Genomic DNA, 72089 nt, shown 5'->3' with positions numbered 1-72089 from the left:
TTTCAGGAATTTAGTGCTATAAAACAAGGCCCAAAGTCTGTACCAGGGTATCTCAAAAAGACACTTCTTGCAAATGTGACAAATATCTCCTGTTTTTGAAGGTAATGAGATGTTTTTGAGGCAGGTTTCCCAGCTGTTCTAGGAAGCTAACTAGGAAGACCTAGTTAGGGAACAAATCAGATTACTAGGAAAGTATATAGGTATTTGGACATTTATTCACACCAGAGCTTGGAGTCAATAAAGACTTACTTGAGACTCATTCACATTGTTCACCATTTCTCTGTTCTCATCCCTCTGTCTGTTCTCTTCACTTGTCTATCTAACATCATTATTAGCTGTGGTCTTATAGCACATACCTAAAAGAGTTTTCCAAGACCACTTCTTGTGTTTCCTACTCCTTGCGTTTTACCAATCTGTTAATAAATTCTTCAGCTGATAAAGGTTGAACAGAATGAAATTTACTATATAGGGTCAGATACTCTTTGATGTAAATTAATATATTTCCCAGCCCAACTGAAAACAGTTTCTACTAAAAATGTTAATATCATAATATCATTTTCCCAGAAACAAGTCACTGTGAGTGCAAATCTTTTTCTATATCTTATTTATGAGTAGGGAATTAGTGTAGAGCTAGGTTTGTTAAGTTAGCTAAATGGAGGGAAAGAACAGGAAGCTTCCACTGAATGTTCTGATAACTGGGAGAAAGTCACAAGGGGTGGTCCAAGTCCTATTTCCAGTTTCAGGGAGATTTATACTTACTCCTTCAAATGATCTATCTAGGATTTCTTAGCTCCTTTTCTATCTAGCATTTCTAAAGATCCTTTAGCAAGAAAATTTTAAAAAAATCACATTTTGTTTTTATAATGAGAATCTTCCTTTAAAAAGAAACATCTGTAAGTAGTTTTGCAGGGGAACTGGGACTTGGAGACTATGGTCCTATTCCTGCTTCTCACTGCATGACTTTACACAAGTCACAGCTTGTCTCTGTTACCTCAGCTACCCCTTTTTGTCTTCCTATGCGAAATCATGCTGTTGTCATTGTGGCAGGGACTGTGACATACAATTCATTTCTATGGTGCTTCAGACAATGAGAACCTAACCACAGTTGGGTTCTCTAGACACAGTGTGACAACACAAATAAAAGAGACCCTAAGTATAGGGGAGGATCAGATGAGGAAACTGACCCTAAATTCTTGGATAACTTATTATAATTTCCCACTAGAGATACAATAGAAAAGTGACTTGGAAAAGTGTCAGAATGTATTTATCCCAACTCCAAGCAGCACTTTCTAAGCATGCCTCTCTGCCAGATGTACAAAGAAATTCCTGGCTGCATCTGCAATGAGTTCACTGGGAAGAAAAAGAAGAACAGGAAACTCTGAATTTGCATGAAAGAATCAGGTTCCTTTAGATCACTGTTCCACTTAGGCCAAGGACACAAGGAGGAGTATCTGAAAACCAACTCTTAGCGATGGATAATATTTCATTGGACTTGACAAAATCACCTGCAAAATCACAGTGCAAGCTGGAACAGAGCTATTGACAAATGTTAGTGGGGCCCCATGTGCAGGACTTCAGCTGTCCAAGTGACTTCAAGAAGAGAAGGAAGATGTATAAAAATATACATGCAACATGTTGGCAGCAAGGCAAAAGGGATCTTGGAGCCATGCTGACATTGCCAACAGCAGCAAGGAAGAAATTTCTTCTGATTACTGTTTTTCTAAGAAATATTACATAATGCTATACCTGTAGATCGTGTGAAACATTGCAAGATACAGAAGGTCTCTTAGAGTACATCTAGTCCTTTTTATGGTACAAAGTCAAATAAAGACAAATATAAACTGTGTTTTGTTATCAAGTAAGATACTAAAGTCAGTTTCAGCTGAAGTGAGACTATCATGTCAAGCAGAGCCCACAGCTATATCACCACCAATATGATATAAATTGTCTTTTGACACATTTAGCTAATTTATGTAAATGTCACATACCTGAAGTGAGCCCTCTATTGAGTCTTTCTCCAGCACATTAAAAAAAAAGAAACAACTAAAACCTTTAGGAGCTGTGCAATGAAACAGGTTTGGAAACCATCATTTCCCATTGTCACTTTTTCCATTGCTAGAGATGCTTAAAATCCTGTGTGGTTTTGGCTTTTCTTTCTTTGTGCAAGTGAATCACCTCAGTAATTTTCAAGTGCTGTGAAGTATCAGGAGAGGAATAAGAATATCACACAGACACATGTTCTACAAAATGTTAACCAGCTTTTCTGATGCTAACCCAAGATTCACATGCAGAAATGTACATGTGCTCCAGCATTTCTATTTCTGCACAAAGCTATTGCAGTTGTGCACCCACAAGTATTTTAGCTTCACAAACAACAGGAGGCTTACTTTTATAATTATAGACTCACATGTCCTAATGTGAATGCTTTTTCCACCAAAACCAGATCTATTTCTCTATAACTTGACTGCATAAACTAAAATAACATTTTTCTGAGCTAAAGTAAGGGTAATTCTCTGAAATTCATGGGTTCTTTTCCAACGTTTCCTGCATTACGCATTGGTATATTTTACAAAGTATTGTTAAAAAGCATAGAACAATGAATCAATGTTTCACATATCAGTGTCCCACTGCAACTATAGAGTGGTATTTGCTTAAGCTACTCCTTAAGCTACTCAGACTACATCTTCCCTAGCTGAAAGAATTAGCTAAGTCAAATAAAATACAAATGTCTTTTCCTAGAGATAAAGATTACAGTTTCATTGGTCATATACATGGAAAATCAGCACAGCAACCTTGATACTTACTGAGCTTAAAGCCTTGCCTGTGAAGCGGTGAACACAGACAACTTCATTTCACACCTTTAGTTAATTGCAGTGTACTTAAACTATTTTTAAAACACTTCCGTATGTGTAACTGTTGGTAAACATATTTTTATTTAGAGGTCCCCCTTAAATTGCAAAGTAACAGCAATTTGTTTTCATTTAATTGACAGCAAGATATCAGTGGCTTCAAATACACAATGGAAGATCTCCAAAAATGAGACTTTTGAAAATAAACTTTAGCAATCTGGAAAGAACAAGCTGGAAGTATCCGTATACAAGCCTGAACCGTTCTAAATGTATGCAGTCCTATCTTACCATTCAGCTAGAATTAGGATTCCAAAAAAGGGGATGTACATCCCATCTGTGGCACAGAAAAACAACTCCCAGACACCTGGACTTTCTTCTTTTCCCATGGTATAAGGGAAGAAGCTCCCGTGTCTGCATCGAGCCTTGCATGCAGCCTAGCAGAGGCACTGCTGCCTGCATTTCCTCAGAAGATACAATGTTTAGAAGTCAGTTTCTTCCTAAGGGCATGCACACTGTGTCCTCCCCACAAGGATTTATCTCCATATATGTATATGTTTGCATTCTTCAGTATAATTCTCTCACTCTCTGAAGATGGTGCCTAAGTAAGCAAAGCTAAGCTTGAGAGATCCTTTTGTAAAAAACAAAAATATATAGATTTCAGGGAGCAGATAATTTAAATGGTTTTCCAGATGGGAGAATTGAGTTTGGTTTACCAACACCAAAGAGCACAGCTTCCCACATCTTGCATACCTGTTTCCCTCACAAATTAGATAAAACACCTTTTCATCTTCAACATAACTTGGTTATAAGATTGCCTGTTCTACACTAGCCACTGAATCCTGATGGGATAAACTGCAAACCAGTTAGAACAGCTGGTTAGGCTCACAGGGACTAGTTACAAGAAGTGAAAATTACACAGCCTTATGCACAGCAGGTAAATGCACAAGAATTTGAGGTATTGGAGGAAACCTGAAACAGGACAGAAATATCCATAGGTAGCAATCACAGTCAGGATATTCTAATTTTGCATTTCTGGCAGTTTAAATAAATTTGGCAGCTCTTTGCTGAAATCAGAAGAAACTAATTAAAATGCAATGGGGGCAATGAGAGGAAGTTAGTATATTGGAGTCTCTGGTTTGGAAATGCAATCTTTGAGTGCATCACCTAAAATATCTCTCATGAATTTGAGTAACCATGCAAAAACAGCTGAAAAACAAAGCTTAACTTAGTCACCAAACCACAGCTTTTCAGCAGCCAGGAAAAGGTTTCTCTGAATTGATATTTTGTGTACATTTCAGTGAAAGCTAGACACCCACTTGCCAGTATGTGTGCAGGAGGCGAAGGCAGCATTAGAGGTAACATCAAATCAGCAGTACTGTGAATCTTCCTAAACCTCACTAGTAGTTCTGTCACAGTCTTACGATATGGAATAGGACTAATCCAGCCTCTAGCTGAACTATCCTGGGGGTCCAGCAGGTAAAAGAATGAAGAAGTACTGTCAGGCATGCAGAGGCAGAGGTGAATGCAGAGATGAGAGCTGTTCGTCTGTGAGGGGCACTGTGATGGGTCATAAATTCAGCTGAGACATAGACATTTCACCCAGGCAGCCCCCAAACCATTCTGTTTCTTTCTTTCTTTGACACCTGGAAGACAGGTGGCTCCATTTGCTTTTAGAACATACTTTTCCAGTGAGGTTCAATGCTAGGGTGGCAGTGACTTGACTTTACTCAGGTACAATATCCCAACAGGATTCCTTACTAAAATATTAACAGCACAAAGAGAGGTTAGAAGGCAGAGCCAGCAACAGGATCGCAGGTGAGCACACAGACATGCAGCTTTAAAAAAATTTAGGAAAAAAAATCCCAGGTTTATCTCCCTGGAGCAACATTCCATACACAAAAGCATTGCTCTAAACTCCTTCTGTCTACACTTACTGTCTCACACACTGCTAATGCTATCTAGTACTTCGCATCTGAAATAAACTCTGCTCATTTTCGACTTTAAGAAAGAAGCTCAGTAAGGGAACTTCACTTGTACACCTTGTTGTTATAGAAACACACCTCACAGTGCCCTTTCCACTCAACTCCAGATCCCACTGCTGTTTCAAACAATAGAATAAAAATAATAATAGAAAATCACAGGAGTTTACAGATAAACAGCTACCTTGCTAAGCAATGCAGTTGTAAAATATCCCTAAATTGTTTCCATACCAGCAATAAAAGTTTTGCTATTGATCCAATTTTGTTATGGATTGCTTATTTACAGGCTGGTTTAATAGAAACAGAATGCAACACACAGTGGTGACAGGACCTTATTTGCTCATGATAGCTTGCACTGCTGCAATCTTGAGCAGTGTATCATGGTATTATTTATGTTCTCTTAGGCAGCAATTAGTCTGCCTAGAAATGTGGAACATGCACACTAGTATGTTAACAATGCTTTCTCTCAGGTGATAAAGTTGATCTATAAGCTAATAAGGATGCTATACCAAAATATGTGATGGCCAGATCTGGAAAGCCATTTAGTAAGTTCAAATACCAGCAGGAAAATATAAGAGCCTGCAGCAAAGCAAGATGGGCAAATGAGTTTTACTATTTGGACTATAATAAAGAGAGAACGAGGGCTGTAGTGTTATCAACAGATATTCAACACCAATACTAAGTAAACAGTCTGGATCACAGGAAACAAAAATTAGGAGATTAAATTGAAGACAGCAAAAGTCTAGCAAAATGTTCCAGCTCAGCATGGGACATCATATAATTCAAGATCTTCAAGGCAAAGTCCCATCCTCCTTTCAAGAAGGCAATTTTGTTCTGCTGCCCTGTATTTGGAACTTATACACTGTGTAATAGCAATTTTGTCATGGTGAACAATTACATGCATCAAATCACATCTCACCTACCCACTCCCTTATTCTCCTAATGCAGGATTAATATACCAGGTACAGAGAAAATGTCTACCCCCAAAAATGGGCTCACAGAGCAAGCTCTCCCTCTGGCAACATTCACTACTGGGATGCCATACAACACACCTTCTGCTGATTCAGATCCTCTTTACCCACTATCACTAATGTCAGACTGAAGAGCAAGTAAGGAGGAAGCTCTACTGTTGAAGACACAAGGCTGCAGGGAAATATACTGAAAAAGATACCAAAGACCCTTCAGATGTCCGCCATCCCACATCTACAGCCTGATTCTCCCTATGGGGTTGCCCTCTGCCTTCGCACAGTAATTACAGAGGGAGACCAGGACATCTCAGCTCTGACTGGAAGTGCCTCAGTCAAGTTTCGTAGTTTAGGAGAATACTGCATGTTCTTTGAGCTATAAAGTTTTGTGTCTGTCTGTTTTTTTCCCTACCTATGCACAGCCCTCACACAACCAAGGGCTGAACCCTTTTATGGTCTGTCACAGTATGAAGAAAGATGCCACTTCTAGAGTCAGCTCTCAGTTAGCTGGGACACAATCGACAATGCAGGTTATGTGATACCTGGGCATAGGCTGTGGAGATTGGCACTATCCTGTTACATTCTTTCTGGACTCAAGTAAAGAAATGAGGCCATGCACATAAACCAGGAAGCTTAGCCCCAGTTATTATTCTCTGCGTGAATGTAATCCTCTAGCACGTGATTATACAATCTCCACAGTAATACCAAAACAGAAGGAAATCTCATTTCAAAATTTTAGAAGAAAGACAACTTTTTCAGAACTCTTTTAGATGTAATTTTTTTTTATTTTTTTTATTTTTTAAGATTAAATCTCAGCTGTGCATTTCAACTTTTTTTTTGAGGTTCTAATGTTTTATGGACAGGTCATATCAGGCAAGAAAACTTTACCCTGGGAAAATATCCGCCAGTTCTCTGAGTCATTGCAGTTTTCCTGATACACTACAGTGGTATGTACTCATTTCCAATCTGCAGTATTTTTCCAAACTGGCATTTTATCTAAGAACATATTCTTGCCATCATCTATGCAAGTGCTCATAGGCCTTGGAATAATAATGCAGATACAAAAGCACTAACCCATGACTTCACATTACAGTAATAGTTCTGCTTTTAGTAAAGGAGAAGTTCCTGAACCCTGACCCTGAAAAAAGGGAAGATCATCTAAGGAAAATACAGTTATTTGCGGGAAACCTACATTTACATGCCAATACCAGATAAATGTGTTTTCTTGCACTATCCTATATTGCTCTTTCCCATTAGAATCAAGGAAACACATAACTAGAATATTTATTATATTAAAGGATCAATAGTCAGTTGGTATCTTTATCCATACTTAAAGAAAAATCTGTGTTTGATAGCACTCAATTTTGGTTGGTGTCCATATCTTCCAGTAACTAATACTATGAGAAGTCTGCATTTTTTGTAGACATAAGGAGAGTTTTAAATGCCAGTCCTAAAAGATCTGTAATTTTGCTGTATGGACAAGTAACCAAGTAATCAAGTACCTCTGCTTCTTTTCATTTTAACTGTCTTTCCTTATTGCCAATGTTCTCATTTAAGATGGTCCTAGAAAAAGTTTCCTTTAAAATACAAAAGAAAAATTTGCTCTGCCTTGGGTTCTGGAGGTTATCATGTATGTGAGTTTCTGCACTGACTGGAGTCTAAATTTTGTAGGGATTAAATACAACAGACTCAGAGTTCATTGCATAAAGGCATTTTATCACTGATCAAGCAAATACAGAATTAATTTCTTATATTTTATGTCGGAAAAAAAAAGAGAAAGAATGGAAGAAAAAAAGATGCGCTCAGTTTTGTGGTAAGCACAACATACTGAGGCTTTTCCAAAGTCAGGGCATGCTAACACAAACCATTTGGTGTAGCAAATAAAACTCATTGCAAGAATCCATGGAAATTAAAATTTCAGACTTCATATTTTTAGTAAGAAAGGTCTTCATTAAAAAAAAAACAAATTAAACAAACAAAACCACAAACCACAATAAACCACTGAAACAAAAACCAAAACCAATCCAGCTTCAGGAGGTAGACCAAAATATTATAGTCACAGCCCACAGAATGTCCTCTTTACTGATAAACATCTGCAGAACTACCCTGAGCTACACAACAGAGCACACAGCCACAGTGTGTCTGCCCAATCTTCTAATACATCTTGGGGCTGATTAATCTCACCAGATACAGTAAGGTTGTGGTGTTGCATCCATATTGATCACATTCTTCCACATGCTGCCAGGGTCTTCATCATAGCAGTTTCCAATGGCCAAAACAAGTTTCCCCCACCCATCAAACTAGGGGAGCACTTCCACTTCTGATTTTCCATATTAACATACAAAGTCAACAAGATTTGATTTTACACAGATGGTTTGTTCACTGGCTGTACACACCCTGCACCTGTTTGAATTCCAGAGCAGTTCTGCTATCATCTTGAGAAGAAGCAAGTACAGCATAAAGGAGAAACAGGTTAGTATGATCATTTGCTGATCTTATCACTTGTTAGGAAAAGAAGAAACTTATTTAAAGGGGAGAAAAAAAAACTTTGTGGACCAGGAAGTAAAAAAAAAAAAAAACGATGCTCTACTCATTGACACTGCATTATGTCTTTAGAGTTAGCTACCACAGCTAGTTGACTCTATGATCAGCTATTAGTTATTTAGAACTTAACAAAACCCTAAAAAAAAAAGAAAAAAAGAATCAGACATCGTGCTTCATCTAATGATAGGAGCCCCGATGGAAAAGAGCTATGATAACAAGCATCTCTTTATTACAAAGACCAAACCCTCTGTCTAATGCTTGTGCTCCTTAGTCAAATGGACTCTCATGAGTCAAACAGGCTCAGGAGCAGAAACTGAATGTCATCAAACCTTTCCTTTCTAATTGTCATAGAAAGATCATTTTTCAAATTCTTTTAAAATAAAGCTTTTAGTTATCAGGAAAGTTCTCCGCAGTAATTTGGGCTGATGATAAACAAGCCTCCACTAGCTACATTTAAAAACGGAAAAAAAAGTGTAAATTAGATATGCTTACATGGGATGAAGGAACATAGCAGTAAAACCATGACCACTACACTATTTCTTTCATACAAATGGGTTCCCAACAGCTTCTTTATATGCGGAAGCTTGTTGACCTTCTTTGTAGAAACCAGTAGGCGATTCAGTTTTTAATTATTTATGAAAGCCTTATCAACAGTTTTGCTTCATTCCAGAAGAAGCTATGCTTGAACTGAATACATCCAACTTGAGAAGAAACACCACAAACCTATTTTTTCTTTAACACCTCATTACACTCACATCCTGAATAGCAATAATCAGCTCTCTGATTTCTCATTCCACCTGGAAAGAATTAATATATCTGCTGCTCTGTGGAGTTATTACTGGCAAAAGAAACACCAATGACAAAACAGTCTTTAAGAGACCTTAAATACACAAGAGCCTCCTGTAGCAGAAGGAAAAAAAGTAATGGACCGTATGAAGAAATTCAGTTTAAATTTGGGCTTGTTTGAAATCTCACCAGGGTGAAGTAATCATTGTCATAAAAATAGATTTTACTGAGATGTTTGACTTTCTATGGTCTTGCTGAATATCTAAAAAGTAGGGAAGCTGACACTACATGTGGCAAATGAAACTGTTAATGCAGTAAAGATTTGTTTTCATAGGTAAAGAAAAATAAAAGCTAAATATTTTTCACCTGAGCAAACCACTATTAAACAAGATAGATAGGCAAGTTTTGTGATGAGGTAAATCAACAAAAGATAGCCCCAAGTAGAATACAAGTTGTGGGTCCTGTTTTCTTCATGTGCACAGGAATTTGGAGAAGGTGAAAGAACAGTCAGATGAGGCCCAGTCAATGTACTATTGCTCCCTTCAAGACCCACAGCATACAAATTTATACTGTGTTTTATTTTAGTCTTACTTGTCACAGTCCATAAAATGACAAAGTTTAGTCAACCTTGGCCTCTTGGCTTTAAAGCCTTTCTCAAATAAAGTCTAGTTGAGATCTCGCAGCCCAGTTTCAACCACTGCATTCCACTAGGCAACACATACCCAGCCCCAGGAGACAAAGCCACGGTGACCAAATATTGACAGAATTGCCCAGTCTTAGCATTATGTATAACAAACTTCAGTATCATTTAGGAACCATGATAATACAGTTAGTTAAAGCCCATCCACAGCTGTTGGCAAAATTTTAATGGGAAAAAAAACAATTGCCGCTAGCTTCTACCTCATGGTTATACAAAGTCAAGTGTCTTGTAACATGACTGCTTAAAACATTGTAAGAGTCATATTCCCAGTTTATCCTAAGACAGATAAGCAAATGCCCAAGCTAAGATAAAAAAGTGCAACTAAACAGAGGAAACTTTTTCTGTAGGATTCAGAGGATGATATTCAGAGTATAAATAGGTAGAGACACCTAGTTACCACTACCGCTGTCAGTTTTAACACAGACTGAATACAAAAGATTACTGAGAGTCTCAAAAAAGCCACAGGGAGTAAAAGCAGTTATGCTCATCTCTTTGTCAGAATGCCTCTTTTCACATTTACTGATAATCTGCTGCAGAAACTACCTTGCCCTTCCACTAGTGCTCTGGCATCTAAGTTGACACAGCAAAAGCTCACATATTTCTGACACTTCTTTTGTACCTGCACTTTGAATACTGTAGGTGAAATTTTGTGTGCCTGAAACCAAGATGCAGATAGCTTGTGTGAGGTACAGGTATGCAAAATCCAAATCACAGTGTAGTCCTCAAATAGTATTAAGTAGTCTCCAAAGCAGAGCTCCTTTATATAAGACATTTAAAACTGAATGAGACGTATCACTGGAGAGCATATTGTTGAACAAACTTAGGCCCTGACTGGACTGGGGGGGAAGGAAGGAAGGAATTAAAATGAATAAATGAATGTCCCAGTTAGCAAGAATTCACAGTGTTTTGCAGTTACAAATAAATTTGGCATCTCATGAATAAAAAGAAGAAATGCACAGGGGGATAGAAGGGCAGCACAGATTCAGACAGTGCCCCAGTAGGGAGAAGTCAGTGGTTGTCACACAACTTGCATGAAGGGCACACAATACTCCAGTGAATTACAGTGTAATGTGTTTTGTTTCTGCTCAGCACATTTCCACATGCCCTTCATGAAAACAAAAAAGCACAGCTCAGTCCACCACTGGAAGCCAATAAAAACAGGCAAAAGTTAAATCCTGTCATCTGTGTAGAGATGCATTACAACATGACATGCATCCACAAGCAATAAATTTTTAATGCAGAAAGGAATCATAATTCAAGGCCTGCCGCAGCATATTCAGGTTACAGCTTGAAACTATCAGAAAGCCAATGGTTCAAAATTTTTCAATGCAGATAAAAAACAATTTTGAAGTGGGGTCGCAGGTGTAAGCAAGGTTGAGATGATGTGCTGCTCAGCTGTAAGTAGCACCTTTCACCTTAGTTTCAGAGACTTAATTGGTGTGGAAGATGAAGAGCAAATGGAAGAAGAGGGATCCGTGAATGAAAATAGAAAGAATGAATAAAGGTTAGTTGTGACATTCTTCTCAGGTTAAGGCCTTATTCAAAGACAAAGTAATGTGGTGTTGAACAAAATGTCATGGATTGAAAAACAGGCAAAATACTGGCTGTGGTTTGCTGTGAAAGCATCATGTACAAATCTGCAGGCTCTTTTGGTCAACAAAGAGCTCATCTCAAGTGAAATAACTTTCAAACAAAAGTCACAAAACATACAGGACACTTCCATAATTGCCCTTCTTATCTATATGAAAACACTACCATCAGGAAGGGCATAAAGCACAAAATAAAAAATTCTTCAACTTTTTGCAAAACCATTAAAATTTTTTCTGATTGGAAATTGCTACAAGAAAAACTAAAAAGTGTAATGACAACTCATCTAAAAAGAAAAATGGGTATAAGCCCCTCCAAACTCCAATAAAAAACACTGCCCTAACAGCAAGGCCACTGAGGCATCTCCAATTGGACTGAAATTGGAGACCCGTAAAAAGTATCTTCTCTAGAATGATTACTAGTTTTAGAAGTTTTTTATTGTTAGTTCACAAAATATTTCATAATATTGATTATATATTATTATATATTAATATATATTCATAATCAAATGATTCTGTAAAGAATTCTCAAAGTGAATGCAATGATCTGATTACTTTTACTCTGCATGACTTGAAAATTTCCAAGGCTTACAAATCTCTGGAGCAGCAGAAAAAATAAAATAAACATGTAGTACTAAAGTGAAGCTGTGACCCCTAAAGTTTGTTTTTTCTGAAGAAGATATTCTAAGAACATATCTGCAGATTTCTGTTGTGAATCCCTATATAGGATCCTGCTGACAACACCAATTTGCTGTGAATGGGTTTAGACTGCTGAAGACTGTTTAGAACCAGTCAAAAGTATCGGCAAAAGTGGTTGCACTGAAAAAAGATGCTATAAAGTGTGACTTAACAACATTTGATGACGAGGTTCACTCTATTACTGTACTGCGCAAAGGTTATAGCAATGATTCAAAACTACCAAGACAGAACCAAAGTTACCAAGACAAAATCTTAGTGCACTGTAATACAAGGTTATGCACAATATCAGTCACTTACCAAAGAACTGCAGTTGGTAAGAGGTGTCTCTACCCTGAGGAGCAATCTTGAGCAGCGTCCCAGCTCAAAGGGACGTCACCACCATGCAACCAGCTGCCTAGCAAAAAAAGCTCAAAGGCTGCGCGTTTATGCTGTCGTATGGAATAAAGTGGTTGGCTGGTAGTCAAATTACATGCAATGGGAAAGGTAGGCATGAGATTCCTTGTACCCACAACTTTCTTTGTTCCTTGATAAATGAGTCTTGGAAAAGCCAACTGCTGTTCATGTGTTAATTTCATGATCACTGTTCCAAGCTCATATGCGCCAGTGCTCACTGTGTCACTGTGCTCCTTTGTCAGTTTTCAAAGAACAGATTGGAAATAGAGAAGTTCTTAGCCTGGTTACAGCTTAGGCTTTTACTTCCTTTGAAGCCTGAACCAAACTACCACTAGTTTGGTTAAGGAGTCAAGTACATCCATCACAGGCTTATTCTTCCAATACATTCCAGACTGGGTACAAACCTCTCTCTACTGAAGTCATTATAAGTTTCACTCGTAAGTTCAGTCATGCAAGAACTTTAATAAAATTATATAGGAAGGAACATTTCCTATTTGTTCTATTTGATTTTTCAATTACTAAACCTACTATCTGAAATAAGTTATTCCTAACATTTAATAAAAATGAAGTTTCCATAAGGCATATTTCATTGCCATTCTGCTGACAATGGAAAAAAAGCCCAGTTAATTCTCACAGAGACTGCAATGCTACAGAGCATAAAGTAATATAAACCTGTGAGTGTGTGGGCAGGTAAGAGAAGTTACACTAAGGAGGTTCAATTTTGAATGCCCATAAATGTACTTTGATGGGTAAAAAGAAGCGGTTGATTTTTCACAAACACTTTTTCTAGTAGACTACAAAAACGCCTTTTTTTTTCTTACCAAAACTCACATAAAGTACAGCTGTATTTGATCATGATGAAATATATTTTCATGCTGAAAACAACTTTCATAGCTACATTCAGAAAGAATAATGCTCCCGTACACTGCTATAAGTGGATGCTTTTTTGTTAGCTCCAGAGCTACTGATGAACATGTAATTATTGAAAGTGTACATTTTAATACATATATTAATAACTCACTACTACAGACCTTTCAACCTATAGCTAGCAAAGTGTTCTGTCCACACTAAGTAAGACCGCCTTACCTTTCCTTTGCCCCAATCTACTGTCTGACTACCTATAGAGAGCACTGAGAAAGAATCAGACCTGCTCTGCTGGCACAAGAATCCTGTCCTTTCTTTTCTGATCTTCTGTTCACCATTCTCCTTTCTGCCTAATGCTTCTCTGTCCTTAGTTTTGTTTTCTAAGGGTTCATAGATCTCAAGGAAAAATATAAGAACGTAACTGGTGATATACAAACGTCAAACAACCCTCTGCCCTCCTTCCTGGCCCCAGACAGCTCACAATACAACAGAGCTACTAAGGACCCACTTCAAGGAAGGCCAGCCATCACAAAGAAGTGAGTCTGCTGCCTCCTGCCTAGAAGAGAAAATTGAGAACAATCAGTAAATGACCTGACAAAGCCACAAACCTGAGGTGGGACAGGAAACTGTGAAGGTGATCTTACATTTTGTGCCCAGCCAAGGGAGCTCCAGCCCTCTTAATGGCCCTGTTAAAACTGTACCCGCAGGGTGATAGGAATAAGCAGCATATATAGTTTTCAGCAGATGGTACTGAGAAACCAAAACAGCAATGCAAGGCAGCTGGGAAGGTCATTTCCTTCAAAGTTACTCCTTTTGAGGGATATTCTTGAGTGGTGAGGAGTGTTTTCCCCAACACATTTCTGGCAGCCTTCAAAGGAAGATGATCTAAGTAGGGCAGGGCTGAAGAACTCGTGTATCCCAGTAACTCTAAATGCTAGAAGAGGCCAGTAAGCAAAGGACAGCTGGATGTAACTTACGACAGGTTGAGCCTTCCTTCCTCCCTCTTGCTCAGGAGAACTTGACTAAACCACTGTTATCCTTTCATCCACTAGTCTACTACTGTCCCAGTAAAGGCACATCCCTTTTTTCCTTTGAAATTATTCATGCTTATGCCATCCTTTGCCCATGCTTTTTTACACAATTTTCTTCAACCATAGGCCAGAGGAGTAAACTTTATTAAATTAGTGCTATCTCACAAAAATATTGACAAAACTTCCCTGGAAAAGGCCCATTTGATCAATAACAATACAAAAGTAATTACTTTATCCCTAGTAATGCACACTGTGAATGGACTGAAGCTTCCAAGCTAAAATATGAATGTGTTTTTCTGCTGGAGGTAGGTAACAATTGCATTATAAAACATGTCAAAACATGTCATACAAATTTTATTAACTTGTTTTAAACCTTAATTTGTTTAAGTCTATTGAAAAACATCATTTCTACTTGAATGTTTCTATTTCTTTCAATTGGTATAGGAGAAAATAGCAAGAAAAGCTCTGCCATATTTAACTCAACATGTACTAGCTCCTCTTCAAGGTGGGAATTACCCAGCTTAGAAATCTTTACAGTCCATGAGGTTCCTTTTCTACTTCGGCACAGGTGGTAAGTTTGCCCTTTTTCTTTTCTCCTCAGCTAGGTATCCTATCAAACACGTGAGGTTTCCAAGTCAAGGTCATACAGAGGGGACAGCAGACTTCCTGGTGTGTCCTGAAGTCACTGTATCTCTGAAACTGCCTTGGGGTGCCCTATGAAGAAAAAAGCATTGTCATTGTTAACACTTTAAATCACTCTCACTGTAAGAACACTTTCTTCTTTCAAAAGGTTCCTTAGAGAAATTGAGACAATTTACAATTAAACACACCTTGCAGCCATCTAGATATAGAGCTGCTGGAGTATAAAAGGCCTTCCAAAGAAATACGCTCTAGTACTTGCACTGTGTCAGTGATGTACATCACCTGTGCATCAGTCAAAAGTGTAAAAACAAATTGTGAAGGGCGGTATTCTGCAAACTGACATCCTCTGCTCCTCCTCCAGAGAATTTCCTGCACAAAAGTGGGAAACAACATGGTGGCATCACAAGCTTGGACTTGATTTGCTTTTCCACACACATTTTTTCCATTCTCCAGTTGCCAACTGCAAAGTTACACTGTGAAGGACCACAAAGTTCCTGCTAAGGTTCAAAACAGTTTTTTAAGAATACAAATAATGCAGCTACCTAATGGAACTCAGAAACACTGTAATGACCCTAAGCTGTAACTGCTTTATCCTTCCACTGTCAGTCTGGTACTTGGCTGAAAAAGGAAGAGGAGAAATAAATACATTCAAAATGCACATCTTTATTTTTAGCATGCATTTTCACAGTCTGCTTGTAATAGCAACTTGTTGTCTCCAGTCTTGTACTTTGTAATTTCTCCATGGCAGAAGCCATTTTCATTCCCTGCCTAGCACAATGGAGTGCTTTCCATGATGATTATAACAGTCAAGTGTAAATAGGTATTTAGGATTGGTCATCATAATTGTTGTAATCACATTAATTTAGTGTTTATAGATGCTACTTCCTCCATGCTACCTGGTATAAAGCCTTCATTGTGGAATGTGGTTCAAGGGTATGATTCAAGTTTCAGACTAGTTTTGGGCTGAAATTTGTCAGCTCCAGAGGGAAATCAGGACATGGCTAGATGGGAAGAGAGGTGAGACAAAGCCAGGAGTCCAGACAGAGAACAGCTGGCAGTCATAGAATCATAGAATAGTTAGGGTTGAAAAGGACCTTAAGATCATCTAGTTCTAACACCCCTCCCATGGGCAGGGACACCTCACACTAAACTGTCTCACCCAAGGCTCTGTCCAACCTGGCCTTGAACACTGCCAGGGATGGAGCATTCACAACCTCCCTGGGCAACCCATTTCAGTGCCTCACCACCCTAACAGGAAAGAATTTCCTTCTTATATCCAATCTAAACTTCCCCTGTTTAAGTTTTAACCCGCTACCCCTTGTCCTATCACTACAGTCCCTAATGAAGAGTCCCTCCCCAGCACCCCTATAGGCCCCCTTCAGATACTGGAAGGCTGCTAGGAGGTCTCCACGCAGCCTTCTCTTCTCCAGGCTGAACAGCCCCAACTTCCTCAGCCTGTCTTCATACGGGAGGTGCTCCAGTAGTCCCCTGATCATCCTCATGACCCTTCTCTGGACTTGTTTAACCACATAAAAAGCATCTTGTAATGTTTCCATCTGTCTTTCTCACTGTTTATAATTTTTCCACATTAATCATTTCACCCAGAACAGGGCAACACTGTACCTCAAATTCTGGTGTTCAGTACTCCAGTGGAGAACCAAAGGAAAAAAGGCAGGGAGGTGATGACTTGGGCATGATTAGCAACAGTAGAAAGATCACAGCTCAATTCAGTTCTTCTCCTCTGGAAAAAAAAAAAAAAAGAAAAAGAAAAAGAAAGAAAAGAAAAAAACCACACACACACACCCCCCCACACACAAAAACAAACAAGCAAACAAACCAACCAATGTCCAAATCAACAACAAATCCACTGCTGGTGTCTACTGCATCCTAGTGTTCTGTTTCGTTGTATTTCATGCATTTCAGTTTGCTCACAGACTTGTTTTGGAGTGAGCCTACTAGACCTCTTCAAATTCTAGTCCAGTGTTGGTTCACTCTGGCTAGAGGCTGCTCTGTCTGGACAGTATGCATAATATTTTGTGACACTTTGGTTACTACCAGACTTTCATCAGATGCTATACGCCCATAAAAGCATCTGTATGGGAGTCAGTCACAGCCTGTCAGAGTCCTTAAGGCAATTTGAACTGGAGAGGAGGGAGGAGGAAGGGGAGATTCTCATGTCTTAAGACCATCTAGCCCTTGTATCGTGGCCAAAAAGAAAATCCAATGGTATGACGAAGGGCCTGGTCAGTGCTTGAAAAAACCTGTCCTTAGCAATGTGGGTGCAATCTATTTTACCTTCCTCTTTTTACCAGTATAGGTATACCTACAGATACAGTAGTTAAGCTCCTGCTGTCAGTTGTCATCTGGAGGAACCTCCCACTCCATTGATCAATTATAGAGGGAATTTAAAGAGACCCCCTTTCATTTAGATGATTAAGTTAGAAGACTCTTCTAACCACGCCTGAAGAAGAACACTGTGAATTCTTCCTCTGTATGACTAAACTCATGGCATTTGTTCCAATTGAAATGAACAAGAGAAAGCCTGACAGGATTTTGTACTGGGATGAAACCAGGACATTACCCACAAGAACAGATGAAAAAAACATGATGCAGAGTTACAGTATCATCATTAACTGTAAGCTTCATGCAGGACTTTCCACTGCAGAATCTGCAAGCGTTTAGGAAGCAAACCTTTCAATACTGGATGGCTGAAGATAGCATTATTGTTAATTGTTAAACTAGTGCATGGCAAGCCAAAGAGCACAAAGCACATTTCAGGCTTAGTAAGCCTTAATTCTCCTGATTTACAAATGTGCTTTTTGCGCTTGAAGGCTAGTTTCTCTCTGATAAGAAAAAACAACATGAAATGTAAATTATAATGTATGTCTTTCCTCTATCAAAAGTTTCATGGGTAAATGAGAAGCCTTTTATACACAGCTTTTAGCAGGAAAACCAATTTTCCTGGTAATTTTTTTTTTTAAGCATCATACCTTGGCTTCATCAAAGTTATATTAGGAGAACATGTTTAGCAAATTTCAATAGTCAGACAGTTCTGAAAATATTCCTGAAGAACATATTTATTTATTTATTTACTTGTTTAAAAAGAACATATTTATTTATTTACTTGTTTAAAAAGCTTATGAATTCCGTGGAATGGTACTAATACTTTTAGTGGCAATTAGACAAAGATTAATTTAGTTAAAGATAGGAGAACTGGAAACACTGTAGTTCATTGAATATAATAGCATACAGGGTTCACACTTTACACTGGGGAGTTCCATCAGCATACAGACTTTGCAAGTGTCACAGTTAGGCTAAAACACTATGATCAGTTATCTTAAGAACAGTGTTTCTGGAAGCAGATAGAGTAAGAAAAGCTAAGCAGAGGCAAGGCACTGAGAAAAAAATTAAGGCACACAGAACCACTGTGTTCCACCACAGGCATTTTGGAAAGATCCAAATCTGGTAGACAGTCATGAGAACTAGAATAACTTAGAGATTTACAGAGCTTGATAGAAAGACAAGGAATAGAAGTCTGAAACAAAAAGGAAAAGGAAAAGGGCCATTTTAGAAGAGCACAAGTATTCTGAAACAGATGGTCCTTAGAAAAAGAGATAAGACTAGGAAAAATGAGGATGAACAGATGTTACGATGCTTCATCCGATGACTGCTAGTACTAAATTCTACACCAAAAGTAGGATTGATGGGAAAATTACGTCATCACCAAGGAAAGGTGTGCGTCATTACCAGAGCACACTCACATGGCTAGACACGCGCTTGGATAGCCAGAGCCAAAGACAAATTTGGAAGTCAGATGGAATGCAGAGGAGTCAAAATAAATGAAGCAGAACCAGCCATATGAAAGCAGATGGTTTGAGATGCTGCTGGACAGACCTGACTTGTGCCTCAATGTCGTTGCAAAAGTAGTGCCGTGGGGATGCGGAAAGTGACTAATTAGAACATTTCTCTGCAAGCATGTTTTTTGACTTTCCCTGATGCTTCATTTCCAGTGGGAACACTAAGTCTGAAGCACATGGTTGAGATGGACTGTAAGGAGTTTCCAAGAAGAGTAGTGTCTTGGGTTCAGCAGTAGCAGTCATTTTTCTCCTTCTCAGTAGCTGGTGCAGTGCTGTGTTTTCGACTTTCAGCCTGGGAACAGTCCTGATAACACCAATGTTTTTAGTTACTGCTCAGTAATGTTTACTCTGACCAAGGACTTTGTGAGTCTCATGCTCTGCCAGGGAGGAGGGGAAGCTGGGAGGAAGCAGAGACAGGACACCTGATCCAAACTAGCCGAAGAGGTATTCCATACCACAGCACGTCATGTCCACTATATAAACTGGGGGCAGATACCTGGAAGGGCTAGATCACTGCTCAGTTGGGCTAGGTATCAGTCAGCGGTGGTGAGCAGTTGTATTCGCTCCCCTTGTTATTTCCTTTATCATTATTATTATTGGTGGTAGCAGCAGTGATTTGTGTTATACCTTAGTTACTGGACTGCTCTTATCTCAGCCCATGAGAGTTACGTTCTTTTGATTCTCCCCCCCATCCCTCCAGGAGAGAGGGGAGGGAAAGAAGGGGGGGAGTGAGCAAGCGGCTGCGTGGTTCTGGGTTGCCAGCTGGGCTTAAACCACAAGAAGGAGATGCTTTAGTCTGCTTCATTTCAAACTGCCATACACCCAGTAAAATCTTAATTTTGCTAGGGACTAGATGCTGAGAATTCCCTCCTCCTTTGTATGATCTTTCAGGGTCCTTCTCTCCTCAGGTTCCTCCTTTCCAAAGGCCCAACTCCTCTGAAACCTTTAGTGACTGATTCACCACTGAATTAGCTGCTATTCAAAGTTCAACTGCGAACACAACCAGTGCTTTTGAAGCGACAAACATAAGTGGGACTGTCAGAAACTGTCATGCCTGGAACTCCCCTACTCTTTTTAAGCTTAATGAGCTGTACTATCCCAAAGGAACTACTGACTGAACTCCCTGACCTCCATCCGTTACCCTCCTTCGGGCCAGCATGTGAAGCATACACAGACTTCCAGTCAAATAAAAATACATAATGAAAAAAAAAAAAATATTAGTAGAATCAGCCTCCTTTGTATGGTTTGAGTTCAGGTCACAACCATGAGCTTGGCAACTCACATGCTCTGTAATCCCAGCTCTCTGCAACAAGCATGTTATCTTTGTATGGAAGATTCAATTGGTTAAAGCAGAAAGTATCTTTTATTCTTCCAGGAAGTCTCTCAATATTAATCTTTTGTTAATTAAAGGAAAATGACAATATGACTCCTAAAGGCACATAACAATAGTTTCCACCCACACTAGAATATTTTCACAACCTGTGTTCATTCTTTGTTAATTTGAATCCTGCTCACAGAAGGTTAGAATTGTGAGGGCCCTTGGGAAATAGCAGCTACAGGCACTGGCTGGATTTTTTAGACTATAAGAGGATTCACAGTAAGGTAGAGAGCAACAAAATCCCTATTTTAAAGATAATTTCTGCCAATTGCTTCTCTTGTTTCAGAGCCTGATCTCAAGAATCTATCACACACAGCAGTTATCTTTACTTGCCAAGAACCTTTGCTGCAGACCAGCACATCACCTCATGACTATGCACTATTTAGACCTTTCCTCCAAGTTCCCGGCGACATCATAGCAAAAGGATCTGCAAAGAGCAACAACAGGCTGCAAGGTAGCCCAGTACTCAGCACTCACTGTGTACAAATGTGGGTTAAAAAGCCCTCTCAGGCTCTGCTGTAGGGCTGGAACATCAACAATTGCCTTTCCATGACTGAATTGCTGCCAGATCACTTCCTAGTCTTGTGGCACATTTTTAAGGACATTTATATTCTCCTGCTTGAAAACATCAGAAAAAGAGTAAAAAATTAAAAATAATAAAAGAAGTATCTTAGCCCAGATAAGACAATGAGAGCTTTGCTGTGGCCTTCAAATAAAAGCAGTATTTTTTCTTGAAAATATTTTCATTCTTTATTTTACAGGGAAATAACATCAGCTAAGTAAGCAGAATTATCCAAATGTATAGAATCATAGAATCACAGAATAGTTAGGGTTGAAAAGGACCTTAACATCATCTAGTTCCAACCCCCCTGCCATGGGCAGGGACACCTCACACTAAACCATGTCACCCAAGGCTTCGTCCAACCTGGCCTTGAACACTGCCAGGGATGGAGCATTCACAACCTCCCTGGGCAACCCATTCCAGTGCCTCACCACCATAACAGGAAAGAATTTCCTTCTTAAATCCAACGTAAACTTCCCCTGTTTAAGTTTTAACCCGCTACCCCTTGTCCTATCACTACAGTCCCTAATGAAGAGTCCCTCCCCAGCACCCCTATAGGCCCCTTCAGATACTGGAAGGCTGCTATGAGGTCTGCACGCAGCCTTCTCTTCTCCAGGCTGAACAGCCCCAACTTTCTCAGCCTGTCTTCATATGGGAGGTGCTCCAGTCCCCTGATCATCCTCGTGGCCCTTCTCTGGACTTGTTCCAACAGTTCCATGTCCTTTTTATGTTGAGGACACCAGAACTGCACACAACACTCCATGTGAGGTCTCACAAGAGCAGAGTAGAGGGGCAGGATCACCTCCTTCAACCTGCTGGTCACGCTCCTTTTGATGCAGCCCAGGACACGGTTGGCTTTCTGGGCTGCAAGCGCACACTGAAGCCAGCTCATGTTCATTTTCTCATCAACCAACACCCCCAAGTCCTTGTCCACAGGGCTGCTCTGAATCTCTTCTCTGCCCAACCTGTAGCTGTGCCTGGGATTGCTCCGACCCAGGTGCAGGACCTTGCACTTGTCATGGTTAAACTTCATGAGGTTGGCATCAGCCCACCTCACAAGTGTGTCCAGGTCCCTCTGGATGGCTTTCCTTCACTCCAGCGTATAAACTGAACCACACAGCTTGATGTCATCGGCAAACTTGCTGAGGGCGCACTCAATCCCACTGTCCATGTCAGCGACAAAGATGTTGAACAAGACCGGTCCCAACACCGATCCCTGAGGGACACCACTCGTTACTGGTCTCCAGACAGACATTGAGCCATTGACCACAACTCTGCATGCAGCCAAGTTGTCTGTCTCTGCCACAGAAAACCGTGGCTGTTGTAGTCTGCTTATAGGGACACTTTTACTGCTTGAAATGAAATCCAGGGAACAGAAAAAAGAACCCAGCCTCCAACAAAATACAGAGGCTTCTAGGGCTGGTTTCTTCAGGTGTCTTATCTAAGCTGCAAGGGAGCAGAAATCACATGAAACTTCTGCACATTTCGTCAGAATCTTTAAACAAAAATGATTGCTATGAAATTTACTTTCAATGGTAAACACACAGTAAGAAAGAGCAGCCCACGCAAACAGTTTTAAGAAAGGGAAATGAAGCAACTGTTGAGAAAACAAGTTATATATCCTCCCAGATGACCTCCCTTCCTTTCCACACACACACAGAGAACTCACAAAAATGTAGCACTTCCATGACAGTACAAAACACAGTCTCTCAAAAAAAGTGGGAGGGTGTAGTAGTAGGAAAATAATATATATTATTTGGACTTTCTGAATCCAGCAAGGAAAGGAAAGGAAAGAAGGGAAAGGAAAAGGGAAAGAGAAAAAAATGGAAAGAAGGAAAAGGAAAAAGGAAAGATAAAAAATGAAAAGAAGGAAAAGGGAAAGGGAAAAAATGGAAAGAAGGAAAAGGGAAAGGGTAAAAGGGAAAGACTTAAAGCTGGAGTTCTTGGAAGACGTTAAAAACATTGGTGTTGTCACTTCACACTGAATTTCAGTGAGAGGTGGATGCCTAATCCTCTTACACTCTACTGCAAGTCCAGTCTGAACAAGAAACTCTCAAACACTATTTAAAGGTTTCTATTTTTATCTAAGACAGAATCTTTACATTCTTTAAGGGCAGGGATAGGACTCTTTTTCTTATCTCTCCCCAGCTATATCACTCTGAGAACTTGCTTATTAATGTTTATGAGATTGCGTTACACATAGCTTAAGAAGGAAGCATGAAAAATAGCAGTATGGCTATTTTTAAACATTTTCCTTATGTTGAAATGTTAAGATTTTGAAAATTTTTAATGTTTAACCTTTATCTGATATGTCAGATTGAGACAGCCCTCCTCCGTGTTATCCTGTAGACCAGCAACACTATCTGAGAGCAAACTAAAGAGCTCTTTAAAAAAAATTAGATTTTAAGTGTCTTTATATAACTGTAAATGAAATTCTTCAAGTATGTTTAAGATTCTCTGAATTCAGAGCTGCAATAAAGGTTTATAGTCCTGATAGCAAAGTAGTGAGCTACAAGGACATTTGAAAACAAATGGGCATGCTAGACAACAAATTAAATGGGATTTTGCTCTGATGTGTAAAACTCTCCCATCTCTGTTCCTACATGAGAAGCATTAAGATTGTCTTGGCTTCAGGCACCAGACCTGAAGAGCTGACATAACTACAGCTCTAGAAACTCCCTCTGGAACGTCACAAAAGGATAAAAGACGAAAGCAAGCTTTAAACTGGATTTAAAAGTCTGATTATGGGCAGAAATCTAGATATCTGAAAAAAAAACCCACCAAAACCCAAACAAAAAAGCAAAATATTATAATATTATATGACACACTGCGTGAATGACAAACACATTTACCTTAACACTGCCAGAAGTACACACATTAAAGCAGTTGGACTTTATAAAATAACTGTTGTTAAAGTGACCTGGCTTATACTGAAAGTGGCATAAATTCAGAAGGTTTAACCTTTCAGCATAGATCACTTATACTTCATGTGCAAAAAAAGGTGGGGAGAGACAAATCTAATTGATAAATTATCAGTTGAAAAGTCTGATGACTCATTCAGGAGCTAACTGCATAGATCTTCATGAGGAAAGAGGAACAAATTTCATTGGGTTTTTTGTGTGTGACTTTTTTTGAATGAGAGAAGAAAGTCATGCCAGGACAGGACTTTGGTTATCAGTTTCAACTTGCTTTATATGTACTGGGAAAGCTTTCAAGGATGAAGCAGAAATAATCCCAAGTGTCAGAATACTGAGTAGGAGGCAAGTGGCAATTTGGAGCTAAAATAACCTATTTTTTAAATACAGTAGGCATATTTCATTGTGGTTCCAAAAAAGAGCTATTGATGAATACTGACTTTTATTGAATTGCTAGAAGTCTTGCTCCTTATCTGAAAGTACGGCATTTGAAGGCCATAATGGAGGCCACTGGCTCTCCCTGGCTTAATTAAAATTGACTTAAAATGAGTGGGACTTATAATTTCCTAGGAATAGACAGAACACAGACATCTTTTTTCTTTACAACTGAAAAATAAGTATTTCAGAAATACAGGAACATACAAAATCACAGTAAAACCTGAAGTGTTTTTCTACCTGAATTTTTACAGAAGCTGTTAACATCTCCAGTAAGTATGGGCGTATTTACTTGCGCTTTGAATCTCCAGAGTGGGCAGACCGAGACCATTCTGCATTTGTACAAGATCTGAATGGCAGATTTCAGAAAGTCACATTTTATTGCAAGAGATGTCAGACACAAGCCATGCTTTTGGCCAGTTACACCTGTTCTCCCTCCCTGTCAGGAGAGCTGGGTAAGCAGATAGAAAGGAAATGGTGTTGTTCCAACATATATTAAGTAACAGAGTTGACCATCATGATTCAGGGTGAAACAGTAAACACAGGCTTATAAAGGTCTCTTGCATTATATTGTTACAGCATTGGAGGCCTAAGACATAGAGGCTGGTTCACAATTCAGCTATCTTGCCCCATTAAAAATAAGAAAAGTTTGATTGTTACTGTTATCTGGACTGGGAAAGGGTCAGAATCAGAAACACAGGAGAGAGTTTGGGAATCCAGCCCCTACCTCAGAACCCTGTTGTTTGCAAACCAACTCTTAACACCTACAGTACCCATCAAATGGCAGCAACACCCCACTCAGAATCACTGACAGTCCCTTTCCTCCTCCTCAAGCCTTGCTCCTGAACCTGACACCACCAGCAGTTAGAATCTTTTTCCATCTCAATTTATTCAGGGCCAGTTTTCCACCCATTTGTTACTGTGCTAAACCATACTTTAGATTAAACCTTCTATTATCTTTGGCACTACAACTGTGCCAGCTGCAGCCATAAGTAGGACCATCTTGCAGGAAATACCAGCTGCTATTCCCCCAATCTACCCACCTCAGCAAGTAAGCAATAGATACAACTCCAGCATCTGCTATTTCCCATGACATTCAATACTGCCTGCCCTGAGCATCACTAGACTGAAATACCACCATTCTATGCTCCACAACTTTTGGTGTTATTCTTTCAAATGCTAAGGAGTTTTGGATTGGCTTGCTTACTTTCTTTACAGTAAGTACAGAAATAGAATGCTGTCATGCCCTTGGATCCATCACCTCCTCCAATTTCCATATATTTTGTGCTAGCTCTTTATTCCAAGCTGACATTCTGTCCGGGGCACCACAGGACACTGGAATTCAGGGCAAAGTAGGGTAAGAGAAACTTTTGTGTCAAGGTACGGAATACAACAGGATTCATTAGCTTGAAATTAGGAGTGCATGCCCCTCAGTTTAAGGCAGGAAAGCTGGCAATGTTAATTAATTATGAAATGATTGGATAGTTTTGCACAATACACTAAAATCTTTATATATTAACTAAAAAGTGATGAAGATAGTAATAAATTGTACTTACTTTGCAAAAACAACACAGTACTCTCCTAGAGCTAGAAGCCCACTAGGGAGATCATGGGGATGGGGCAGCTGTCTTCAAGCATGTAAGAGCTTAAAAGATGGAAACTAATACAAAGAGGTAGCTTTGTATAATATATATGTACAGATATATATATATACACAGAGGTATCATGTCTATGCTTCCAGCTAAGACTGTGAACACAATACTGCTGGCCATCCATGACTTTGTCATTACCAGGATCTTGAAGAAAGGCTTTCTCAAGACCTCCCACTCTGAACTGTTAAAGCTAACAAGATTGCTTGGAGGAAATGCACTGAACCTCCTTTTGAGGAATATGCATTAAAAAAAAAAAAAAAAGAAAAGAAAAAAGAAGACAAAAGAAAACAGGAAAAAAAATACATACCAGTGGTTTTACATGGCCCAGATGTTACTTACTGCAATCAGGCTCTGTGGGACTTTTTAGATGGCTCCTTCATATGACTGGTAGACCAGGAAGAGAACAGAAAGCCTGAACACAGCAAGAGAAATCATATTATCTTTAAAAGCTGTAGTTGTTATAATATCTGCAAGCTCCTGATGAGCTGAGATTGCTTTATGCATGTCACCATAAAGTTATCTTTAAAAGTAACTATAAAATAAGTCATATTTTCTCTTTTCTATTTTACCTTTATGCTACTGGTCACTGGCAGTGTTGGGATACTACAGACAACGGTGGAATAGCCCTATCCATCATGGAAAAATCTTACATTTCAGTCTCCCGGAGTTCATTACTTGAAGTTTACATTTAAAGGAAAAACTCTGCCTTTAAAATTTTACAGTGGATAAACAACAAATAGAAATGCAATTTACCATCTCAAAATTAAAACCAATAAGCTTCTTAGAACTATTATCCTATTGCAGGATCTGTGCAAGTGTGCCTAAATATCACTGTGTTTTGGATTTAATGTGTGACATAATCTGCAGTGGGTGGCACTAACTCGCATGATACAGCACCGGAAAACACCTTCATGTTAAAGCTGAGAGAAGGTGCAAAGAGAAATTAATATAACAAAAAGCCTTGCAAGTAACTTCCTCAACAGCCAAATTTCCATAATGCTGTCAATTAACTGGGAAGCTAGATCCTTCTTTTTCACTTGAGCAACCTTTGCACTGCATTGCTGTAAACCTGCTTCGGTTTTCTCTTGACATAGATGACTAATCGCAGGGAAAAATCTAAAATCAAAAAGACCTGAGGGAGGTAAATAATGTTAGTTTAGTTTACTAGAAGAGCTAAGAGAAACAGACAAGCAGAAAAAGCTGAAGGAGAATTAGTGGCAGGAGAAATGCAAGCCATTCAGAAAAGCCTGCTGTTTCACTGAAAGCAGTGTCCAGAGCCCTGGGGATTTCTGGTGTGCAGCTGAGATGATGCGATCTGTAAATGTAAGTCAGCTTTGTTTCCCCACTCATCGCACCCAACTACAAAATAACTAAGGAAAAAGCCCTGGCAGCAAATTAGATTGAAGTAGGCAGGGATTTTCTGTGGTCCTTTCTGAAATATTGGCATAAATCCTACTCTTCTTCCAAGGAATGGCTACCCTTCCACCAAATCAGAAGTCCTGGAAATGATAGTTCAATGCCGCAGGAGCTGACAGCTCAGTGGAGAATGATAAAGACTACAGACAGCCAGAAACGGCTCACAAAGTGTCACTGTTCCAGCTCCAACCTGCCACTCTGCATTTAGATTTTTATGGTAACTAACACAAAAATAAAACGTCTGAAAAGTTTTCCAAGTAGTGCTCTTCCTTCTTATAAACTGTACAGAGAGGTCTATTCCACTCTCCAGTCACTCCTTCTCTCTCACAGCTAGACTTAAAAATACATTTTCCTTCCGGAAGGATATATGATACTAGGCATTTACAACAGCATGGAGTTAAAAACTGTTTCTCAGCCTCTTTTAACCTGAGAAGTCACCACCCATCTTGTGCCACTGTGACTCACTCTATTGTTGCAACTGTTCCTTTGTAACCAATTAAAAATTAGAGCAAATTATCGGTATTCATTCCTTTTATTTTCTCTCATGACATTGTAAATAAATGTATATTTATATTAAGAAAAGAAAGCCATTTCAGTCATTCCATGACTCAAGGAGCATCTTTGGATCACCAGGTAGGAAGCACTAGTGGGGCAAAGCGTAAAGCTATTTCTAAACTAGCAGAGCAGCCTGATGGAAGCACTATTTCCACAAAAGCATGGAATTTCTTTATGATCACAGCTAGACTACTTTTGCTACTCGATCTTAATTATGGCTAGCTTGGCTGTCTCTCCAGTGCAAACACACTGACAGAGACCATTAGCAGTGCTTCTTCACACTAACACCAGTGGGAGATGCACAGTCAGGCAGATCAGGTAAAGGTCAGACCACACCAACCCTCTAGTATGCTAATCAAAAGGAAAATGTTATGCTTGAGTTGAAACTGCTACGCGTAAAAATCAACCATCTATTAGCTCAGAGACTCTCTGCCCATTTTCTTCAACTACACACACATTTACATGTTTATTGAGAGGGAATTTTCCTCACCAATACAGTTGCTTAGCATGGCTTCACTCAGTCTCACCAAAGTCATAAGTAACAGTTTGTCATCTCTGCTAACACACATGCTCAGTTCAGATGAAATACCTTCTTTAATCATGTCCTAAGCACAGTTCTATTCCATCAGTTTATTTGAAAACAAAACGTTTGCCACTGTCTTTACTCATTTCTGCATAAAGAATGAAAACCCATTGTAAATAAGGATACAGCAACCTTTGCTAAAGTTTTCTCTACAATGCTTAATACTTAAGAACTTTGGATGGAGAAAACCTGGCTAGTTCAACATTCCTGTTTCACATGGATACACAAAGGATCTTTCCCCTGAGGAAATTTCTGACATAAAAAAGCAATATCAGAGATTAGTTCCACATTTTTAGGTATAATGGCAGATTGCTGCAGAAAATCTAGTGGGCTGGTAGTCTAACCAGAATCTGTCTGTGGTCTGTTTAAACTAGAAAAGACTGGATAGTTTCTCTTCAAACAATACTAGAAGGAAATGTTGTTCACTTCTCCACCTAGTTTTTATGTTAAAAAAAAATACATTAACTACATGTACACTAATCTGAGTTTAAAAATCTGCATTTGTTTAGGAACTATGTAAAGCTACTGGAATATGGAGAAGGTTATTCTGGGAGTTATTGAAAAGTACTTGAGAATCAATGCACTCATAGCCAGCATGGGTTCAAGAGTGGAAGTCCTGCTTAACCAGCTTAATTCCCTTTTATGACAAGGTCACACACCCAGTTGACCAAGGGAAGCCAGTAGATGTGGAGGGTTTGGATTTTAGCAAAGCTTTTGATACTGTCTCTCACAGTATCCTGTGGCATTTTGGATTAAACATCCAGCACACAGCTAGACGAGTCCATAATATGTTGGGTAAGCAATTGGCTGACAAGACAAGCTCAAAGAGTTATTGTAAATGGGGTTACATCTGGCTGGCAGCCAGTCACCGGTGGGGCTCCCCAGGACTCAATTTTAGAGTCAGTTCATTGTTTTTATAGATGATCTGGATGCAGGAATCAAATGTACATTAAGTTTGCCAACAATGCTAAACCATGAGTTGCTGTGGACTCTTTCGAGGGTAGAGGTCTTACAGAGAGATCTGGATAGACTAGAGATCTGGGTAATCACCAACTGTATGCAATTTAACAAGAACAAGTGCCAGATTCTCCACATGGAATGGGTAATCCTAGTTACACACACAAACTGGGAGATGAGAAGCTGGAGAGCAGCCTGCAGAAAGAGATCTGCTGGTTTGGGTTGATGGAAGTCAACAGTGTGCCCTGGCAGCCAAACGGGTGCTATGTCCTGGAATGCATCAAGAGCAACATAGCTAGCCAGTCAAGGGAGGTGACTGTCCACTCTATACTGCACTAGTGCAGCCTCATCTTGAGTACTGTGTAAAGTTTTGGGTGCCCCTGTATAAGAAGAACATCAAACTATTAGATTGTGCCCAGAGGAGGAGGGCAACTAAGACGGTGAAAGGTCTTGAAGACAAGATTTACAAGAAGCATCTGAAGCCATTGTTTTATTTGGCCTGTAGAAAAGAAGGCTGAGGGACGACCCCATCACAGTTTACAACTTCATCAAGGGGAGAAGGGGAGGGGGAGTGCTGATCTCTCTCTCGTGACCAGCAACAGGACATGAGGAAATAAAATGAAGCTGTGTCAGGGGAAGTTCAGATTGTACATTAGGAAAAAGTTCTTCACTGAGAGAGTGGTTGGCCATTGGAACAGGCTCCCAAGGGAAGTGGTCACAGCATCAAGGCTGTCAGAGTTCAAGGAGCACCTGGAAAGTGGTCTTAGTCATATAGTTTAGTTTTAGGTAGTCCTACAAGGAGCAGGGAGTTGGACTCGATGATCCTTATTGGTCCTTTTCAACCTGAGATATTCTATGTTTCTATGAATATTTAGGTACAGCAGTCACACAAAATCTGTGATTGAACTATTTAATTTAGTGTTAGATTTAGGATCTTGCAAGCTCTTGTGAGCTTTCTCCAGCCACTTATAACCCCTATCACCAACATCCAGCAGACAGAGGAGGCTCCAAGGAAGGGGAAGGGAAAGGGAAGCCATGACTCTAAGCAACAGGAAGAGAAAGTGAAGGACAGAGAAGATAGACACTACTTCCAACAAGTCATAAAAGCTGTAGAGAGACAGAGAAGAACAAAGTAGTGCACACCAGAACTAATGAAGGGGGTATGTCCTCATCACCCAAGCTTCTCATTGCAGTTCTGGAAGCAAACACCTGAAATCTGTTCAAGCCAGCAATGTTAAACAGCAAACATAATGTTTTGCATTCAGCTTCACCGGCAAATGGTAAGAATGTGATAAGAAACAGAGTAAATGAGCAGGTGCCACACATGTATGGGTTCTTCAACCCCTGTATTCTCCTGCCACATGAACTTCTCCTACAGCTACAGAGCTGGGAAACTCCAGTTCTTCAAGATCCAGGCAGCTCCACCATGAACCTCAGAGGTACCCAGAATTACCCTCCAACTTTAACAAGAGCTCATTGAACTGGTGTTGCCCTGAAACACATTCTTTGCAAAAGAAGAATTTTTATTCTTGACCCAGCTTCTCCATCTTTAGCAATTTTCCTACATGGTACTGTCTGCTCTCAGACAAATTACAAGAGTAGCAAGCAATAGTCTTTCTTTGAGAAACACGTGTTGTATTTCATGCTCATTTCTATTTTCTTTCACATCCCCAATGACGTTTTATCTCAAGATGTCCTTTAAAACTCTTATCACAGATGATAGGTCCTGAAGTTGACTGAGTGACCTTTTCTGTTGCTTTAGCTCAAATGAACTATGACAAATTAGCAGAAAATCAGTTGTATGGGTTTTTTTTACTTCTAAAGTGTTGATCAGCTAGGGATACAGCTTTCTGTATTGCAACTTCAGTACTAAAAACTAGTTTGCTCTACAAGAAGTAATTTTTGTTGGTATTAGTTTCCCTGACAATTTTTATTTTAGACATTATTAAAGCTTAAGGCAATGTAATTACCATTTAATAATTATGGTTAGTACTAGCAGCACATCTGTTTAGTTTGGAAAGGTTGGCTTTGCTTAAGAAAGGCTAGACATCCATTTCATAAACATCTTTGGCACCATATAAAACATCAGATGACTAAAAAAGAAACCATAAAGCTGCATAATTACAGATTCACAGTCTCCCCACTCACTCTTCATGGCCACCAGGAAGAAAGAATATTTATTGAAACATGAACCAAGCATGCATGATATAAAACACTTAAAAATAAAATTTTTTTTAAAAAAAGGAAAAAAGAAAACTAGGCAATATTTCTCATTTACAATTGCTTTGATTTTTCCAATTTATCAGACTAATGAAGGCGAAGTTTCACACTTTAGTGATTTTCCTCCTGTGAATGCAATAGGACTTTCTGGTTTTAAGGCATTGGCAAAGCATTGGCAAAACCCCAAATCCTTTGGGGTTTTGATACCAGATCCTCCTCTGACATAAAGAGGAACTAACAGCTGCAATCACCTTGCCTGCAGCAGCATCACTGTTTTTAAAATACAAGCTTCTGGAATTTTTAAGGATCACTGAGATTCTATTTGCAAAGAAGCAAATTATTAACAAGGGTAAGGGCTTCAGGATTGGACTGATCTTTGCCTTAACTGAAATATTGTTTGCAGTAGATTTAATTTCAAATTCATATTAGGAAAAAAACTACTGCCATGGACATACTAGAATTGATTAATTTCCTGTCCCCTCTGGCTAAAACCTTATACCACAAAAGATTGCATAGCAGCACACCACCAGCAAGTTAGAATAGTATTTATTTACTTAGTTGCTGGAAAATATCATTTATAATCGATTTCAGTGGGGACTGCATCTGTTTCCCTTTTCCCCTTCTGTTCAAAAAACTAATGAGTGAACCATTCTTCCTAAATCTCATGCATGATGGGATCTTTTCCAGAATCTAGTCTTTCTGCACCACTTTAAGTCTTCAGACTCCTGAAACTGTCAAAGGACAGAGCACTTGCTCAGGTCCTGCTGAAGACCTCTCTGGCTTCAGATCATCCTACCTAACTTTGGTACCTATAATGAGAGTTCAGTTGATCAAACAGTGAAAGAGAAAAACACTTCCAAAAGAGAATCTCAGATGAGGTCATCAAACTTGCTTATTTCTAAACATTAATTACAAGGAAAACCAAGGGAGTCTATAGCTCTGTTCTGTACCAATATCATTCTGGTCTGTGTTATTCTGTCTGAATTATTAGACAAAGATCTGCTTCTCGGTTTTCAGGGGCTGCTCTTATGCCTTGGTTGATTCATGGTAGGACTAGGGCTGACCACATATTGGCCCAATTCATCTCACATTTTATTTTCCATGCAAAGGAAGCCCAGACAAGAAGTATGAAGAAGTGGGGCAACATGCTACATTCCAAGAGGTTCCCACCACTTGATAATTTGGCTCATTAAAAGAAAAGCCTCTGGTGCTATCCACACAAGAGACTGACTTTCACCTAGCTCCTTTCTTTCTTTCATTTTCTTTCTGTCATGGAATGACATATTCCTGTTACAGTTTGCTCCTGCACTGGAAAAGAGAGATTGGACTGGCTCTATTCACCTGCTTAAAGACACAAACACTGCAGGTTTCAGCAAGGTGGAAGACATATTTGGACCTACATCCTGAAGCTTCATTTAAACGCACAACACAAATGAATGGTAGCTCATGCAGTCACAGCTATGACAGCAGTTCATGGAGACAATCTCAAGCTCTGCCCCAGAGAGCTGAGTGAGGTGTGGTCACTATAGCATGGAGGTGAGCACAATATTAACTCCTAGCCTCCCCCTCTTGAGAATTTGCTGCCAACACTCAGTGGTATTCTGGCAACACTGGAGCTGCTTAGTTTAATGTTAGCTCAGGTATGTCTTCACAAACTGTGTACACAGTAGAGACTACAGAGTATACAGCTCCTAAGCAGAACAGCCTTTATTCTCTTAGCTCACGGAGGTTGCAAAACCAGCTAGTTCCTTGAAGCAAACTGCATTTTAAGTCTGCTCTAGTTTGAAGAAAACAAACCAGAACATTACCCAATTTGTTACTTATGAGAACTGAGCTACTCTTAACAAAAGGAGCTCCTTAAAACCGTATAAAAAGTAAGGGGAAAATGCCCAGGAAAATGATTAAAGGTCATGCTAGCTTCCCGCAGGCAGATATTCAGGAACACTGAGCTGATTTTTTTCAAGCATGGAATCCTTTCCAAGATACTCTGAGGACAGTTCTGGAAAACAATTTTCAAGGCAACATATTTAAGTTTAAATGGAGCTCAATTAAACTAAATGGGACTTATGCAGATAATGATCCGCACACACTATTCCAGGCGCTCCAGATCTAATTTTTAGATTGTTCCCATAAGGAAAAAAAGAATGCATGCTCACAGCTATTGAGAAAAATGCTTACACCTAACACAGAGGTGGAAAAACATTACACTTGGCAGAAAATTTTTATCAAAAATTCAAAAATATTGCTCAGTTAACAAGACCGGTCCAGGGAAGAGCAAAGGGTATACAGACCATGCATTTACAGTCAGGGGCAGACTTATGCAATGATCCTACATCCTATCTGGCATTTTCGGCAAACATCGGTTTTTTTCATATCTTTGCACCTTTTTATTCTTCATTTTAGTTCTAAATTTTTGTTCTCCAGCAATACTGTTTTTTTTTAACCGGTTTGGAAATTTGTATGATTTATAAATTCCATGGTGGGCAAAAGCACAATCAGAATTCTTTGTTTATAAATACAGCCTCATAAAACACTTCTCAATGGATAAAGCCTAAACTATATATCAAATCAGTCAATCAATACCCTGAAGCAGAGACTGCACAATTACTTTTTTCTGTGCTGTAATAGGCCGTATTGTGCTTTATGGCAATCATTAATTATGAAAATAATTTCCTGCACAAACATTCATCCATACATAGCACCTGCTATCAGTCTTCTCAGGTCAGTCTTCCCCATTGACATGTGTCTGTCTCATGGCTATCCATTTAAGCCCTCCAGCATTCCCCTGGGATTACACTTAAATGCTATGTAGTTTACCTGGCTCACTGCTCAACCTGTCTCCAAAGTCCTTGAGCCTTTTGCAATCAAAACCAACCTGTCTACACTTTATTATAAATACATGCCAGGGATATTCAGCCATGTTTATGAATTAATACAGCTTCAGCTTCCTCCATTTATACAAGGATAGCTGCTGACACAGAAGTTTTAATACAACAAAATGACAAGATACACGCAACCTGTCACCATTGGAACCCCACTCAAACCAGCCTGTAGAAGTGGGTGCTCCACCAAAAGGTATTTGTAAGCATGATTTAGCATCTAGCAGTCCAGCTAAAGCCAAAAGATAGGCAGGATATCCTGGCAAACAATGAATTAGTGAGAGTATGACTTCTTTGGTAGGTGGTATCCTTTGAACATACTCATTTAGTATCTCAGCCTGCACCACATGTCCCTATCCCTTTCTGACTCAACAGTTTTGCATCCCAGAGGAAGAATTTCTGAAAAAGTAATAAGCTAGTGAAAGCAGGGCTCGTTTTAGTATTACAGTTTTATTAGCCGTCACTACTGTTCTGCAGTTATCACCTCACAGTTCCTCACTGGGGCAAAACATAACAAGCACTTAAGAGAATCTAGCAACAGTACAAAACCGGTTAGCACAGAGTGAAGAACAGCAACTGCAAGAGTAATTAAAGTAGGTGGTAAATAATAATCTCATTGATATTTGATCACAATACAGGGTTTAGCACTTTCACTCCTATGCAAAGCTCCATAAAGTCTTCCAGCACCCTCTTAAGCCTGTCATTAGGTTTTACACCCTCTCAACTCTGACTGCCACATTGCTCAGGATGAAGCCACTAATCTGCTCACTGTTGCGAGGTTTACTTGAGGTCTCCCATTATAAAGCAGTTAGGCATGATTTTGCTTCACAAAACCCTGGTTAGATCTCACTGGGAAGAACATGAAGGAGATTGATCACTTCCCAGTGTTATACTGCTGAAAAACTCCTTTACTGGGTCCAGCTGAAAAGAAAAATCAAAGCTCCTTTGTCAGCCTAAAGCCCACATGGGTTTACAGTTCAGTTGCACTGTGACATTACATGACACAGCCTGATTGTCCACTGCATTGCCCTCATGCACAGTGGTTCACAGCTGAGTGCAGAATATCTCTGCATACTGGTCAGCACGCTTTGGGCATATTTTGTACTCTGTAATCTGTAATCCTGAACTTTGTGAGAGCTGAAGCCACTGCAAACAAGGAGCAAGATGACATAACAACATATTCTCTCTCTTCTTTTAGTATTAGTTTTAATTAGAATTTGTGATTGTTAGGTTTCCACTTGCATTTCAAGAGCTTCAGCAATTCTAAACTCCCCAAAGCCCCAGTAAATAGGCTGTCTGCCTAAAATAGTTACAGGAAAGACCTCCTAAATATTACCACTTTCCTCTGGGTATACTAAAGGCTTGGAGATAACTGCATGAAGGAAATTCCTATATATAGCCAGGTAAATTAAACAAAGAACATTGAATAAGATGAATCCCTTGTGTAACAATTTAAATAAGAGTGCAGGTAGTATGAACCACAACCTGCAGCCAAGCACAGTGTATCAACTGCTTTCATGTGCTGTCTTGTAAGCCAACTTACCTTGACTTCCTTATTGCCTAATAGGCACTAAGAAAAAAAAAAAAATCTAGTTTTCCATAATTTTTTAACCTACTTGTTGTTTTAATTATCCTGTTTATATGAATCAATTTAGGCTTTCCAACGATACTATCAAGCTTCTAATAAAATTACATAAAGATGCATTAAAAACTCTGTGGAACATATTTTTAAGCAATTTCTAGTTAGTCCCTGTTCAGGAAAAGTTATCACCTGAAAACTCAGTCTAGGTCTGAGACTTTCAGTGCTCAGGAGTATACTTATTTCAAATGCTCAGAAAAGTCAGAGTCCATGAAATCAAGGGCTGTTATATGAAACTGATCAGCTCAAATCCCATGATACTGCAAACACAGGAAGTATTTATAGGGTCAGACATTTACAAAAGCTGTAAAACAGCCTTCAGGTTACTATCTCTAAATTACAGTGGCAAAACTCCTCAAGTAAATGTGTTTAGGATATGGCAAAGATACTGTGCGCTTCCATTATTATATTTCAGTTGCCATTAATTTGTTTTGAATAACAAATTCAGCTACAGGAAGTAGCTGAGGAAATCTATTTTTGGTAGCTGAGCAATTTATTTTATACAGTGATTCATACAAGAAAAGTCCCTTCCATTCTAAATTTTGCTAAAATTTGTGAAACACTCCCCATGCTGAAAACAGGGACTACAAACTTCTCAAGCAACAGACACTTATTTTTGATATGAGCATATCGTGACACTAACTTCTGTTTCCAACCAGCAGCTGCTACTGTCTCAACATGCAAAAGGATAAGAAAATGGCTTTTTTCATCTGCAAACTTGCTGGTTATATTATCAGAGAGTAATGCAACTGTTTCTCTGGGTATCGGGTTCTGCTTCCTTGCTGGATGCTAAAGTCTTTCTGTACACAGCAATACAAGAACAGGTGCAAAATCAAAGCACACCAGTGTTGAATTATTCAGACTGAAACACTGGCTACAGTTCAGAAGGGAAAAATGAGATTCCAGGAAATTCTCTTTTTTGTACTCTATCATTACTGAGTTAACAGGGTAGTGACGGCAAAAAGTTAGAGCTTTTGACTTCGCCACCTACAGAAACTCTGCAGTACTGTAGGTGCCAAAGATGACGCAGACTGTGTAATTTGATGAACACTGTGCAAAATAATAATAAATAAATAAATAATGATAATAATTTCTTATTTTGCAAATTGAAGGTTTCTGACAAAACCTGCAAACTTCTTCCAACCATTTCTAGAGAATTAGAGGATATGACACTGATACAGACTGATTACACAAAGCTAAGCACATTAACGTCAAGTGTAATAATCCTACTGACAGGCCACATTCCCATTATATCCCCAGGTCCCTCACCTTCATAGATCCCTCCGTTCAGTGTACTGATCATGACAGTGTCTCTGGGAAAAAGGAGAAGAATGAATAACCCTTGTGCACACATATGCAACTTCAACCAAGAAGGCAAAGTTACACTTTTCTTGAACTGATTATCAATTCTGAATTCCTTGAGATTTTGTTTACCCACATGAGAGATCCAAAAATATTCTGGTTTTGAGAGAGTGGTAAACACCATCCCCTTGAAAACTGGTATAGACAAAATCAGCAGAAAAAAAAATCTGGCATAAGTGAAATTGTCCAAAACAACACAAATCTGTGGGACAGCAAGTCTCCTGTAGCTCAGGTGAGACATCTACCTACCAGATTCTCATTGTCCTCCATCTTGCATTATGATTTCCTTGGAGTGGTTACACTGCCTGAAACTGAAGAAGACATCTAAATTTACAGGTAAATGAAAGCATGGATTCTGAAGATGTTTACGGTGTAAATAGCAGTAAATCATATTTGGACTTAGTTTCCATAGTCCTTCTTCTTTCTCTTCCTTTCAATCATCTTTACTACCATTCTACTAAGCATAAGTCAAGGTCACACTGAAATTACAGCTGCTTTCTGTCACATTTTATACACATATTCTCTGTGCATAATCCTTATAATTTCCAAATACACCAACACATAATAGCGTGGCAGGCATTTATTAATAAAAAAAATTAATCAGAGAAAGCGCACTGCCTGCTTTCTTTATTACAAAATGCTATCAATCAGCCATATATGCTAAACCCCCTGTATAAGAGAATTTATTCAGACATTTAAAGGCCATATATTACTTACTTTACACAGTTACTACACTGCCCTCAAATATTTAGATTTTTATTTTTAGTAAGAGGCTAAGAAAAGAAACAATTTTTCTTCAGTCATCATCATTTTTGGTTTTTAAGATGCTGAAGTTAGCTATGTTTTTTTTCTGCTCATCTTATCAAATGAATAGTTATGAGCTACACATAAGGAGGAGAGAAAAGCCAGGTGGCTTATCTAAAGTGCAGCTCTCTGGAGGTGAACTGTCACCTAGACTGTGGCTCAAGAAACTTGAAACTTCTAGAAAAGGCTATTTAGAAGAAGCTCAGTATTCCCTCCTGATCACTGTGTCATCCATGAAATCACTTGAATGTAATCTCCAGAGACTGACAATTTTAAACATCATTCTGACCTAAAAGCAGTACTGCATAACTACAGGGAAATGTGAATTTGTCATAATTTGAATTAAAGTGTAAAAAAATGACAAATACAATTTGCCTGACTTGCCATGCCACTGATAAATGCTGATGCTTTGAATTAAGCCAATCATTTTCTTCATGGGGTTTTTTTTTAGGGTCTTCCTTTGGGTGAAAAGTCACAAAGACAGTATTTTGTGAAGCTCTAACCATTGCCATCTAAACTCTGCTTCATGGCTCAAAATACATTTTGAAAGAGTCTGGCTATAAAATAGTTCTTTTATAAATAAAGATATTTTTCTTTAGCTTAGCTGAGAAAACCTTCACTATATATTTCCTTCTATGGGTGTTACTAGGGAAGCAACACAGCAATCTGTGCTAATGATCTCCATGCTCTGAAACCGACTTCAGATAGATTTCTCAAAGGTCACAGATTACTAGTGTGAAATTTTTATCTGCCTTCTATCTGGCTGCCACAAACAACTGTGCCATCTAATCTCAGATGTAAATTAATCAAGTTCCATCTTAAGACAGGGCAAGTAATTGCTGCCCTTGGCATCAGTTGCACCTGTTCCTCTGCTCTTTAAAGGAGCTTTCAAAGCACAGAAGTATTCATAAGTGTACAGCTGTGCAGTCCACTACACTTGGCTGAGATACTTGTTGCGTTACTTAGAGAGATTGTCAAGGAAAGAGATGAAAAGATGTCAAGCTGGTGTAGGAGAAAATATTAAAAAATGTCTGGTTTCCTGATGAGGTTTTTCTTCCTTTTTTAGTGTCATAGTAGAAGGAATCTACCTCATTCTCCATGTTCTGCACTAACCCTGGACATTAGATACTTCCCAAATTTAGTAGGAGAGCTCCAAGGTAAGGGGTTGTTTGCATCACACCCACTTCTCGAAGAAAGCATCTCTCAAGAAAGATCACTGAACAGGTGCTTGATGTGTCAGCTATCAGAAGTAGGGACTTAAACCTGGAGAGAAAGTTCAACATTCTCCCTTCTTCCTGTGCAATTTTCCACATCTCCAGCTCAACAATTGCACTCCCATTGTCAGTATAATTGAATCAATGTAGTTCACTGTCTATGAGTAGTTTTCCCAGGAGATCAATCATCTGTTAACAAAAAAAACCCAAACATTTGAAGAGTTATTGTGTTTTTAGAGAAGAATGGGATTGCTTTTTAAAACATAGTAGGGGGGTTCTGAAAAAAACAGATTACATTTATCTACAAAATATATGTTTTCAACTCATGGACAATGCCAGCAATTTTTTAAGTGGACAGCAGTGGTTGATGTCCATTATGAAAAATATTTCTTTTTAACAGAAATGACCTCATCATATAGGACACAGACAAAATAAAAATTTCAAAATAAGATAAAGCACATGGTTTTTAACAATGTCAAAGAGTGAAGCACATAGCACCCACGATTCTCCTTCTTACTTCAAGATTTGCGACTATGTAAGGTTTATTCAGGTCTTCTGAAAAAAGGCTGTTACCAGATTAAATAAAAAGTCTTCTTTGTAAAACTACAAGGCGTCTCATTTTTGCAACACAAATAACCTCACCCTCCTCCCTATCCAGTATTGTTAAAATGAAAATGTGCTTGACTAAGTCACTTAAGATGTCATAAGAAGGTGAAGCTGAGTATATCAAAATGCTTCTATAATAGTCAGACCATTTTTATTTAAAGGTATCTCCACCTATATGAAGAATAAAACTGTGTTTCTCTAAATCATGACATTTAAACTCTGATACTAATTGAAGAAAACATTTGCTTCTCAAAGATGGAATTTTGAAGCTGAAAGTAGTATCTGAAATTCATCAAATATAAATGTAAAACAATGGTAAACATTACTTATCGTAGATTTCTAATTCTGTAATCTGACAATACACAGTGTTGCAGCATTTAGGTAGATTTGGTACCAATTGATAAGTATAAATCTAAAAGCTAATACTGGAATTTAGTTAAATACAGTTATGTTTGATAAGGAACACCAAATCAATAAATTTGATGAGAGTGTCAGTCTGTAACTTGGAGAAGACAACTGATTCAGCATGAATAAATATGGAAAATTAAAAGAATATTAACTCTTGTCACTAGACTCAAATTTAATTTATCCCACTGGAAGTCCACCGTCATCATTCCAGCTAACAAACAACACCTTTTCTGGGTTTCTTAGTTCAGAAAAGGAAAACAATTTCAGCTTCACTCTTGAAACTTCATTTATGAGACAATGGACTATTGGGACACTAGTGGAGGGCAGTTCAGAACCAGGGATACTAAATGAATTGTCATTACAGCAGAGCCATTTATTTTATAAAATTTTGCCATTAGTTCAGTCACTCTTCCTTCTCTATCCTTCTATTGCATATTCAAGTGGAATTTTAGGGCTTCATCTGCCCATGGCAAGCAAAATTTTGCTACTTGAAATATACTGCAGGACACTGCTCTGCCAGTGCCAAATGATGAACTGCAGCAATCTGGGGAAGAATCAGATATGTTTGCTGTTCCAGCAACTGGGTACATTCTTTGTAGTTCACAGTCTACATATTTTGTTTACATTCCCCAACCTAAATATCAAGTCAGATCTATCAATAATCATAGCAATTACATAGCTAATGCTTAAAGAAAATATGCAGGTAGAACATGAGAATATGAACAAGACATGTCTCAGGACTTCTGTTAGATAAGAGACTGATGAAACCAATAATCACCATTAAGCAAGACCTCCAGTAACGTACATTGCTACTGAGTACCACTGTCAGTTCAGCAATGAAAAACCCACCAAGTTTCACAGATGGAAGAATACAGGACAGTCCAGGTGGACATCCAAGTATGGGACTTTTCATATTTGAAAGATTAAAAGCATGGAGCAAATCAGTCCCATGGTCATGGCACCTTATAGCCTCCCTGCCAAAAGAAAAACGTTGTACACCCAGTACACCTGTGGGGCAGGCAGGGATAAAGCTTGACCTCTGAAAGCTTTGAAAGCAGGAGTGGGAAGCCAATCCTGGGGGCTCAATTCAGAGCTGGGGACACAGGCCATGAAGTTGAAGGGACCTGGTCACTTTGAACAGTGCTTGAACTTTTGGCTGAAATACAAGACAGATGATCTCTTGAGAGCTGGAGTGAGAGATGAAGTGATAAGCTTTTGACTCTCAGAGGAGAGTGGAAGGACTTCAGAGAAGTCATTAAGTGGTATCAGTTAATAGACAACCTACACTTTCTAAAGAGCCTAAAAGAACTAAAGATTTAGGTCCCCTCAAATTTTGATAGGATGAATGCACATTCCATCAGCACATACCACCTCTGCAGAAACTGATGACAAAACCTGTTTGCAAGCAGTATTTAACCTTCTGCATTTTCAACAAAGAGGTTATGTTATTCCTTCTTCAGCATGACAGCCAGAAAATTCCATGTTACACATAACACAGTTATAAGGCTAAATTTGAAATGGTCACTTAGAAATGGGACCTTTCTAGGCAACTTCAACATACTTGCTAGAGTCTACAATAAAAATTAATGGAACAAAAACAATATAACTATTACCATATTAGTGAATCCAAACCACCAAGACACATGAGCAACCATGGATAGTGACGGGGTCAGCTGTAGGTAACATAGAATAAGGCAAAAACAAACTCATAAAGACAGGTTTCTGAGTCAGGAGCCAGTGTACTTTCTCTTCCATCTTGCAATTTTAACAATAACCATAAAACATCCTTTTAAATTGGGCCTTCAGCACTGCAGAACTCAGCTGTATATTAGTTTTAATTGCTTTGTCTCCAAACTTTAAAGCTTTTCCTTCTATGAGCTGCTAGTGTCTTGTGCTAAATAAATAAAAATATACTCTGAACAATGTCTTGGGAGATGATTGTTGATTCATTGAAAATAAAAAAACACAAGACCCTATTCCTCTTCAAGATACAATTTCCAATAAATTAAGACTTCTCTAAATTCTGTGCAACTAATTTTAAAAGACAGAGCAAAAACTGATGAACTATATTAATTGAAAGGACTGTATTGAATTTTTCTTTTTTAATATGAAGGGATTTGATCAGGTTCATAAATATACACACTTGTAAGATGAGTAGATCAGAGCTATGCCTAAAGAAATAAGCAAAATAAGCTGGTACACTGCACTAGCTGTAGTCTGTCATTTATTATCATGCCCTTTTTAATTACTTCTTTATCAGGTATAAACTCTTTTCCACATCATTTGACAAACTGGATGGGAAATAATATATCTGACTAATATTGCTTTATATTTATCACAGAAAAATCTAGTACCTAGAAAATTCTCAGTTTGAAGAGCTATTGTAGGTTTTAAATCTTTACACACATTTAGTCACATTTAAAATTAAATTAAATTTATTTAATTTAATTAAAAATGCATGTGAAGTAAGGTGTATGGCTGCACATTTTTAGGGAATAAGCAAGAAGAGAATGAAATGGTCCAACATGTTGTGTCTCACTTGGAGACAGGAGAAAACCCAAAAATGTTTCTATCCCTTTTCTGATGTCTTCAGTTTACTATTCAGATAGGAGTAACTAATGAAATAGCTTTTGCTCTAGTTATGGCACACAGAAAAGCTCTAATTTTATGTAAAATTACTTTTCTTAGTAATAGAAAAGTTAAAAGAGGCCAATATGTAAAGAAATATTGACAGCCACTATACAGCCAGTATGTACTACTTTGAAGCTCTCTGGTGGGAATTTTTTATAAAAATACCAGGTTTTAAGCAATTCCTTATCCACTTGAAGTCTCATTTCAAGTTCCATTCCTCATTAAAAGCCAGATGGTGTACAATCTTAATGCAGGTATACAAATAGGAGCAAAAAGCTTGGTGCAAATCTGAGAAAAGAGCATGACACATGATGTGAAACAATGGGAGAACTCAGAACTGATTTGATTTGCCCTGATAACCCTCAGAGCTTTCTGTACATGCAACACCAAAACAAATACTTCAGCTTATACCTCTCTCAGTCTCTGTCAACTCATTCTCCTCCACCACCATCATTCTCAGATTATATTAGTATGAAGAAACACAAGCAGAATTGACAGTCTAACCCTGGAGGCTCCATGGCACCTCCGGCAACTTTGTCTCCTTTGGGGAACATGAAATAAGACAACTGGAGTCCCAAGAATGGTCCATGGCTCTGGCTGCCTATCCCTGCAGACAAAACAGTCTCTGTACCCCTGGGGTCAAGAAGGAACGTGACTTCTGGAGTTACCTGTTGATCCTTTCAAGAAAAAACATCTCCTCCTTCTTTTTTGGCACGTGCTCTCCAGATACTTTGACTTAGTTGTTCATTAGCTACTCCATCACAAAAGCATCTTTCCCGCTTATGGAAAACTGGGTTTTGATCATCACCACAGATGCCTGGCTATGAAGATGCTGTTAACAAATTCTTACTGAGCAGTGACATCTATTATTTATTACTAAAACTGACGTGGGCTTTACAGCAGGAACTGACCTCAGCAGTCAGTTTATATTCATCTCCAATTCCTGGAAATGCACAAGAAAATTCTGTTTGTTCTTAATCTTATTTGTTGCATTTTTGTAGTGGGTATTTTTTTTTCTATTTGTTTTCTTGGGGTTTGGCTGGATTTATTGTGTTCTTAATTTAAAAACTGTTATTGGTTTCATTACAGCATGCACACTAATAGCTTTGGGTTTGCAGTACACTGCTTTTTGCACACAAACTAAGCATAGCAGTTGTATAATGGCATGTTACACACACAGGACAGTTAAAGTATGTTGCTTTTGTGATACTTTGCTATCTGGTAGAAAATCTTATAGGTATTTTTTTGTACACAGTATCGATATAGACATAATAAGAGCTAACATATATTGGGTTTATGTGGCAAAGTTTTGGTGGAGGTGGGACTGAATGGGTGGTTCCTGTGAGAAGAAGCCAGAAGCTGCTTCCATGTCAGAGCCAGGTCCAGCTGGCTCCAAGCTAGGCCAGCGATGTCGGTATCACCTCTGGAATAACATATTTATGTAAGGGTAAAAATGCTGCACAACAGCATCTAAGAGGAGTGAGAATATGTGAGAAACAACCCTGCAGACACCCAGGTCAGTGCAGGAGGAGAGGAGGAGGTGCTCCAGGCACCAGAGCAGCTTGTGGTGCAGACCATGGTGAGGCAGGCTATCACCCTGCAGCACATGGACATCCACAGTAGAGCAGATTCCACCTGCAGCCCAGGGAGGACCCCATACCATAGCAGGTAGATGCCCGAAGGAGGCTGTGACCCCATGGGAAGCCCATGCTAGAGCAGGGTTCTGAGAGGACCCGTGATCCCATGGAGAGAGGAGTCCCCACTGAAGCAGGTTTGCTGCAGGACTTGTGACCCTGTGGGGGACCTACGCTGGAGGAGCCCGTTCCTGAAGGACTGCACCACATGGAAGGGAGTCACACTAGAGCAGTTTGTGAGGAACAGTATCCCATGGATGGGACCTCACACTGGAACAGGGGAAGAGTGTGAGAAGGAAGGAGTGGCAAAGACAAAGCACTATGAACTAGTTGAAACCCCCATTCCCCATCCGTCTAGTAAAAGGTAGAGAAATAAGGAGTAAACTGAGTCTGAGAAGAAGGGAGGGGTTTCATATTTCTTCTTACCCTACTCTGTTATTAATTGGCAAGAAACTAAATTAATTTCCCCAAGTCTGTTTTGCCCACGATGGCAATTGTTGAGTGATCTCCCTGACATTATCTTGACAGATGAGATTTTCATATTTTCTGCCCTTGTTCTGTTGAGGAGGGGGAGTGAGAGAGTGGCTTGGTGGGCACTTGGCAGCCAGTCAAGGTCAACCCATCACATAAGGTTAAGAACAAGAATAAAAAATGTCATTTTGTAGAGTGCTCCTATGTTCACGGTCCTTTAGGTAGATGGCTAGCACAAACATATGAGTGAATGCCAGATATAAAAGACAACAGCCAGAGCTGGTCAACAGCTTCTTAAAGGTGAACTTCTCCTCAACCAGTTGCCCTGTTCTTCAGGTCAGACAAGAAGGACCATAGGTATGATATCTGCATCCTATTTCTTGTTATGTAAAATAAAGGAAAAGGAAATCTTTATGTTCACTTCTATACGGAACAGCTCAAGAAAATTTCAACCAGTTGGCAAAAAATCCCAAAGGAAATGCCGCATCAAGTTTTTCATTATCCAAAACCAAATATACTGGGCATGAAGTCTCCAATAATCTCCCACCCCCATACACATGCACTCCAAGTTAAGGGCATTTTTTTTTCCACTGGTTGACATTTTAAGGAAAGACTGCCAAGCCCATCTGTCCCCTCATTTGCAGTTAATTCTTATTTGCATGAGTTTTCCACCTGCTGTTCAATTTTCTGGTAGAGAACAGTTCGTTTTCTTTCTGCAATGGCTTTCCTTTCTGAGAATATGCTGCCCTCCCACCACCTGGGGAGCTACAACCTTCACATAAAATTATAAGGGATCAGTATTTCTGAAAAATAACAGAAATTGATACTCAATACACTCAAACACTCAACAACTCAAAAAGTCATGTCTAGCATAATGTAAGTGGGCATCTTAAAATAGAAGCACCCATAAGTCAGAGAGCAGTATTGGCCTAAGTTTTTCCATGACATTATTAATGGAGTTTTGTCAACTGCCTAATAAATTCCACCAAGACATTTGCAAGCAGCACCTGCACTACATGTGATCTGAAAACAATCCCTCAATATCTAAGTAGCTATGTAACAGACATGACCACTCAAACAGTTCTGATGATACTACCAGCCACAACAAGTGGAAACTTCAGCCCTCCAAATACTGTCTTGATTCATGCTGTTGCATAATTGCAGCTTTAATATCTTTGATTTTAAAACCTTCTACTACAACAGAATTTTTTATTTTTTTTTTTAACGGCACAAAAATAAAATAATAGAAAAAAATGCAGCAGACAAATTTTGCCTTTCCACTATTGGAAGGGGTGAGCCATAGTTTTTAAGGAAACCACAGGAGCAAACAATCAGGCATTGTTTTAGAAAACCACTCTAAACTCCCATAGAGGGAGATTAATCACTCACTCTCAGAAACAGCAGCAGCTGAAAACGCCCTTTAGAATAACAACTAGAACTAATCTTTGTCATCAGATTTTGTAATATCTCCTCATTGTCTTCAATACAGTGGAATATGATGCTGTTTTCTCAGTACATGAAACACCTAATCATTATTAAATACTTGAATACCCAGACAGTTTGCCTATAGGAATTTCTTGTGGGTTGAAACTTGACATACACAGTATTTGTATAGTAAAACTTTACTTTGTCTTTCATTGTATAATACTAATAGACAAATGGAAAAAAAAAAATCAGGGAAAAAAAGGTAAGGAAAGGAAAAAGGGGAGGGAATAAAAATAATAAATCTAAATTATTTCCTGAAATTCAGTCAGAGAGTTGTTCCACATATAGCAGAGATTATTAATAAATCTGATTAAAAGAAATGCATTGTGAGAATCTAGTAAGAGTTATAGAATCAATCCATTCTCCACCCAGCCTGTATTTGTGCTTGGGGTTCCCCCAACCCAGGTGCAGAACCTTGCACTTGGCCTTGTTGAACTTCATGACGTTCATGACGCACAACACTGCTTGGTGTCATCGGCAAACTTGCTGAGCATGCACTCAATCTCACTGTTCATATCCCCTACAAAGATGTTGAACTGCACCAGTCCCAATACCGACCCTTGAGGAACACCATTCATCACTGGTTTCCACTTGGACATTGAGTTACTGACCTCAAGTCTCTGAGTGTGACCATCCAGCCAGTTCCTTATCCACTGAGTGGTCTATCTGTCAAATCCATGCCTCTCCAGTTTAGAGACAAGGATTTCACGCAGGACAGTGTCAAATGCTTTACACAAGTGTAGGTAGATGGCATCAGTTCCTCTTCCCTTATTCACCAATTCTGTAACCCCACTGTAGAAGGCCACCAGATTTGTCAGACTGGACTTATCATTAGTGAAGCCATGTTGGCTGTCACCAATCACCTCCTTATTTTCTATGTGCCTTAGCAGAGTTTCCAAGAGGATCTGCTGTGTGATCTTGCCAAGCACATAGGAGAGACTGATTGGCCTGTAGTTCACTGTGTCTTTTTTTTTTCCCTTGAACTTGATAGTTTCTTGGCAGAACCTGCCACATCTCTCTTTCTCTGTCTCCCTCTCATCCAGCATTTCACAGATAACGATGCTGTTTTCTCATTGGTATGCACAAAAGGACAAGTTACAGTGATTGTTGCTTAAGGTTTGCTAGATATGCTGAAAGCTAGGTTATGTGTCAGACTAAGCTGAGACATCTGCCTTTTGGGAAATGGCTACTTTCAAGTTTGAAGTCTTCAACCTTTAACACTAAGCACCATAAAACCTAAAATAAATTTTGCTTTCTTAGGTAGAATCTGTTTTCCTTTGTTTTCTTAAAAAATGCAAATGACAGCTGCTTTCCCATATCCCAAGCACTGAATGCATGGAGACAACTAAGAAGCTTAAATTATATCAAAGAAGTTTTGGGTTAGACCTCTAGAAGAAAGCTTTTCTAATTCTATAAATAGTGAAACCCTGGAAGACACCACTGAGAAAAAATTAAGTTGTTGTCATTAGATGGTATCAAGCACCTTCAAAAGAAGATTTTCAGGGAGAGATAATATTTCTTTATTAGACTAAGTGATATAATTGAAAAAAAAAATGGACATATCTTGGGCACAATAACTCTTTAAATATAGTAACAGCACAACAAAGATTAAACTAAGTGCAGGCTGAGACTAAACTAAATGGCTAGATAAACTGGGGGAGCAGATTACATCAGCAAAAGAGTGAAGGTGTATGAAGATAGTATGAGGAAAATTATACATGATCATGAAAACAATTTCTGATTGTGCTTTCGATTAATCTATATTACAAATTTTAGTCTTCAGTTTTTAAGGTTATCTTCTGTAAATTTTCATCAAGTATCAGAACAGAGCAGTCAGAGGAAGAGGCTGTTTGCTGAAAACGTATCTGTGGTTAAAGCTACCCATTTCTGTTCTTTATCAACTACTCGTGTGATTCTGCTGCAGAAAGGTAACAGGTTGCTTATTTTCCCTCACTTTCCAAGAACGTGCTGAGGGAAGTACATCACAAAAACCACTCTTGTGCTTGACTCATACAAGTATACAATTGTCCTTACTACAGAAATTCCACTGCAATGGAAATGTCTTTGTCAATCCTACGTCTGGTTTCATTCAGTATTTGATGGTCTACAGGAGGTTAATTTCTGGTAATGTGTTTGACCAGGTTGGGAGGCTGGAAGGTGAGAGATAAAATCTAGGAAAATATTTTTTAAGTCTCATTTTCTTCTGCACAAATTACAGATAACTTATAAAACAGATTTCAGCATCGGAGTGTTCAACCCTAGTTTATATGTTTTATGAGACTTTTCTCCTTGCACCGTAGTGACAGGAAGCTGGCTTATTCAAAAATGTGATTTATTTGCCTAGAGGAATGGCTTTCATGTAAGTCCCCTTTGAGTTTCTAAGGCAGGTCACAAGATCATTTTTTCATTGGCAGCTGTGATAAACATCCATGCTTACATAAACAATCCATACCTGATTGTATCAGATACAATCAGGGTCCTTGGGGTGTTCTAGAGTGTTTCTGATTTTGTGGAGAAAGGTGTTTGTATCAAAAAGTTTTCTGCATAAAGTAGATTCTAAGTTGCAATTTTTATGGTGGACATGTAGCTGAAAAAGACTCAATTCTGTGAACAGTCTCATATCAGTTGTTATTAATCAAATACTGTAAAACCAATGAAAGTTCCCTATCCATCTAAGCAAGGTGGTGGAGGTGATCTGTGTTAGCTACAGTCGTGGTTTAGTAATTCAAGTATCTAGAAAATCCACCTGATGTTATTCCCAAAACATGCCAGTTAGTTCAAAAACTATCCCAACTTTTTTAACCATACCTAAAACCTAAGGCAAAATGTGGCTGTTTAAACTGAACTTAACAGACAAGAGCCTGGACCAGATAATCTACCAAGGCCCCCTCCCTGAATCACACTTCATCGTTCAGTGTGTTATATATACTGTATATATATAACATATGCAGTAAAAATTTAAAGTGAAATTCTCCACAGCAAACATTAAAGATTTTGTATAGTTTTAGGATAAAACCTGTCTGTTCATACTACAAGATCTTGTTGCTTAGAAGGAAGGAGCATGGCAACTCTCCCTAACAAAACCAGTGTTATCCTACACAGAGTGATCAACAGTACAGCAGTGTGATGGTAAATTAATCAGATTTTTAGCTATGAAGCTTAAATAGCTATTTAGCTATTATCATATGGCTTGTCTAGATGTGGTACTTAGGGACATGGTTCAGTTGTGGCCTTGGCTGTGTGAACTCAATGATCTTAATCTTTTCCATGTGCTGTAAGTATATTGTACATCATGTAGCTCAGGATACATACATCCCCATTCTAGGACACGTGGCATCCATGAAAGTGTCTCCTCACTTTGAAAGCACATAATTTTCAGCTAAATAAACATGAAAAACTTCAAGTGGATTTCAGTTCTTCTGTGCAAGGTGGACTGATATCTTATGCAGCATAACTAGGCCAAACCTACTGTTTACAAGTTAGCCAAATATATTTTCAACACATAGGATGGGCATCAATCCAGTATCAGATACAAAACTAGGTACTGGTAAAGTAGTAGACATTTACAGGAAAGGTGTGGGTCCACAGACACTAGACTGGTGTGACCAGCATTAGATGTCTGTATCTAAGGGAATAACCTAATCTCCTTTGGTCCTATGGAGAGAGGCATTTCTGGAACCCAATTCACTTCAGCCCAAGATGGATATCTAATGTACATCAATATGAACCATGCCCTCAAACAACCTGTTCATTTGCACTGACTATGAAGAGAGCTTAGAGTGATCTAACTCAGGGCAAAGTTTAATGTTATAGATGTCTAAGGTTAGGTAAAATGAACCCACACCACATGACTTGGAAGATGATCTGAAACATGTATTTGCCTTTGTATATTTATGAAGATTCAAAGTCAAAGAAGAAATTTAAGTACAAAACTCACACTCGGAAGAACTTTATCCATCTTAGTGAACTCAAGTTGCATTCCATTTATGGTAGTATGTAGGATAGTAAGCAATCACAGTTTGGTAGACAACATGTGCATGAGTCACACCGGCACTCTCCATGCTAATGTAACTGCATACAAGGCTGATGTCAGTAGAGAAGAGCTGTTCAAACATTATCTGAAAAGATGCTATTCAACAAGTTCAAAAGCTTTGCATGGAATTTTCTGACACACATCCACACATTTTAGGCTAAGCTAAGGACCTGCAACCCAGATTCTAATCTCAAAGCTACAAACTATTGCAGTGAATGTGAAAGTCTGTATCACCTTTGATCCATATCTACAGACACTTCTGTCAAGATTAAGGATAATACACATGGCTCTGGAACAGAACTACTATTTCAACTTTACCTTTAGCAATACTGTGAGGCTCTTTTGTTGTTGTTTTTTTTTCTCTTCACAGTAGGGAGCAAAGCAGGGAAAAGGCCTCTAATGGGAGCCAGGGATCTTCAGCTAAGCTGTCTCATTAGCATGATTTCTAATGCACAAGCCATTCAGGACCAGCTGATACCTGCTGATTCATTCTGAGGGATGCTATCAATTCATGACACCTTTTCAAGGGAAGTGATGCAGGAGTAGCTTTAGGCAAGCTGGAGCAATAAAGACCCCACTGTCCAATGAAGCTGGGAGGAGCTGCTCTCTCTTAAGGAATTTATTTTGAATACTCCCCTCTCATAGTTCCCTGTCCTTGCCTATATATGTATATGTACATCCACCTTACCAGACCATCTTGGCATATGTTACTCTACTCTTCATGTGACCCAGTGACCCCAACCCAGCATGTGCTGCAGGCAGTCCATCAAGCTCTTTGCTAATAGGTCAAGTATCAAGTATACTTAACAGTATCACTTCTGTCTGAAGGCTGCAGCAAGAGAATGTCTCTCTGAAGACAGAAAGAACTTTAAGAAAAGCCTAGGAGAACCTAAAGCTTTAAGAACAAAACTGGATATAGGCATTAGGTTTTAGAAGAAAACTGTGGCTTTCTTGAATAATAAGAATAGAACTGTTTTCTCTTAAGGCCAGCACAGAAAGGTAATGAGACTCCTCTGTCAGTGACTGTGGAATGATATAGGTAGCAACAATTTAATTGCTGCATTCCATAACTTGTGGATTAAACATATAAAAACCAAGCATAAATATATAGCTCAGGTTAGTACTGTATAATGAGTTTTTAGCCACCACATCTCATTTCCTTCTCATTTCCTCATGGCACTTCTCTTTCCTTGACTATGGAAGAGAAAAGTCTGTAACCATAGGACTGATTCAGAGGTCCTGCTTAATCACCTGCTTCACAGACAATAATACTGCAAAATAAAATTTACCACAGTTTCTCATGTACCTGGAAAATACACTGAATTCTCTAGAGCTGGACACAATGTGAATAAAACTGTTGTGCTCGAAGGATTACAACAGATGGAGGAAGGATAACCTAAATGATTCAGGCTTGTTTAGTCAAAGCTTAGTCCAAAACATCAGTCTGTTCATAAACCACAGGAATAGACTGTAGCCCTGCTGCGACAACCAAAAAATGTAGGCAGGCCCAGGTAGTTATCTCTTGTATTTAGCTCTACAAAAGCTTTGCAGCAGCATTTCAACTGTGGCAACCTAAAGAACACCCTAGCTCATCAAGCAGCTATGCGGCACGTATCCTGTTCTAAGCTATAGTTAAACAGACACCAGTGCCTGAGCCGCTGTGTTCAAAACTAGCACAAGTGTTTTTATACTAGATTTCCACTCACAGCTCTGCCAGCAGTGAATCTGTAAGATTAAAGCTTTGTCACACCAAAGGAGTGAGAAAATCCTGACATTTAAACACTGAGCAAAACCATGAAGACTATATAGCAAGTAATAATCCTAAACTGGGGAGATGCTTTCAGGTACATATTATGATGTGACATCATTTTTTATGGTACAATAAATTTTATGCCTGATTCAACAAATAATAATTCTGTGATACAGTTTTCCACAGCTGAAAAACCACTATATGGATGTTCTGTGAAATATGGAAACATATGTTAAACAATTTTTTTTAAATACTTCTAAAATTACTGAAATAACGTTGTTTCCAGTCCAAATATGTTATTCTGTAATGTAACCCTGAATTTGCACACCAGAATGTCAAAGTATTTTCATAGCTAATCTGACAGGTAATATATTTTAACCAATTATCTACCTATACATCTTGCAATTATTGTCAATTAGATATACTGGTAATAACATATAATTATATGTTTCCAGCAACAGGCCTGTACTTTGACATGCATTTACAAACAAATTAGGAGTTCTGGCAAGCCTCTAGAAATAGAGCATTCGAAGTAATAGTAACAAAGTAGTTTTGACCCAGTTCTTTCTCTTATCCTTTTTTTACCCCATGACTCTTTTATCCTCAACACATTTAAATTTCACCTTAATGGGGAGTATTTAGCCTCTCAGAAATACATATATTGTTTCTTATGAAGAGTTCTACAGTTTCTTTTGTGTCTTAAGAATAAAGCAAAGCAATTCAAAATTTTCTCATCTCCATTAATTTGTTTTTTCAACAGAAAAATTATTCCTATTCCAAGGGCCTGGACTGTGAAGAGCAGAACTATTCATTGGCCTTGTTGAAAATGAAATGTTCCATAGACATGTGGAAGTGTCACCAGGAAAGGGTTTTGAAGCTAGTGCTGACCAAGAGAGAGCAACTAGTGAAATGTAAGAAACCTTCCTCTGTTAAATGGTCCTGGCTGCAAACCAAAATGCAAAATCATAATTCTGTTTCCAAACAGTACTTGAAAGGATTTGGTCATGCACTAATAACATGTATTGGAATGAAAACAAAACACAAAACTCTGAAAGACACTAAGAAAGCATCCATGCCCTCTGGACAGCTCTGTGGCAACGATAAGCTTTTTCTCTATGTGGCCAGTGACAAAAGACAAAATTTTTATTCATGATTGAGTACATACAAGAGTAATTTTTTTCTCTGTTTTCATAAATTCTAAAAGGCAGCTTTTAGAGGTGTCCATGGAAAAATGAGTAGAAGGAATGCTGTTCTCTGAAATCCTACAACAGAAAGGTTTTTATGGCTTCTGCTGGTGAAGAAAATCCTAGCACTTAATGGTGTCTCAAGACCTACAACAGAGAGATGTGGTTCATGGATGTCTGTGGTGTCTATGTTTTCTACTGTGTAAGAGGATGGGAAGGACTGGAATTTTAAAAAATGAGAAAACTATCACTAAGAAAACACTTCTTACCAATTGCAGCCTTCATCCCAATAGTGCAGGCTCATCACCAACAGTTTCTGGTTTTGAGGTTTAAGAATGACATCACCTATATAAATGTTAATATAATAATTTACGGTTTTCACATTTAATTTGCCATGACCTATCTACTTGAGGGACAGTTAAATCAGTGTTGGAAGGAAACATAAACTTTCCAAAACTACACAGCTTATTAGCAGAGCTTCCTTGAACATTGAGAGGTATTTTGTTTAGTATTCTACACTCATTATTAAGACCATACGGAGTTTTATAGTGAGATACAAGATACATAAAGACTCATAACATACACCCAAGTCATGTAAGGCCCAGGGGGCCAGGGGGGAGGGTGTGCCCCTTAAAGGATTCTTCTAGCTGGGACATATAGAATTTAAGACTACCTGTTTTGTGCTCCTTTTTACAATGGATGCCTTTCGGACTGAAATGCCTTTAGTAGGATACCACAAGCCAAATGGAGTTATGCAATTTGTATTAAATGTTTGTCACAAAGACATGCCTACTGTACGGTAAGGGCACCTCCATCAGAGAAACAATCCAATTTCCTATTGTTCATCCTTATCTTACTATGTCCTGAGGCAATATTCCACGAAGGCAAGCCAATAATTTTGCCAACCAGACATTGAAAAGGATATTATAGCACTATTATAATAAATCTTGTAAAAATATTAGTGTTTGCTAAGTGTTTGTGTAGGCTTTACAATGCCTTTTAGAGGCCTGATAAGGGAGAAAACCGGAAAAAGATATGTTGGAATCCACAATGCTTCATGCAAAACTCCTTTAGGAATTCAGCTGACTGCTCAAGAACACACTGTGACAAAATGATTGAGCAGAAATTCCAACTTAAGTTCACTCTTGGGCTTCTGCTGTCATTATCAGCAGCATCACCATTACCGCAATGATGCCTATGATCAAAACGTTTGCTGTGCTGTGCACCATATCAATACAGGGTAACAGAAACAGCCCATGAAGCTTACAACTTAAAAGTGTCTTTTTAGTGTCAGTTCTCAGAAGTTTTCTCTTCTGTTTTCAGAATGGGATTGTGAAACACTCCTCAGAGCATGCCCTGCATACTTTACACGAAGCTGCAGTTTCACAAGATTACAGACAAGAGCTATTCAATAGTACTCAAAAGTCTGCAGGTGCAAGAGCACCCAGGTACCCTCTATCCTTTCCTTCATCACTCTCTGAGACCCAGCACTCTCGACTCTGATGAGGGGAAAGAATTACATCTTCAACCCAAATAAGAGCAAGCTTCATGTTTAAAATACAGTCAACACAGCAACCTCTCTATGTAAAAGCTACTATGCAATTGATACTATGTTAGATTACCTTACATGATATTAAACAGGGATTTTGTGATCCCTTATCTAATATAACAAAACTTCAATTTAAGACCATCCCAAAACAAACTATGACTCCTCATTATGTTTATCACTGTTCCCAACACAATTCAGTTCTCAATTACTTTTCCTTTAGTCTCTAATCCCCAGAGGGAAACCTGCACAATTCATAAATGAAGTTTTAAAAAATTATTCACTTTTCACATACTTTAATTAACAAAGTTGTTAGTCCAGCAAATAATCTGTTACTTATTAGCACAGAATGGCCTACATCATGAACTAAAACCAGAAAAACTGCACTCCTTTGAAAGTTCATCATTTCATATTACGTTTGCAGCATATCATTATCTCCTGTATTTTAATTTGAGAATTCACATTTGCCCTCTGTGACCACAGCACATACAATGCAAGACTTAACATTATTTTTTTGGGCAAGGCACTGTAAATATATGTGCTCCAGGAAGCTTAAAGTTGTTAAACTGCAAAAAGATGTTATTTTATATCATTAAATAACAAATGCTGTATACCTCCTCTCAGTGCAGTTTGATGCATTACCCATATAGCATTTCCTAAGTGTCTACTGTTACAGTTTGCAAACTTGATATTCCTTTAGCTCTGTGTCTGTGTGTTTGTGTGTATTTGTTGGTTTATTGTCTTTGTGGTGTTTGTAGTATGTCATTTATGCTGCAATATTCAATTATTTTTTCTAGCTAAAAACCTTTTCTAAGAGAAGCAAGAAACAATGAGTTTTAAAACAGAAAATCCCTCTGCTGATCATCAAAGATGAGCTATAAACAGCCATCTCTGAGACTTCTTAAATAAAAGATTGCTTTTATAGTGGAAAGCACAAGCTGACCTAAATACAAGAGAGACCATAAAATTTCCTTCTAATTCATATGGTAAACCAGAGACATTAATGCATGCTCATGCGACAGTTCTGAAAATCTTTCATAGATGTTCCCCAGAATAGAAGTCCATATGTTTTCAACCTTATTCCCTCCTTTCCACCCTCTTCCAGGATACACAACCATGCATGCCAGCTGAGAACACTGGTCAGACTCTGGGTGACAAAAATTAAGAAGCAGTGAAATTGCTTAGAAGTCAGCTATAGAACTGCTCGTATGTCCATTCCAAGCCTTGGTCTGTTCGTTATAGCTGGCTACACATTTAAGACATAGCCAAACACCAAGACACTAATTTTAACAAATATTACAAATGGAATGATTTGAAAAATAAAAGTATGGCGATACTATGCTTAAGGTTTCTCCAACCAACAGTACAGGAGCAGTCTGCTTCTGATCCAACCCTGTTCAGGAAAGATTCAGTCAAACACAGAAGTGCAAAATTTTTGCAAAATCAGGCCTCAATACATTTTATAATTTTGAATGGAATCATGATATTGTGTAAATTTGTGCTTGCTGAGAGGTGCTGGCAGCAGAACTTCTCGGGAAATGGAAAAGTTAGGACCCCAGTGCCTGAGGAAAAGACAGGTTTATTACTTTTGGAAAGGACAGCTTGAGGATACACAGAACAAGAATCGACAGGCATGATATTAATGTCAGTAAAGGGTCTTGACTAACCTTACCTGATTACTTTCATTCATTTACTTAAAACTTCCCTTGGCACCTGGCCCAGACTCTAACCATCTCACATCATGAAATTCACATTTAAAATCTTCAATAATTCAGCTGTTCAATTAGTCAGCCAATCAATTATTCAGCTATTGATCTGCCCCACAAGGAAAATAAAACTTTAATGGGTAGACAGTTTACCTTTCACAAACAGAAGAACCTGAGTTGCTCATTACAGCTTAGGTTTGGTTTCTGCCAAGGCACAATTCTCCTCACAGTTTTCAGATTAGCCCTGTTATAGTTCCAGAAAATGAGAAACATCTGAAAGTTTCCAACTCTGCCGCCAGGAGTAACATTACAGGTGATACTTATCTACCTCATTTGCTTTTTCCTTAGGAAATGATTAGGACTGAAATCATGTTTTGTGCTAGAGATAATTAAACACTCTCCTGTAAAAGCTATATTTTTTTTTTTTTAAACTCAGTAGTATTATTTTGCTTCTTGCTTTTCCTATGCTAGATGGAATTTCTTCATAAGGGAACTTTCCAAAATGTTTTTCTTTTCTCTTATGAGCTCCTTACTTCTGTCCTCCATCCTTCTTTTTAAACCTGCTACCCACCAGTTCCTCCTTCTGCCTTTCTCGGTGACCATTGGGCTGAAAGACCATCTCTCAATCTCTTCTCACAGGACCAAAGCTGAGAGCCCTGTAGACTTCTGAAAGGACTATGCTTGCTTCAGAATAGCTCCTACAGTTAGACACTGGTGTCCAAAAGCACTGAGACCCTGTTTAGCAACTCGGCCAACCAAGTTCATCCTAGGGCACAGAACTTATTCCTGCAGATACTTCAACTTCTGTGCTGCTTAAATGTTGCCACTACCAGTTTCATATCCTCCTGTCAGCAAAAAAACAGAAAGCACAGCCAAACAATTTCTGACACATCAGCATAGCCTTACATGGTATTTTTTAAATCAAACCTGGTTTCTATTGTCATGGTCTCTAGCTTTTTATTCTATTCCATTTCTGGAAGAGAGAAAGGAAGGAGGGGAAGGAAGAAGTAAGAACAAAGGAGAATACCTTATATGCTTTCCAGAAATGAAGACAGCTATTCTGAAAACATATTCTGGTGAACCACGGGTATTATAGGGTTGGTATTTTTGTGAGAGTAAGATTAGCAAAGAAAAATGAGAGGAAAGTTGGGTCACAGATGATAGGCCTCAACCAACAGTCCTCTCACACAGGGATGGTCACCCAGTACAGGTGCTAAACTAACCCAAAAGGGGCAAGGTGCCTGGATCTCCTCCTAGAGCTCTCAGCAGAGTTACATGACTCTTACCATACTTATCAGTGCTCATCAGTTGAGCCCACACAGCTTTCACAATTACTGGTTTTGTCATAGGCTGATGAAAGGTCTGAGAAAAACATACTTTAGGGAAGGAGGAGAAGTGGAGAGTTCATGCAACACATGTGATGTATAGTACACATATCGTACACAGTAAGGTATTTTAGCATCATGAGATATTTTTCCCAATTGAAGTTATAGGAAACATAGCAGTGATTGCTTTGTATGATTGTAGTGAAGTACTACTCACTTGAAAATACAGACATGCTATTAAATGTGTCCATCTTGAAAATGTGCTTTCAATGCAGTGAAACAATCTAATCAATAATTTGCAGCTTGTGTTCATTTTAAATTTCAACAGTGCACAGCCCTACCACAAGAATCCAGACAATGGCACTTAGAAGAAAAAAGCGCAACTTGTCTAATTTTCAGTTTAATGTGGATTAATTTTTTTAAGCTTATGCATATACATATACATATTTTTTCTACTCATGCATAAATATACAAATAATAAATCAACTTCATCAAATTATTAGGAAATATTCGCTGAAGATAAAAAAATCTGTAACTTTAATGCCAACAGAGCTTGAATCACGAAAACATCAAAGATAGGTTTTTAGTTACTTTAAATAGGCATTCAATAACTGAAGTACCCTGAGGAATAATTACAGGCTATATTAAGATGACAGGAGTTTAAATTCATAAAGCTAAGAGTACATGCTATTAAGTGCCAGAGACACATTGAACAAGTCCCTATTTCCTTCATACCCCCACATTTCTCCTCCCTCTTACCTATGTACAAAGAATAACCAAGTACTTTCAATCTATACCAAATTTTTTTAGATCTTTGAAAAAATACAAATGCACACACTTGACCTGGGAAAGAAGCATCAGTGAAACCTTTCTGGAGAAACACACTGCACTTGTACCACTTGTACCAGTGAAGTGCCTTCACCAGAGTGAAACTGCTCAGAAATGCACCATTGTGGTAAACAGCAGATTAATGGAAGAAGATGCTCCTTACACTCCTAGCATATCAGTAATATCATGCTATTCATGCTATATTTCTGGAATGATAGTGTTTCCCACCACCCACAAAATCTTGAGCACCATCTCTGAAAAATCTGTATCCCATCAGGGGACCACCTCACTTGAAGATAGGAAGTTTTTCTCTCCTTCCTTTCTACCAGTTTAGACAACAAAAGGTATCAAAAGACATAAACATCTCTGTAGAATAACAGAAAAAACCAGACACAATACAGGTTACTTGGTCTGATTTTGGATGTCTCTGCTGTCACTAGTCTGCAGCCTCTTTCCCTCAGATGTCTCTCTTTCCACATACTGTAAAGTCACCAGTTCCACCATCTTCATATCTCCCAAACACTTCTCACCAATGAGACTGCTTACAGCGTTGTCGAAGCAGAATTTCCCATGCTTCTTTTCAGCCATGTCTTTGCAGAGACATACAGGCCAACACTCCATCAAGTGGAAACTGAACAACCTCAGATGAGATCCATTGCCATGAAAAAAATGGCTTCAGAGGAATCTATGAAAATCATAAGCAAAAAAGGAAAATGCAATACATTACCACTGCTAGTTAGTGGCAAATATTAACTTCACAGTTCATTGCTTTGAGAGACCAAAGATTTTTTCTCCCTGCAGTGAAACAGCCCAAATTTTACAGCAATTATAACTGAAATATGCAATGGCAAATGGGAGAACATAATGGAGAAAAAAAACATATAGGAGCATAGACATAATTTTAATTTACATAAAAACAAGCCACCACTTTACATGGCTAAACATTAGCACTAACATATATGAAAATAAAATTATGTAAGCAGAGGCTACTGTTCCTGCATTTAGGGTCCTAGAGAAGTAGCTTGAATTCTACAAGCAAGGAGCATCTTCAAGTTCACATGATGTTTAAGATAACTTCAGATGACTCTGAAAACCAGTTACTTCTATTTAGGAACTCACATGCATATTTTTAAGCATAAAAGCAAGTCGCTCAGACTGAACGCTTTGGCCTATGGATAAATTTGAAGTAAAATGCACCTACAAGGTATCCACAGGAAAGGGCAATACCAGTGTTTTCCAGGTCAGTGTCACTGTAGTTGCTTTGATCTAATTGGCTCAAAGGAAGGCAGAGCATCTTTACAGAGTTCTGTATCTTTTTTTCTCTGGCATTTTTCATCTTAATCATAGAATGGTTTGGTTGGAAAGGACCCTAAAGATCATCCAGTTCCAAATTATTCTCTCCAAAGATTTATGTTCCATCTTATGCTGGAAGTTGAGTTCTCAGTCTAATAATCAGTTGCTGTATTGGGTTTGCATGGCAAGGGTTTGGTAGTGGAGAGGCTATGGAGATGGCTTCTGTGAGGAGCTGCTAGAAGCTGCTAGAAGCTTCCCCTATGTCCAATAAAGCCAATGCCAGCCAGCTCTTAGATGGATCTGCCACTGGTCAAGGCCAAGCCCATTAGCAACAGTGGCTGAGACCCACACTGGAGCAGGGTGTGAAGAACTGCAGCCTATGGCAAGGACTCACGTTGGAGCAGTTCATAGAGGACTGTCTCCTGTGGAAGGGACCCCACACTGGAGCAGGAGAAGAGTGTGAGGAGTCCTTCCCTGAGGAGGATGAAGCAGCAGAGACAGCATGTGATGAATTGACCACAACCCCTGTCCCCATCCAGCTGCACTGCCAGGTAGAAGGAGGTAGAGAAATTCAGGAGTAAAGTTGAGCCTGGAAACAAGGGAGGGGCAGGGGAAAGGTGTTTTATTATGTTTTTATTTTTCATTATCCCACTCTGATTTGATTGGGAATAATTAAACTGATTTCCCCAAGCTGACCTGTTTTGCCCATGACAGTGATTGGTGAGTGGTCTCCCTGTCCTTATCTTGACCCATCACCTTTTCATCGTATTTTCTCTCCCTTGTCCAGCTGAGAAGGGGAGTGATAAAGCAGCTTTGGGGGGCACCTGGCATCCAATTAATCAGTTTAAAAATTAGTTCCCTGTGAAGTGAAACTTCTTTTTCATATGCTATTTTCCCTTTGAGACAGAAAAGAAAAAGCATAAATACAGCACTATTTAAGTAACTACTGGAAAAATACATTTTGTCTGACATTAAATTTGCTTCCTGTCTTAGGTCTTTGCTTTTCTTGGCTTTTTCTTCTTTCCTTGTTCTTTTGAGGAAGACCAAGGTTTGCATTTAAAAAGAAACACTCCAAGCAAAATCATCATCAGTTCTAAGTACTGCAGTACACTACTATACTCAAAGTACACTATGTAGCTCAGCAACTACCTGAAACCCTAGACATTTTCATCTATATAATTTAGAAGTGGGGCCAACATATACTTTATTCTGCCTTATACTACAGAGACATATTTAACCTTGAAATACACATACAAAGTTCTCTACAAATGGTGATTTCTGTATTTTCCTATCACTGTTAAATATGGGTATCCCTGAGCTACTTTGATTAACATACATCAGAAGACAGGCTGCATGGGAGAGTGCATCGGGTCAGAAAAGCCTTCCTTAAGTCATATCTGCTTCCAAGAAGTTTGAAACAAGAAAGTGATTTCTTCAAGCCTCCAAATGAAGCAGGCATCAGAGGGAGTGTTCCCTCCTGGGAAGCTACTACTAACCCAGGCAACAGGAGTACATCTGTAACTACTGAATTCAAAAAGCAATGTTCTACATGTTGTCTTTGAAATTTATCTCAGGGCCAAATGGGTGCAAATATAAGCAACCTTTATAACTTCCCCCCCCCCGAATTCCACCATAACTCCCCAGGCAACCAACAGCTGTGCACACAGGGACACTCAAAATACCTTATCTATGTCTAACTATATATGAAAAGTGTAAGAAGCATACACTAACATGCAAAGAAACAAATTAGCCCTGTAGACCTCTAGAGGAAGAAAAAGGCTTTTTTCTTTGGATGGAGACTTAAGCCACTGCTTCCTCGGTGAGTTTATTTTCCTCCCACTCTAGGTTTACGTTTTATTTTAATTCTTTCCTGTGGCACAGCCTGAAGTGCCTTTGACTGTGTGCTTGGCAGCCACTCTTTCACTGCCCAGCTGCTTTCTCTTGCCATTGATGATGGGATGTCTCTTCTATCAATGGATAAAATTTACAAGCACATTTCAAGCAAAATTACAGGCAGTCTTCCTGCTCGACAGGAACAGTATTGAATTATGATTTCCAGAGGAGTATCTTCCACAAACAGTGTGTGCAGTTTCTCATTTCCTCTTGGCAAGAATGGTATATCCAATCTCTGCTAAATGCTTCCTGTAGAAACACTTCTAAATAATAATTTACACACACAAAAAAAAAAAAGCTGATTATTTTAGGCAAATCCTTCTCAGTTTAAACTATCCATTAGGAAATAACCTGAGACACAGCATAGCGGTAGAACCTTAACATTATTGCCTTCTGTTGAATGCAGAAGGATTTTGCAGATGTTTAATTAATCTCTATCTGATGCCAGGGATAGGTAAAAATGCTCAGAACAATTTCCTGTCAGATCAACTTTGAAAATTACACCTAAGGTATCTTTCAAAAACAGTTCATTTCTTAACCTAGAAGTAAGTTAAATGTCCTGACAAGATTTAGAGCTGTCTAATTTCAGCAATACTAATATGAGAGATTTTTCTCAAGTACATATTTTGGCACTGTCCAACTTGGTCTGAAGCTTCAAAATTCAGATTCAGAGTAAACATGTGTAAATGTGCAAGATACTAAAGGACCAGAGAAGTGGATAAATCACTCCATATTAAATATATCAGTATCACCTAAATAAGTGGCACCTAGTGGATCAGGCACCTGACAAAAGTCAGGATACTTAAGATATATTACTGGCTCTGGCTATAACATGTTAAATGATACCTGGAGGGTATAGCCTTCTTATGCTTCCTATTATTTTATCTTATCCCCCAGACATTCTAGAGGACATCCAGTGTGAGATTCTGTTTTAAGATATCACATTTTCACATGTAGAACTCATAAGCTACATGTAAAAACTAAAAATTTACCAGCACAGATTTTAAATGTGTATAACTGATGTAAAGGTTACCCCAGAGAGCCCTCCTACCTTTCCACTTCCAAATCCTCATAGACTTCTTTCTTTTCCCAATACAACCCTTGTTTCTTGTCTCATAACATAAGGGATTAATTTTCAAGCACTGCTTCTTTGTAAGGGTGCAAACTGAACACATGAAAAGACATATATTTAACCAAACACTTGTCTACTGCTGATGTATTCCTATTTTTCATGGACACATGAACAATGGAGCATGTGGAGCTGTTTTAAGTGCAGTAACGTATGAAATATGGTCCAAGTGACTAATACTTCTCAACACAGGATGAGACAGAGACTATCCCAGTGGTGCATTCCTGCACATGGGCTGTACACTGCAATGTGTTTTCCAGGGTTGCTTCAGCTTAAAACAGTGTTGACACATTGACCTCTAGCTGGTATATAACTAAGATATATACCTTCCATACTTGCCACCTAATTCCTGTAAAAAGGGAGTAAATTTGGTCCAGCCTCTTCTTTTTTAATGACTAATCTGAAAATATCAAGATTTGGGTAATTTTGCCTATACAAATGTATACAGAGTATACAAAGCTTAATATTGAATTACGATTCTATTGGTTTGATGACTATAAGCTCATGACATGAGTCAGAAAAATTACTTTTTGATGCAAGGGGTTACCTTACATAAAAGATCACTGCAGAAATTTATGGGGTGATGTGTCAGAAAACAAGATTAAAAAAATTAGAGAAGGTGAAGACAAAAAGAAAGGCCAGATACAAAAAGAGGACTTTTCTTACACCTGAAAGTCACTCAAACTAAAATATTGTCAAGTTAGAGACAACCTCCGGGAGGTTAACTTCTTTAATTCAATTCTGCTTTAGGAAGATGAGCCCCAGACAAATGCATGGCTGACTATGTTGACTGCATATAGTGCATTGTGCCTCTTGCTTTCTGAGTGCCATTCAGTTAGCCCTGGTTTTGATTCCTTAGTTTGCTGCTTCTGTGGTGGAAGCCATTTTTTGTTACTGTTTTTTGTCTTGCTTGAATTTATTACTCCTCTATCACCTAATAAGAGCTACACATTCAATTTTTTCAGTGGGAAACACCAGATAGGTTTAAGACCTCATTTTTGACAGGCATCATTTTGAAAACTGTTACTCATGAGGAAGTGGATTGTTACATCTTATGAAAATACTTGCTTTTCACAAAAGGAAAAAAAAAATCACAATTCATTTAATCCTTTCAAATCCAATAAATTTGTGTACATTTATTAATTTCTAGATACCAGCGTATTTTCACAACACTCTTGACCTCCAAAATCTTGCAGATGTTTGCTATCTGAAGTGATATGAGGCGTACATAGCAACACATATAAATAGTTAAAAAAAGACCAGACATAATAATAGCTGAAATTTTACAGATTTAAAAATGGCAAAAGCCCAAAACTCCTAGTTACTTAGCAATACTTTTCAATACTGTTTAACAATGACTTAGTACAATAAGGGTTTGATCTTACTCCCATCAGACACTAAAGGAACCTTGGCACTTATTTTAGTGAAATTACAAGCAAGCTTTTAATTATTTCTATATTTAGATTCTTATGTTGCAAGCCAGTGGGTATAAAAAATGCCATGTTCAGTGGCTGCAGCCCCATTTGTTGTTCATATACTTGAAAAGCATCTGTACCCTTTTTTTTACTCTATGGCTTCATTCAATTGCAGAAATCATTAAGAATCTGAATGGACAGACCACATGCTACACATTAATCAAGGTGTTGAAAAACAGAAACAACCATCACTCTAAAAGATTTATGGTTCATACCATTTAAAGCACTCCAAAACTTCAGCTTTCACAAATTCATTTAATAGGAGTGTCACTGCAATACATAGAGTGGGCTACCTCTGATTCATTCTAATCATATGAAAGTCACGCACTTTGCTCTCACATATGGTTAGCAGCCTACAGTAATTGTTCCAGCCCTCAGTGATTATGTTATTTTATGCTCATTTTGCATATGAATACATAAATCCATTAGACCAACTCCAGACCACAAAATTTTGGAATTTTATCAAGCCACATGACTGATGACCTGAGGCAGGATGTGATCAAGCCAAACATTCAAAAACTGACTTAGGAAAACAGTCACCTGGAATGGTAATATAATTTTGTCTTGCCTTTTTCTGCTTTATATTCCCAGGCTTCTTAGTGTCCAACGGTATTCAAACACAAACATACCCACGTGAACTCTCACCCTGCACAATCCTGGTCCCTCTGAATAGCAGCCCTGCCCTCAGTGTATTTGCCACTCCCCCCAGATTGGTGTCACTAGTGAACTGTTGAGAGTGCTTCTGTCCTGTCATCCAGGTTGTCAATTGAGATATTAAACAAAATGGGTTCCAGTAACAGATCCTGGAAGGGAACTACCAGTTAGTGTCCACCAGTTGGACTTTGGATCACTAAACAGGACTCTTTGAGCACAGCAGTCCAGTCAATTTCTACTCGCCTTACTGCCCACTTATCCAGCCTATATCTCACTAAGCCGGTGATAATGTGTCAAAGATTTTGTTCAAGTATACAAAATCCACTGACCTCCCTACATTGTAAGGCCAGTCACTTTGTCAGAGAAAGCGATCAATTTTGTCAGATGTTACTTGCTCATTGAAAGTCTATGTTGGCTTCTTCCAGTCACCTTCGTGTTCTTCCTCCAGAATCTTCCCAGGGCCTGAGACAGGCTGACCTGGATCTTATTCCTTGCCCTTTTTTTAAAACAGGTGTCAAGTTTGGTTTTCCATTCAGCCGGATTCTCCCCTAATTGCCATAACCATTCCAAGAACTGCAGCCTTTACTACACTTTTCTTTTGGGGGGGTTGTTGTCTTGTTTTGTTTCGTTTGTTGGGGTTTTTTTTGCAAAAGACCTTAGAGGACATTAGCAAAAATGTTTCCCACACTTCAAATATGTTCTCACTAGCCAATGAAGTCAGTGCCAGATGCTGCTCTCCCTCTTCCTGGGAGTCGGTCTCACTATCCACAGGCTGTCCCATTTAAAGCCAGCTGCTTCCTTGTCCCTCACTACCTGTCTCTGCCCAAGCACAAAAAGACCCTGTATATGTCTATCTTTTGCACAGAAACCAACTATTTAATCACCACTTTCCCTTTTCCAGTCCCTACCTATATTGTCTTTCCAAGTTATCAACTATGAGTTCTGTGTTTTAACAGATATACATTAACTATAATGCAAACTATTTTCTCTGAATTTTTACTTCATTTTAATGTTTCTTGTTTCTGTTTCAGAGCAGGCGCAATCAGTTTTTCCATGAATGCTATTTGATCTGATAAAAGATAATACCTTTATCTTGCCTTTTATTAACATGGTAATTTCCACTCCATTGTTCTCTCTGTGCACTATCCTTTCCTTCCGCATAGAAGGTAAACCATTTAGGACAAGGAATCTGTGCTGCTTCATGTTTCTTCACTGCCTGGCACAACTGACATGTATCACACTAAACATAATTTGGAATAAAAATACTAATTGATGATAGAGATTATTCAAATTATTGGGGCCAATGATAGAGGTGGGCTAGTGCTACAAAAACAATAAGGACAATGACCTAGGTAACTATACTAGTTTGTACACTGTCGTCACAGTCAAAGCAGTAAAGATACTGATTCAGAATACAGAAACCTTAATCACTGTTTTGTGGAAAACAGGTCTCAAATTTTGATGGGACTATGTATTTGGTTAATTTGTGTTTCAGTTAACAGTAATATGTTACTAAAACTTTTTAGAAACATGCTTAATGTGTCACATAATAAAGGATTAATAGCAAAACACATAACTGTACTATACAGTATGAAGATTGGTTGACAGACAAGTCTCAACAATAACTATAAATGCCAGGTCACTATGCTGTGACAAACTTTTTGCCAAGACTGGCAGGGATTACTTCTGAATTGGCTGTGAGTCCTCATGCAAGCCAATGTCTTTATGAATAACTCAGAAGGCCCAACACTTGCAAATGACAAAAGGTCAACAGAGTGCAAATGAATTGTAGTGACAGATCAGATTGATCTGAATGGCTTTGGTGAAATAGGTTCATTTAAGTAACATCAATTCTAATGCAGCCAAATACAAATTTAGTTTAAATGAACAAAGTAGAGAAGCATCTCCATGAAGACAAGATATTTTTCTATACAATATGTCCTGGGAAAAAAAAAAAAAAAAGAAATAATTTTTGCCTTGATGCATGATTTGAGGAAGGTTTTTCATCCTGGATCATAGAGGAGGCCAAGGTGTACGATCCCTCCTGCCCTTTAAAATCTGTGAATCAAAAGTCAGGGTCTGTGTCAGAATGACCATTTTACCACAGTCCAAAAATTTATACCCAGAAAATTTTTTCTTCTGAATCAGGAAGCTATGTGATATCTTCTGCTCACAGGAGCTGAACTGTTCTGACAGGGTTCATGTTTTCACATTTGTTTTCTTCTGTTTAATATTTAGCCAACACAAAAACATATGACAGCAGGTTCAGCACAGTCATTAACCTCGCATGCACCCTGATTCTGCCTGGCTGCTGCAGCAGTTCAGATCAGTCACACTCAGGTGTGACTCTGGCATTAATATAATTGCCTTTAGACTCAGAACTTGATACAGTACTTATCTCAGCCGTTGGTCTATTTTACTTTTTTCTAAAGTGACACTAAACTGCGAAGCATAAACAGCCCATGGAGTTTTAATCAGTCAGTGACATTTCTAGTTCTAGTTCTCTTTAGCAGTATTACTGAAAACAGATTCTGATACAGTATGTTCTGGGCCAATACTCCAGCCAGCTTCCTGATCATAATTGGCAATACCAGGTACCCACAACAGTTCTTCTGGTACTGATACAAATCACTTGTTATGTTTTATATTCTTTCAGCAGTCAGGTTTGTGCAATCTTGCATCTGTATCATGAGTATCTTGCATCCGTATCATGAGTATCTTGCATCCGTTAAGTATCACGAGAATCTTGCGCCCATAAGTATCATGAGTTTCATGATATGCCAGGCAGTAATTTCTCATGTGCTCTGTGGAAATCGTGGAATTTTGCAGTGCCACAATGCATAGCCATTATTCTGATGTAAAAGTAACAACTCATCAGGATTCCTGATTAATATTTTCTGCATGAAGGAAGAGTTGTTGCATAGCCATCAGTTTGAAAGAATCTTTATAATGGCAGGTGTAGCCCCCATCTCCTTGCTTTGTTGTCTAGTCTGTCCCCTGGTAGATTAGGACAGCTGAGATTTACTAGCAACAAACATCATTATTCACTCGTAAAATTACTGCCAACAAAATGGAGCTGGCAAATAGCTGTGGCAAATGAGAAAGTGTGTGGAACTGGCAAACACTGAGCATCCAGCAGAGCTGAGCATTGAAACTATTTGTCCAGGGAACATTTTTTCCCCATTATGTGCAGGCAATTGTTGTTCAAACAATTTTTAAAATTTTTCAAAGTACACTGCAGGTTATGATGTGCAATTGGAACCACTGAGCTGTCTCCTTCCACTTTATCCTGACGTTTTCTTACTTTCTCAATTCACATATGCTGTATTACCTACCTTACTCTCATACCCTAACATCACATCTTAATATTTGTCATTCTCCCTGCGTTCTGTATCAAATGTTGGAACTGAAATGAATTTTGGAACCTGCATGTAACACCATCAAGTCGTTTGAATGTGGATAAGTCAGGAAACTATTGTCTAATAGAACTTTGCATCAAGAAAGTGATCTGAAGTCTCAGTTATTACCATGATAAATACACTTTCAGTCACCTAGTAGGGGATAGAGTGTTTTATAGCTGGCTGTTCAACGAGAAATCAAGAAAAAGAGTCTGCGTGTGCTGCAGGACCAGTAGTTTAAGATCCTAATATATGCTCAGTTCTGTACCAGTGGAGGACAAATTCTTGTCTCTGATACAAGTATAAGAAATTGTAAGCAGTTTGGGAACAATGTAATTCCAGACATAAGAATTAAACAGTTCTTAAACTGTCTGAATCTGGATAACTCCAGGCCAGTAACTGGAGAGCAATATGATGAATACATCATCTCATGTTAAGCTTCTATGTAAAAATACGTTAAGCTGCCAATGCAAAAATAATCATTCCAGACCTACTTCTCACACCAAGTCTATTTTAGGCAGGTCTGCGAAAAGTCAGCTACCATCAAAATCCCTCCCACTAAGTCCAGTTTCAATGCAATCTGGGCAAACTTTGAGCAACTAGATTTGCTTCCTTAGCAGAAATTTTATATATTCATAATATGAAGAAGTGCAAACCCTTATAGAAATGCATTCCATCATCCACAACTACATGCTTGAGTCAGAGAACTGCAAGTACAGTACATTCTGCTGTTTCTTTTGCTGCATCCATGCTGTTGATTCTCCCACCACAAAAGTTTTCAAGAGCACCAAGCTGTTGTTATGACTCATAATAAACACCAACGCAAAGCAAGCAGCCCAATGCTCTTCTTCCCTCATTTCACTCACACACATTCAGTTAGAAGGGGGAATTAAAAAAAAAGAGAAAGAAGAAAATAACAAAGATTCAGTTCTTGTAAGCTTGTAAATCCATGGTGAGAAAAGAGAAGGCTGGAGAGGACTAGACAAGAGATGAATAAAAATACCATAGCAATTCAACACATGGTGAGGAGGTGGAGTGGGATAACACTACAGAAATGAATGCTTATGACTCTCGCATCATCGCCCCCAAAATAATCAGCCAAGAGAGATAATTACCAGGTTTAGCCTAAGTATATGTACGTGCCTATGTAGAAAGGAACAGAATGAAAGGAGCTGATCAGAACCTCCATCTCAAATGAGGGATGCATTCAATCTATTACTTAGTAGCCAAACATAAGCTCTAGGTGAGATCAAACTGTAAATTTGAGTCACAAGATTTCTGACAGCAGTGTCTGTCTTAACAATGTGAATTGAGTGGGTTATGGCACCATGATAAGATCAAAGCCCAAAACTCTAAAATGGTTCATAAAAATCCTCAAATAGCACTTCTGATTGTAAAGGTTTAAGAAGTTCATCAAAACCCAAACTTCACCCAGTTTATGAGCTTTACATACTGGTAAGAGAGAGACATAACCCTGGAACTAAGGATTTTAATGGGAGAATGTTGATGGCTTCTACCTGAGAAGTGAGGATAAAGACCCAGGGCTCTCCACAAGGCAAATTCATACCTGCTACTGCAGCTACTCTTTCATGGGTCTTAAACCGTATGGATTGCAAAATCCATGGCACTAGCAGGGGCTCATCACCTTTGATAGGCAGACTACCTTAGGAACATGATTTGAGATTCTTGTATTCGATTTGAACTTTGAAGTATTCTGTGAAACTGAACACTTTTCCATTTTCAACATGCAAGCAAGTGAAAAATAATATTCAAAATAAATTAAATAACCTTGCTACATGTTCCGTTTGATTTCTGATTTAATATCATAAGCTGTTTTGAAAAAAAGATACGTAGATTAAGAAAGACTGGCAAACATACTCTGTAAGCAAAACAAAAAATATAAATTCCCTCAAAAGGTTTATCTATTTCAGAGTGATCACTGCTAATTTTAAATAAAGCAATAAGAGGATACAGCTATCCAAACATTATGTTTTGTTAAATTTGAAACAATTGCTAAACCAGTATTCCCTCTATTGTTCAGTGAACGATCAACATTCAGGTAATGCTGAAATCATCATCATCACATTTATCATTAAGCAAATTCAACTTGGGGATTATTTTTAGAATGAAAGAAAATGTGGGTCACTTTTGGTTTTGTTGGTTTTTTTTTAATTAAATGCAGAAGCATATATGATGGTCTGTTATTAAAGTTTTCAGCAATTTTTTTAAAAATATTGTTACTCAAAACTTGCTCTTAAATCTTCAAATTGACATGATGATTCACTCCATGAGTTGGCCACCCTTTACAAAGCCAGCAAGCTCCCCAAGTGTACATCAATTCCAGGACGATTTTTAGAGAAGTCAATTATCTATTCACTAAAAGGAATGGAAAAATAAGAAGCAACCTTGCCTATACTATACAAAAAAATGCTGAGGTGCTGAATAAACAATTCACCTACAAGTCCAGATAGGTAATTACTTATCAGCTGGTATATTTCTATTCTGCTTTTCTGTTGTTCAAATTCAACCTCAATATTCCCTTTCTAGGAAAAAATTTTAATTTGGGAAAATTCAGAAACTGTATTTGGCAATGCAGGTTATTCATCCAAAAGACAATACACATGATTGAATGCCCCAGAAACACATTTGAAAATTTCTGTGTTAAGATCATCAAGATCAAAGAATAAATAATATTTGCGTTCACAATTACATATTTGAAATGCATAGCCTTTCTGTAAATAATTTTGGGCTTAGCATTTTCTTGTCCTGAAAAAGCCATTTAAAAAGCACTCCACTGCAAATGTTCCCGTCAGCAGTAAGTTCCTTCTCAGTATAGCTGCAGTCAATATCAAGGTTTTTCTGCACACTCAGTAACAGATTTAGGGTCTCAAAACAGCAGTAGGTGGGCCACATGCAACTACTAAAAATGTCACTCTGTTAGTGACAAATGTTTGATAGCAAGCATTGAATTACACAGCAGGAACAGCAATAGCCATAGAGGACAATGGAAAAATTACTGACAACTTCCTCTAGCTTAAGGAAAGCATTTGGATAAGTTTCAAATGGAGAGGAAATGAGAACAGAAGAATCATAAAAACAACTCATAAAATAGTCCTATACAGGAAGACTAAGGTTAAAAAAAACTTGTCATAGAGGTAGGGGAGCCATCTCTCA

Source organism: Pezoporus wallicus, unplaced genomic scaffold (assembly GCF_028554395.1).
Source record: "Pezoporus wallicus isolate ANWC-B61680 ecotype Strahan unplaced genomic scaffold, APGP_CSIRO_Pwel_v1 contig_5767, whole genome shotgun sequence".
NCBI lineage: Eukaryota > Metazoa > Chordata > Aves > Psittaciformes > Psittacidae > Pezoporus > Pezoporus wallicus.
This window is presented reverse-complemented; position numbering follows the sequence as displayed.